The sequence below is a fragment of the Leuresthes tenuis genome, unplaced genomic scaffold (assembly GCF_036924035.1).
Source record: "Leuresthes tenuis unplaced genomic scaffold, fLeuTen1.0.hap1 SCAF_21, whole genome shotgun sequence".
Taxonomy (NCBI): Eukaryota; Metazoa; Chordata; class Actinopteri; order Atheriniformes; family Atherinopsidae; genus Leuresthes; species Leuresthes tenuis.
The window spans coordinates 11,257,385-11,329,473 of record NW_027325375.1 but is presented as its reverse complement, the minus strand read 5'-3'; the positions used below and the strand labels follow the sequence as shown (position 1 = coordinate 11,329,473).

The following is a 72,089-nucleotide window of genomic DNA, read 5'->3' as shown; positions in this document are numbered from 1 at the left end:
CCAGGCAGGGATCGAACCTGGAACCCTCTTGCTGTGAGGTGACGGTGTTTTATATATAACATAAATTATATATTATATTCTTCAGTCTGTGTCAGTCAGTCAGTGATGGTCCTCATGCCCATCCACACTAAGGAGGTGTGGAGGGGCAGAACTCTCAGTCTATGGAAGGTGATGTGGACATAGCCAATGCTTTCAACCAATATTACAACAGGTTTGATAGTGTGGCTTTCTCCACCTCTGCTGCTGCACCCTCCACCCCCACCACTTCAGCTGCTTCCTCTATACTGCTTCCACTGCCCAGCTGTACTTCCACCTCTACGGCAGCTTCCAGCACCAGGCATCCTGAGCCCAGGTACACCTCCACCTCTGTGGCAACTGCCACTACTAGCCCTCCTCTGTCGATCTGTTGATCCCATCCCCTCCCCTATGACTGATACCAACATCACTCCTGTTCCCTCTGCTACAACCTGGGCGACTCCCTCTGTTTCTAACTATAGACAGACAAAGTCATTGTTGTGGGTGACTTTGATATTCATGTTGGAAATGACAGCTTCAATATTAACTTTAATTATATAATAGACTCTATTGGATTTTCTCAAAGTGTTCACAGACCTACTCACTGCCTTAATCATAGCCTTGATCTTGTGCTGACTTATGACATTGAGAGTGAACAGTTAACAGTGTTCCCTCAAAATCCTCCTGTCTCGTCTGACCATTTTTGATAACTTTCGTATTTACATTTTGATTTAAAGAGTTAATTCCATCATTAGTTTCTTCACTACCATGTGCAAATATGACAGTGGACAGCTACCTAAAATTTACTCCAACAAAACTTGACTCTCTTGTTGACAGCACTATAGTTTCAATGCGTACAACACTGTATAATGTTGCCCCTCTGAAAAGGAAGCTAATCAGTCAGAAGACGTTGGCTCCTTGGTATAATTCACAGCTGCGTGCGTTAAAGCAGACTGCATGAAAGCTGGAGAGACAGTGGCGTTCCTCTAATTTAGAAGAGTCTCAATTTGTCTGGAAAGTTTAATAACGTATAAGAAAGCCCTTCGTAAAGCTAGAACTGCTTATTATTCATCATTGATAAAAGAGAATAAGAACAATCTCAGGTTTCTTTTCAGTGCTGTAGCCAGGCTGACAAAGAGTTCAATCTCTGTTGAGCCAGGTATTCCTTTAACTCTCAGCAGTGATAATTTCATGAGATTCTTTTTCAATAAAATTGTTTCTGTCAGAGAGAAGATTGATGGAATCATTCCCATTATTATCACTGATGTATCATCAAGTAGAGCAGCTTTAGAAGTAGCTTTAGAACCTAATTTGTATTTAGATGGCTTCTCTCTGAGCTAACAACAGCAATTGTCTCTTCTAAACCATCAACTTGTATTTTAGACTCAATCCCAACCAGACTGTTCAAGGAGGTTTTCCCCTTAATTGCCACTTCCATATTGGATTTGATCAATCTGTCTTTGTTGACAGGATATGTAGCTCAGACTCTTAAGGTTGCTGTAATTAAAACTTTACTTAAAAAATCTACCCTTGATTCAGAAGTGTTAGCTAATTATCAACGAATATACAATCTCCCTTTTTTTGTCTAAAGTTCTTGAAAAAATAGTTGCAGCTCAACTTTGTGATAATTTACATTTACAATTTACAATCTGTTTAAGTTTTAGTCAAGATTCAGAGTGCATCATAGCACAGAAACAGCACAACTGTGACTTGTGTCTGTAGCTCAGGAGGAAGAGCAGTCGCCCATCAATCGGAAGGTTCGACCCCACATTGCCTATTGATGTATCCATTGGTGTATGAATGAATGTGTGTGAGTATGAATGGTTAGAAAGCACGTAGTTATGTATATATGTATAGACTTAAGATGTGCTGTATGAGTATGGGTGAATGTGGCATGTGGCGTTTGAAGTGCTTTGAGTGGTCAGCTAGACTAGAAAAGCGCTATACAAGTACAGTCCATTTACCATTCTCCTGTTGGATCTAAGTGCTGCATTTGATACGGTCGATCAGGTTGGTCAGACTACAAGCATGTCTTAAAGACATAAAGACCTGGATGACTCAGAACTGTCTGCTTCTTAATTCAGACAAAACTGAAGTTGTTATCTTTGGACCTGAGTGCTTCAGGGAGAAATTTAGCTGAGAAATGTAGTTCCTCTAGATGGTATTTCCTTGGCTTCTCGTACTCCAGTGAGAAACCTTGGAGTTATTTTTTACCAGAATTTATCATTTGATGCACATATAAAACAGGTTTCTTTGTCATAAAACAGCTGCCTTCTTTCACCTTCATAATATTGTTAAAATGAGGAACATCCTGTCTCAGAGTGATGCAGAAAAACGAGTCCATGCATTTGTTACTTTAAGATTGGACTACTGGAATTCTTTATTATTCAGCTGTCCCACAGATTCTCTGAAAAGCCTTCAGCTGATCCAAAATGCTACAGCCAGAGTTCTGATGAGAACTAACAGGAGAGATCATATTTCTCCAGTTTTAGTTTCTCTTCATTGGCACCCTGTTAAATTCAGAATAGAATTTAAAACTCTTCTTGACCAAGCTCCATCATAACATAAAGATCTCATTGTTAAATATTTTCCCAACAGAGCACTTTGCTCTCAGACTGCAGGTTTACTTGTGGTTCCCAGAGTTTCTAAAAGCAGACTGGGAGAGCTTTCAATTATCAGGCCCCTCTCTTGTAGAACCAGCTGCCAGCATAAGTCCGGGAAGCAGACACCCTCTCTACCTTTAAGATTAGGCTGAAAACGTTCCTCTTTGATAAAACTTATAGTTGGGGATGGCTCAGATATCCCTGAAACATCCCATAAATAAGCTGCTTATAGGCCTAGACTGCTGGGGGGCCTCTTATGTCACACCTTTCCTCACTTTGCCCATTTAATTTCTCACCTGACATCATGTACATTTGGCATTATTGTCATTAACTTGTGTTTCCCTGTCTCAATAGGTATCCTCTGAATGGTGTTTGTTGTTCCCTCTTTTCTGTCCTCTCAAACCCCAGCTGGTCGAGGCAGATGGCCACCCTTCCTAGTTCTGCCAGAGGTTTCTTCCCATTAAAAGGGAGTTGTTTCTCTCCACAGTCGCATCAAGCATGCTCAGGACAGAAGATTGGACTGAAGAGATGTTTTGGTGCAATCTGTTGGTTTTCTTAGCTAGGAAATTGCTTTTGAATTGGCTTTGTATTTATGAATTGGACTAATTTTCAATTCAATTCATTGTATTACAATTACAATGAATTGGACTGTATAAGTGAAGTGCCTTGAGGTGACATTTGTTATGATTTGGCACTATATAAATAAAACTGAAATGAACTTCACTTAATAAAATCTTATATTTTGGCAATTATGTTTGGGCCTTTGGAGGCACCACAGTTGTTAATTCACTTTAAATATTCTCCAATTTACCTGGTAATATGTTCCTGCGAGCAAGTTTTTTTTTTTTTTTTTCCTCTTAAAAACAAATTTATAAGTCTTACCCGTCGTTTTCCCGCAAAGCAAAGAAAAGCTTACTAAATAGAGGTTCAACGACACTCAACAAATAAATTAAGAAATAAGCGTCTTCCATCGCACCAGGCTACACCCAAAAAGTTCAAACATCTTTACAAACGTTTAATACCAGTTAAATGCAAATCACTTACCATCAAGACAGACAGTGTGGACTGAACAAGTCTTTTTTTCAGTCTCCTCCACAAAATGTTGTAGTCAGAGGTTTTATGCTACAACTGCATAGGAAATACTTCTGGTTTATTGGCCAAAAACCATTGCTGTAGTTCAGTTAAAGGTCTGTTTGTTCATCTGCGTTGTACCATTGCACTATTTATTTTCTCCAATGTTTAATCAAAGGTCTTCAATTTGCCTCCTTAAGTCTGAGTACCTTAACGTACTGTAGCAGTTATAAAAGTTTGAATAACAGTATCTCATTACAGTATTAAAGAGATTTGCCAAAAGTTAAATATTTATGTTCTCCAGATGGAGAAAACTTACCTTCCAGCAATTGCTATTTGCAGTCGTTTTGCATTCTAGTTCCCCATTTAAGTCTTGAAAAGTAACGCCGACCAATCTGCATTGCTCACAAGTAAAAATCCTAGTTATACCTGGTTTTGCCATCTTAACACAGAAGACCGCACAATAACCACATTTTATACAAGATCATGCAACTTGTGGTACTCATTTTGAATTGACAAAGCAGAATTCTATTGGATCACAGTGCAATGTTTGAGTCAAACATTGGCAAACAAAAATTATAACAAGGAACCATCACAAGTCACATTTGACTTGGGCTAGAAAATTGTTGCATTGAGTAAATTCATGACATGCAACACATTTGAATTTGAAACGTCATCTATAATCAATTTGTAATCTTTAGGACATGTACAGTAATACAATTAGATATTTTAAATAAACATGATTACTTAGAGATGTCAAACAGACTACCAATAAGCAGACTATACTGGCAAAATTAAGTGCCTGGCAGGAGAGGAAAATAAAATAAATTTGACTGATGTTTTATTCTTCCACTCAGAAACATCAGAACAAAAGTTACTGAAAACTGTTTATTTGTCAAAAAAGCTCCTTTACAGCGCCACGATTTTCAACCTGTAAAGCCAGCACACATGTAAAATACAACCCTTACAATACATTAGAATCAAAACAGGTACCAAAAAGTACAGTAAAAATTACACTTCCAGAGGAAATGTGGAGGGGGGAAAAAAGAAAAAGTAAAGACAAGGGAAAATAAAACCTAAAAATCATAAGATATTTAAAAAAAAAAAAAAGAAAATTAGGGCAAAATAAAGAAAACATGGAAAAAGTTATATTTAGGATGTCTGTACAAATGGTCGTCTGTCATAAAAGAGGTCTAGTATGGCCCAGTGTGTCCAGCCAGCCATCGGTCTCCCTTGATCACGAAGTCCTGAGGAGCAAAAACATCTGTCAAAGCTGGACCACATGTTGATGAAAATGATCAAGTAGAAAATAAGTTCAGACATGACTTGCACAATTTAAAACAGTTTGATAAAATATTGTTAAATCACCAAAAATGGGCAGTTTTAGAGTTTAAATGCCAACTACTAATTACAATGTTCACCCTTTTGCGCAAAGCTTTTACAGCATCCTTAAGGTTTAAAGGTTTCTATAAAAACCAACAACCCCGATTACAATATAGTTCATTGTCCGCAATGGATCAACACTAGAAAAAAAAAAAAAAAAAAAAGTAGATTCCCAACATGAATGCCTGTTAGTGGCAAATGTATTCAATCATGAAAAATCCACTGTCATTCAAAGCCCCTGCATACCTTACACTACCTCAGTGATCATCAGTATGGCTTGTAGCTAGTCTGGTGTGCCCCCCGTCTTGGAGTTTTCCCATAGCTGGCACTGCCCTGGTCTGCAGTGAAGATATGAAACAAGCAGGTCAGAAGGAATATTTCACATTCAGACACACTTTGACATTCAATATGCTCATCTTTAAATAGTCAACTTATATAGAGAAGTCAACACTGTATTCAATAAGACCAACTTAAGCATTTCATTCAATTAAATCAATAAAGTAATTATGATTAGTTTTAGTGGTATAGTGACAATTACATTTGCAATATCACCAACAAGTCTATTTGAATTTTAGAACAAAGGAATTTTTGAGCATAAGAGGTGCAAATGCACAGGTGAGACAAACTTGTAAAAATGGGCCTGTTAAACTGCTCTACCTCTCCATTAAAGCAAGAAACACCAACTTCTCAAATCTAATGATACTGAAAGAGCTAATATATTAAGACCATTTGCAGTATTTTAACATTCTCTGAAACACTGTCACAATTGACATTTTAAAAACATTCAACATTGATCCACACATGTGCACACAGTAAAGTGTCCATGTTTTTACTTACTGTAATCATATCCAGGACCATATCCATAGTAACCAGAAGAGTAGTCATAGTTGCCATAGCCACTGTATCCACCATAGCCATAACCTTGGTTACCATACCCCTGGTTCCAGTAATTTCCGTAGCCCTGGTTCCAGCCTTGGCTCTGACCTGACACAATGCACATGGCCATTTAAATCAAACAATTTGAAAAGACTGGATTAAAAAGGTGACAACATTCCAAATCAATTTTATTTTATTCCTGGCCCAAATGTTTTGATCAAGCCCACAGCATAACGGAGCCAGCACCCTGCTTAACAATACCAGATGGGGCCAATTAATTGGTAGGGAATTATGAGCTAGAAAGTGTTCTGCTGGCTCATTTTCAGATGAGAAAAACACTATTTGTATTTAATTTCTAAACAGCATTTACACATCTGAAAAATTTCTTGACCAGGTGAAAAGACAATGTTTTTACACACACCAGACAGATCTCTTACCCCCACGACCCCTTCCACCCCGGCCCCCATAGCCACCTCCACGTCCTGCTCCATACTGCTGCTGCTGGTACACCTCTTTGGGCTGAGCAATCTTCAGCTCACACTGAGGACAAAAAAAAAAAAAGATTTTTTTTTTGTGGGCTAAGAAGAGACGGGAAGCACCAACTCTTACTTTCTTTTTTGGCAGGGGGTTAACATTAGTATGTATACATACCCTGCCTCCCTGGATGGTGTGGTATTTCTTCTCCAGACACTGCTTTACACTGGCCTCATCCTTATATGTGATGAAAATGAACCCCCTCCTTTTCTTTGACTTAGGATCGATGGGGAGCTCAATGGTTTCAATCTGGAAGGAGAAGGTGATTAATAATACAAATGTGTGACCAAGTATTTTCAGCAGATATTACTGCAGTACCATAGACTACAAAGAACACAGGATCTACATCCTGTGACATTGAAAATCAAGAAGACTACTGTGTTCTTCCGGCAGCTCTTTTATGTTCTCAATGTTTCCATTTTGCCAGTTTATACAGAACTTGCCTCTCCAAAGGCACCAAAATATTCCCTGATTGCTTCCTCAGTTGCCTCAGGATTCAAACCCCCAACAAAGATCTTTTTGACAGGCTCCTTTTTCATTGCCATTGCTCTCTTAGGGTCGATCTGACGTCCGTCAAGTCTGTGTTCCTTCTGCTCTAGCACCTGCAGACAAAAACGCGTTTCAGCAACATTGTAAAATCCATATATCTATATCATGGCAATAACCGGTGCCAACAGACAAATCTTAAGAGCTACTGGTTAATCAAAAGGGGCTCACCTTATCCACGCTTGAGGAATCTTTAAAAAGCACAAAGCCAAAGCCTCGGGATCTGCCAGTGTTGGAGTCCATCTTGATGGTGCAGTCTGACACCTCACCAAACTTGCTGAAGTAATCCTTCAGGTCCTTTTTACTCGTGTCCCAACTGAGACCTCCAACAAACATTTTACTGCCAATAGAGGACGCCAAGCAGTTTAAGTTGTGCAGAACAAGTTAAAAGTACAAAAACCTATGTTTTCTGCAAACAAGACCAACATAACCCCACATGCAAATGAGCACAAAATTCTAAAGCAGTTAATGAGCAGAAGGAAAGAAGACAAACTAGCATCCATTCAGCCGTTCAAAATTGAAACTAGTTATTAAAAAATAAATAAACTGTTTTTACAGGATGCAAAGAGCAAATGTATTATATGCACAATATGCCCTTTATATGTAAAACAGGTCTGTACTCAGGTGTTCAATTACTTTTCATACAACTCACCCAGCATCTTCCTCTCCTTTGCTGGCATCAATCTTCCCTCCATCTGTGCCATTGTCCTGGCCCTCTTCCTGGCCTTCGTCCTGGCCTTCGTCCTGGCCTTGATCCCCACCCATCAGCTCCTGCTCAGCTCCATTCTGGTCCTCTTCTCCCTCGTTGCCGTTCTGCTCCGACGTCTCCATGAGCTGATTCTCAGTGTCTGCCATTCTGACTGCGTCTCTTTAAAAGACTAAAACGATACAATGCAATCTTTGATTAACCCCAGCAAAAAAAACAAACAAAAAAAAACACACAAAACAAAGTTGCATTTGAATGTGAAAATAAAAGTTACAGGTGGAATTGGACTGTTAGGTATAAGAAACATCTCCTTTGTGATTAATCATCCAATTTCTAGACAGCATTCCTAAAGAGTTAAAAACTGATTTTTACATCTGATTGAATCATGGTAACAACAGCGGTATGTTGATCCAATTTCAATATGGTGAAGTTTCGTTTACTCTCAACTAGTGTTAAATGTAGTAGTTAGAACTTAAATGCCATGGGAAAAGGTAAAAATTTACTAATTATTTTATTTAATTGGACAAGAGAGCATACAGATAAGTCATTACCCGATTCACTGAACATTAACAAATTAACTTCAACAAGGAAGAAGAGACGTTACCCCTCTCAAATGTAAGCTTTAACAAAAAGTTTAGGGAAGACTCACAAAAATATTTATTAATGCTTAAACAACATGGCACCTGTGAAAGATGACAATGTTATTGCCTTTAAAAAGTGCAAATAATCAAATTATGCAACAATTATCTTTAGTGGTCCCAGAAGGTCTGAGGCCCTCCAGATTTTAAAAAGATCTATGAACAATTTCAAGAACTACTAACGGAATCAAACGATATATGTGTGTGTGTGTATGTATGTATATATATATATATATATATATATATATACATACATACACACACACACACATTTTTTGTTTTTCTATTTATTTTCCCCCCCTTACATCCATGATTACTTAAAATCCCATCAATACAGCTGAACGTAATCTTGAAGCCACCATTTATGTTGCCATTTGAATGCTTAAATAAACGAATTCGTCCCCATTTTAACTACTTTTCCGCCCCATAATATTTTCAAAGAACAAAATGTACAACTTCCTTTAACATCAGTTGTGTCACTTTAGCAATATCTGGCGGAACAGAATGTCATATATTGGCCAAAAGTTCATTATTTTTGGAGGAGCTGCTAGCTAACAAAAAGACATAAACCGGCGTGGGTCTCCATGTTAAGCGTTCAAGCAGACCGCGCTTTGCTCTACTAACGCTTGAGACATAGCGCAGGCCACGCTAGCAACTAGGCAGCCAGACAAAAAAAAAAAAAAGGAACACCATCAAATAAAAAAAGAGAAAACAAATACACTACCGACAGACACCACTGTTACCAAAGTGGCCTACTGTTCAGTAATTTGATAATGTGGGAATAATAAATTCATTCAGCGTAACAACCGCCTTGACGCACATTAGCTCATTTGAGGCTTACAAGCAGCTAGCTACGTTTGCAACTAACATGAAGGCACCACGCAGATAAAGGCAAAATCGCAAGCAAAAACTAGGAAAAGGATATCTATATAAAAAGACAAACGTTCTCGTATGTAAATATTTATGCCCCAATGACAAATAAAACCGTGTGCTTACTTAAAGTGAATAAACCGGGGACGCCGACTCGCTGCTCAAAATGGACACTCTCCAAATTCGCCGCTAACTCGTGGCAATATATATACGACCGGATGTGCATAGAGCTGGGTGACATGGTAAAGACAACGTCGTTTATTGGACAGTACGGTCTGTTTTTAAATTAAACACTGTCTGTCATTGGCTGTCTGAGTAAAAGCTGTAACAAAAGTCAAATTCAGCAGCCATATGTTCTTCCTCCTTCCTGTCTTCTCAGCGCTTTCAATAATGATGTTTTAGATACCAGACCATTAAACGATGCGTGGCCTGAACAGTATGAAAACAAACTGTCTGTCTTTTTATGTATTTATTTTGCTCGGCATACAAAGACATATCTGAAGCAGTTGCCTTAGAAAGTGAAACATGTTTACAGTTGGATTTGCATTTACTTGCCTTGTGTCCCGTTCCTTTTCAATAACAGAGCCTAAGTCTTCTGCATACACAAATATTAACAAACTCTTCGGTAGTTTAGTCAAATATGACTTCAAGATGTTTCTACTATTTTCAGAAATAATAGCAAATAATTATTTGTTTTTCGTTAAGAAGTTAACAGTCGTGTATTGAGGTATTTGTATCAAGACGATTATTGTGGACAGTGCGTCGGAGTAGGGAGGATAAACGGTACTTTTTACCCAGAAAATCCTGAAATGAAAAATACTTTTTTTTAGTTTAATTTATAAATTTCTAATTAATTAATAACATAATGAAATTCAGTATGTCTGACTAAAATGTGTTCAAATTTGCAATAACATTAACGATGGATGTTCTTTGAGGGCCCTATCACTCCTCTAAAGTTGTGCAAAATGCGTTAGTCCACACCTGCACCGGCCGGTTCAACCGAGTTCTGCACATTTTGAGTGCAGCCAGTTATGTCTTTCCCTAAAACCCCCAAAACTGTAATGTTTTGTTCGAACGCAATGATTCTCTTTTTCTGCAAATATAAATACAGATGAGTCCGGCCATTTGACTTTTATGCTTATTTATTATGCTTTTCTCAGTACAGAGGTTAAACTAAGATCATATTTGTTATCTTTGTCTAATACCATGGGGGCCCACCAAGATGATTTATACATAGGGCCCAGAATTTTAATGCTACTCCCTTGTCTATGGGACACATTTTTGCAATTAATGCAAGATTATAGCACTTAACAAGAGAAGAGATTAAGCTTGGAAACCCAACTTTGTTATTGTGCTGATTGTTTAGGACAATTCAGTAGTAGGCCATTACCTTCTGTTGAGGAGATGATCATCTTCAGAATTACAAACAAAAAGTGTGTTTATCATAATAAAGTTTGTCTATCAAATTCAATCTTCTACGATACTCTGTTAGTCCGTGGTACATATAGCAGAGTAATAATAATATGAACAGTACAATTTTCAAAACACACATTTTGAAAATGTGTGATGTCTGATGAGATGTCATCAGACATGCGAATGTATTCAGTTATGCCCTTTGAGTGGCAAAAAGACAGCTGGCTCAATGACTGTGAACTGTTTGACCGGCTTTAATACACAGAAAACAGGGCTAAAATAAGGAAGCTCTGTTGGTACCAGCAAATTGATATTACTATCAAAAGTGAGGGCAACTTTTCTACAACTGCAGTTGATGTTAGCAGAGTAAACCAAGCTTTGAAAAACATGATAATGCTTACTGTCTTTGCTCATGGTGATATCTTTAGATTTAGTTGTACTAGTTGAAGAACTGTGTTTGATAGCCAGATCTGAACCTCATTTATCCAGTCTTTAAGAGCAATTAGTTAATTGTTAATGGAAGAGCCAATATAAACCAAATAGACAATCTATTGGATAGACATCTAATAGACATTATTATTCAATCATTGATCATTTAATGACGTATAGTATCAAAGGCGGCTGTAAGATCTTTAAGGATTAAAGCAGTACAGAGTCAGACAGTATAAACTATATAGAGAAAGTGAATATTTTTTCACTCTAAAAATTTGAATCAGTGGCAAACATCTAGTATTGGTCAAACTCTTAAATATTGATAACATGGTCCACATTTTCTATTGTCTACAATATTTACATAATAACAGTTTAACTGTCATGGGGACATGACTGTTTTTTTATGCTACAAAAAAACCCTTCCCATTTTGAAACTAATAAAGTATCATTGAGTTCTATCCAGTTCTAATTTCTAATAAGACCCAACCATAACCAGGGTAAATGAAACAATCTTGATTTTCCTTTAAGTTGGGATTGCTACATATATCACTATTTCTAAAGTGTGTCAACCACCATGATATCTAGTGGGGATGGGGGATATATAATAACATTTTAGATGCACTGAGGTGCAGATGTGTAAGATTCACAAATATCAAAAATCTGTTCTGTTCATATATGTAATATAATAATGTTGATGTAATGCAAAAGTAGAAATAATAAAAAAAAAGTGGAAAAGGGCACCCAAACAGTCTGTAGCATGCACAAGATGGCTGAATAAGAAATCCAATTCACTCTCTCTGCATTGAAAACTAGCATACTGAAGCACTTTGGCTTCTATGAAAAAACAAAATATTAAGGAAACGCAGCATATGTGGGAAACCACATTACAGGTTTCCAGCTGGGGATCGATAACAAAACACCTTGGTGTATGATGGTCGCTGCCATCAGATAACACCGAGCAAGCAACGTCAAAGCTTCATCCCAACATGGAAAAGGAGAAGTAAATTTCAAACTCTATAGTCAGTTTAATGCCAAGGATTTGCATTTGTACTCAATCTTAGAACCAGAGCATTTGCACTATGTTGCACATTTTTGGAGCCTACAAGAAGATTTTTTGTATATGGCATTCCCTGTGTGCCTTATCTGCCTGCATTTTTCACCCTGCTATCATGTGCTGAACTGTCTTGTAGACCTCTTTTCGTAGCCTGCAGCTGGGGTCCTGTCTGGCCTCTGTTGCTCTTGTGTTGCAATGATCAGTGCCTTCTTGCTGTCTTTAATAACTACTTTTTATAATCACTGATAGGACCTCTCAAGATCAGCCTCCTGGTTGGTCTTGGGATGAAACACTCCATACACTGACAGAAAATCTTTCTTGTCTTGATATCTGTGGTGTCTATCCCCTCCTTTGGTCAGATTCTTATATCAGCAAAGTATCTGATAACTGGCAAGGTATACATGTGGGTGGAAAAGTCTTTTGTTCTTCCCATTCAACTAACTTCTTCAGCACCTGCATTACACTTTGTACTAACCTGGTTGGTAGGACACTGTATCAACACTGGATAGCTTCGCTAAAGATAATGTGTATTTGCCATGTTGTATTTTGGGTAATTGGGAGACACCATTTTGTTTATTTGCCTCGTTGGAAGGATCCCACTTGCATTGAGGATATCTTTTGTAAGCAGAGAAGCCACTTTCAGTCGACCTTCAGGCAAACCCTTTTTATTGACACACTGTGGGACTAACATGTAAAGTAAAATCCTATCTGTGTCCACTTTTATACAGCATAAAAAAAACGCTAAACATTGTTCCAAATACCAAAAATTGAAATCTAAATCAATATATTACTTCAACTGACTGGAAAAGCGGCATGTAAAAGCTGACACATTACACAGCATAAAACATCTGAAAGTGGTTCGGAACAGCCAGATATATAACAAATAACACAGGCTGGAAATCTGTATTTATGTGGGAACGTGTTACAGTTACATGAATCAGAGCAAAATGGACTGATCCCGTGGTTTAGGGTGGATGTTTATTGCTGCCACTGACCAATTCACCCAGCGACATCAACACTATCGGCCAGTGGAGCAAGTCTAAGCATGATCTCAAAGCACACATACACAAATAGCTACCCTTAGCCGCCCGCATCAAATTCAAGTCACTGATGTTAGCTTACAAAGTGCTTAATGGAACGGCTCCCATCTACTTGAATGCTCTTGCAAAGGCTTATGTCACAACTCGGTCCCTCCGTTCGTCCCAGGATTGTCGTCTAGCAGTGCCTACACCACGCCTAAGACAATCCAAACTCTTTTCATGTGTCGTCCCACGATGGTGGAATGACCTACCGTGCGCTACCAGAACAGGGGTGTCCCTGTCTATCTTCAAGAAGCTCTTGAAAACCCAGCTCTTCAGAGAGCATCTCCTATCCTAGCACTTACCTTGTACTTCCCTACCCCCTCTATCTCTGCACTTTATCTTTCTGCACTTCTTTCTATGCCTACACCCTATCTCTACTCTGTCACCTCTGACATAGTTAGACTAGTGGGTTCCTTCTATGTAGTTTATTGTCAGCTTTATATAGCTTGTTAAATCTTAATTTGTAAGTCGCTTTGGATAAAAGCGTCTGCTAAATACATAAACATAAACATAAACAAATAGTACAGGGTAACTATGGAGATAGTTGTGTTTTTCAGGCAGTGGTCACTTGTGAAAAGAGTGGTGAGAACTGCAGGAACCTCAGGTAAGAACACAGAACAGCAGATACACATTTTAATTACCGTAGGCTGGCATATAATTCAACTTTAGACAGTGGTGGGTTTTTTTCTTTTCTTTTCATTGTTCAGTTATTTTTCCTTGAGAAATAGCTTTTACTGTATGGTCACAATCGATCAGTATGACTGACAAAGCCAACAGAGCAGTTTACTTCATGTAGATCCCAGCAACACAATGGTCGGTCAGGTTTGAGTGTTTAATCATCGATAGTCAGTGTTGTTTGTTCACCTCTCTTTCAGTAGTTTAATTCATGAAAATCCAGCAAATATAAGACCATCCAATTGTACATCCTTCATATTTTTTTAAAAGGGAGATAAAGCAAAGTATTTGGACCCTACATTATTGGGAGAGAGTCTACTCCATTCATCCACCCGAAGGACGTTCTATAAAGAAGGAAAGATCAGTTTAGCAAGGCTTTCTCTGCTTTGCCTGGTTTGAGAAAACCTAATCAAAAAAATTAGGTCTCATCTAAAAGTTACAAAATTGACAAAAAAAAAGATGTTAGAATCTATGTTTCAGTTAATATGGATCCACTATGTTACATTGATTATCTTTATCAATTATTTATATCCATCAGTTCTATGGGTCCTTATACAAGGGAGATAAGTCATATGTTCTAAGCTGATGAGGAAGAACATGCATCATCAGTGGCATCGTTGCAGGTCTGTGCATTATAAGAAACTGCGGGATATTATTTCCCCCTCCACACAGACAATGGAGTCCTTAAATGTTTTAGAGATATCCTGGAGTGGTGGCATGAGAAAACAGAAATATTTGTAGCATTCACTACAGACTTTCTACATTTTTCATTAGGACCTCTAAAAATATTCTGAACATCAGCAGGTGAGACAATCTACAAATGTAGCAGAAAACTATTCAGACACATTTGCTGCTACTCTGCAAGGGAGCATATGTTGATAAATTTATGCTTTCCACTCACTCCCAGCTATTGTGGATATGTACAAATGTATTTACTTCTCATATGAACCAAGAAGGAGTCTCATCTGTTGTTCGACATTTTGCAAAGGAAAGACAACAATTTCCACAGCATAATTTCAGCATCATGTGCAGCCTCCTGCAAGCTCTGGACAGCCATCCCTATCATTTCTAGCATAAAGCATACACACAAGTGACAGTTACAATGGTGAATGAAATTGTTTTCTGTGTAGGCAGTATTGTTAACCAATTATTTTACATGCCAGTCGCTAACAACCCTACCAGTACAACCTTATCTGCTATAACAGCTTTCAGTTCATAGAATATTTTAATGCACTATTATTTGCCATGAAGTTTTCATGAAATAAAAATCTTAACAACCAGTTGAGATGGATACGGATACATTTATTTCTTTTCAATGACAGTTCAATTTTACTTTATTCACACTTGATTTTATTTTAGTTAAAAACATGTAGAAAAAGGAATTATTAAAAAAAAATACCTGAATACATTTAAAACATGCTTAACAGCACAACTTTAAATCATTGTCACTTTAATCCATGAACAAAGAACCTAATCCTTTAGATATACAAACTGTCCTGAAAGAAAGTTCACCGTCTTTATTTTGCTTCACGGCTCCAATTCTGAGCAGCCAACATGTTCTGGTTCAACACTCAGCTTACTTTAAGATCGGGATTTGCTGATCCAGTGATACTTGTCGACACGAGGCCCGGTAAAGGTGAATGTAGCTCGGTAGGATTTGAAACTTTTCTGGTTAGAAAACTGTGGAACACCAGCAGAAGGAGCATGGGGCTGAAAAGCTTCCCCAGGATAGCCCTTCCTCTTCTCCCTCAGCCAGGTCTGAGGTGCTCCTGGAGAAAATTCACTGAACTGTTGACAAGAGCACAATGTAATTTACTAAAGTATTTGATTCCACAAATTTCAAACAAATAGTTAAAAAAAGTTTTCTAGTCTAGCTGACCATTCAAAGCACTTTTACACGAAATGCCACATTCACCCATTAACTCAAATATACTCAACGCACATCTGAGCCTATAGATTTTTTAATTCTTTTTTTTTTTTTTTTTTTAAATAAAAAAAAAAATAAAAAATTAGAAAGAGCCAGAAACAAATAAACTAAAAGAAAGCACACACTCCAATATACCAAATGTATGGAGCAGCCAAGAACACAATACCCAGTTTGGAGCAAATAACTTATGAGCCTAACTTTTGGCTACATTAAGCATGGCTGTAAAACTGTAGTAGGTACAAGAATATTCATGATGACATGATTATTGTCATGACAGTACTGCTCATGTCTGTTATTTATAGGCAGAAACAGTTATTCATGTCATCTATAATGCAATTAAAAAAAAAAAAAAGTAGGTCAACTCGTTCTTGTTTTGGCTCCATCCATTATTCACATCCATTTACAAAACAAGGGCAAAAAACACATTAAGCTAATAAACCTTTCCACAAAATGAAAGTTGTTTTTTTTTAAAGATGTTTATACCTGCAAAATCCGCATTTAAGGAGAAAAAAAAAAAAGTTTCAAGATCCCAATGACCACTTTAAGCATAGGCAGAGTTTCATGTGTTCAACATACCCGGTAAACACTGTTGGGGTTGCTGACTGTCGGGATGGTTTTGGGTTCAGGGTTAGTGGGAAGGACTGCAGTAGGGCACCGAGTTGATAAGCTGCTGTTGATCACAATCTTGTCTCCATATTCTTCATCAGAGGAGCTTCCCGATTGGACGTCAAGACTGGCCCGCTCCACAGCATCATGGATGCGGCGGGAAAATTCCCTGTCTCCTCGGTGGCAGGTGTCCACTGTTGAGACGCGGAATGGAGTACTTTGCTCACCATACCTTCAGGGACGGAAACAATGCAGACAGAAAAAGTAGTCATGAAAACAAGTTTGTCAGCTGTACAAACTCACTGCTGGTCATCAGCATTTTGGGTACGCTCATTTATGAGTAAAGCCATTTTTGGAAGTTTTGACACCGGATTGGGAAGGGGGAAAAAGAAAAAAAAAAAAAACTATTGAGTCAATCATGGAATAATCTACCCTGTAAAACAATGATTGACTTCATCCCAACTGTACAGCTTTTCATTTTTGGAGATAAAACTGTGCATGCTTCAGATTATGCTATACTGATTTGAAATTTAACATTGTGTTCTGATGAACACTAATTTTATATTAACTTGACCATTCAGAGGCCATTTTGCACATTTTTAATGTTAAAGTATTTATATTGTAAAATCTTTTAAGAACAACTTTCAACTTATATGTTTGCATTATTGTTGCTGTAGCGTCTTTCCCTGTTGTATTTTCTTATTAGGTTTTTAATTTGGAAAAAAAAAGTTTAGCCTAACAAATTCATGATTATGTTAAAAAAAAAAAGATGTAATATGCAGCTATTGCTAGCTGGTGATTAGCTGAGCATAAAGACTGGTTGTAAAGGGAGACTGCCAGCCTCTGTCTCTTACTCTAAGAGGTCCTCTACATCTTATTTCTTTAAACAAAACAAGGATGAAGTTTTACACAGGATCTGTTGGCCAAGTGCAATGATGCTTAAATCATTTGGGATTGCAAGGTAACACGCAGGTACAGGAAGCTTAAACTATTTAACTACTATCAAATGTACACAGTACAAATTAGAAACCGTTATTCTGAATGTGGTTATTACTGGCAGTATTTTTGTAGTGAAAAGTTTTGGTACACAAAAAAAAAAATAAAAATAAGGCTTTAATTGATACAGATTCAAGTTTTTCATAATAAGAACTATAACAAAGCAGCTTCTCCATCTTAGTTATAGTTTGCTTGTGAGACCAGAGTAACTTCTACTTTGTGTGGAAAAGCAGATCCTCCATAGCTCTGAACTTGCATCTGGTTCTCTCAAGTTAAACAAACCTGCAAGACACTTCTCCAGGGTCAACCCACACTGTCAGCTCCTGCGGCAAGCCGAGATCTTCGTACCGCGCCGCACTCTGCTCGCAGGCCTGCTGCAGCACTGGGTCCTGCAGCTGAACGCGGTTCATCCGTAGACATCTGAAATATGACCATCAGCACAAAACACTTAAGTTGCATCATTATAAGAGACAAGTCTACCAACAGGCTGCCTATAGAATTAAAAACTATTTTAGACAACTAAAATAGCCATTACTCAACAGAGGCTACTGTGACACTGTAAAACAATGTCAAAGAATTGATAATCTGAGTTAATTAACAAAAACTTAATCAAAGCTCAAGGATATCATCTTCCTCCTACAGGTCATATCAGATCAAATGATTAGCTTTTAATTTAGTAACCATTTAGTGGTTCTAGAAAAGGACACACGTGTTACTTGATTTGAAAAGATGGACTCTAGCTTTATATTTGCATTAGTACAATAAAACCATCACAAAGGCCTTCAGCAAAATAATCTATTCTTCACAAATAAGTTTATGACTATTAGGTTCATCTAACCCATTTTTCCCCCTCACAATAATTAACAAGGAGACATTTTGACTTAAAAATAACAAACTCAGCATCAATATATTAAGTCAGTTTACTCAAACTGACCTTTCCATCTTTGTATTAACCCTGCTGTGCATCTTCTACACGTGTGAAATCCAATCCCTTATCATATATTTATGTTTTAAAGTCAGGTTGAGAATCTTGCAGGTTGCCTTTAAAGTTCTTCACGGCAAAGAAAGAACTGATTTTTCAATGGGAGACTTGTGAGGATCGAGTTAACCCTTTACTCAAATTAACATCTAATTGTGTAGCTAATTTTTCTGTTAAAGTAATTCAGGTGATATAGAGGGCAGCAAGGGGATTTCAGCCAGCATGGAGTTACGGATGTTACAGTGAATTAACATAAGACCAAAAGGAACTAATTCTGTGGTCCAAAATGGATTACTCACCTGTAGGCCTGTCCTTTGGTGGGCACACTTGAATGCCAGTGGTTCTTATAGTTCTCAAAGAGAACAGAAGTTAGAGCAGCAGCAAAACGCTCCCTACTGTCCTTATCTAGGCAGCCATATCGCTTCACCAGCCGAGCCATAAAGAACACAGCAGCAGCAATTTCCTCTTTCATGGCTACACACGTCTATCCAACAACTCTAATCTCTTAGATCCTGTACTGCTAAAAAACAACTTGGAGCATAAAACACATGTACGGTGATCCTACTCACAGAGAAACACACACACACACAAAACTAAAATTAACAAGATAAACTGAAATGTCGACAGCTCAAGTAAACATACTTTCTACTGAAGCTTCACTGAGAACTCAGCTTTGCATGATAAGATTTTGAAAGTATCTAAATTTGCACGTGAAGCTGTAGCTTTTTCAGTACAAGAATCTCAATCAGATCAAACACTAAACAAAAAAAAAATCCTCCCTCCTAACTTTCTCATGCTTTGATAAATTCACAGCTCAGCTGTGTGACAAGCTGGCACACCTGAATCTGGTACATATAATGACCTCTACAAGCAAGAAAATTATGCCTTGTCTGCATATTGTCAGTGCTGAAATGTTTCAAATGTGAAATAAGTTTACATAATAAGTAGACAGTTACACACCAACTGTCTTAAAACACTAGTAAGAGTAGTAAAAGTAAGAGTTTTAAAGTTCTGTTAGTTCATTCAAATTACAACAAAGCAGGAATACATTCCAAATTCATATTCAGTTTTTTAAAATGTATCTAGTGTAGTTGATTTAACTCTAATATGGTTCAAATCAGCAAGACTTTGTTCTTTCCCAACAAATACCTGGTGTTAATTTACACAGATTTTTTCTGTAAGGCTGACATGGTGGAGTAACGGTTAGCAATGTCACTTCATAGTAAGAAGATTCCTGACTCACACCTCAAAGGTAGACTTTAGTGTTTGGAGCTTATGTTTTCTTGGTATACTTTCATGGGTTTCTGGTAGGTGCTCGGATTTCCTCCTGCTGACCATGTATGTATGTTAGGTAAATTAATTAGTCATTTCACGTGGCTTCTATATTACTCTTGATTGACATTAATCACAATTCTGCGCAGGTGGAAGTCACCACATGTCTGCGTCTACCTTTTCTAAAGTTGATGAACGAGAGCACAGATGTTAGCTTGTGGAAGACCAGCAAAGTGCTGGAATTAATATGCATTTGGACTTAATAAGCCTGCTTTATATTACATAGAAGTTTGAGAATGTATTTATCCTGTACAGCACTTTGGTCCACTGTGGTTCTTTTAAAGTGCTTAACAAATAAAGTTGGATGTAACTAGACATCAGTGTGTCCATTTATGATTTTGACTTCTTGTATCTGTGACATCTTTATTTTTTTCTCATGCGCATCATGACGTATTATTAGTATTTTTTTTCCGCATGAAGGTCTGGTCAGTACAGTGAACCGTTAAAAAGAGTGAACAAGATTTGAGGGGAAATGTATTTTCAGTGCAGGTATAAGAAAATGCATTTTAGACATTTTCTAATTCCTTTTATTATTATCTTATACCTTATACTATTTTGACAGCTAAATTTTAAAACTTGACTTTCTTAATTTCCAGCGATCCCATTTACACTTTAATAATGATAAAGAGTTTTTATATTAAATTCCAAAGTTACAAAGCTCTCTGAATTATTGTGAATTGATTATGGATGTCAAATTTACAAAGTACAGTCGATATCATATGAAAGAAAGTAATATGAAGTATTAAGTATTATTATTGCAGTTTCTATATTTTAGATGCTATTTAGATGATCAAATCCCTGATGACAGTAACTTAATTTATTTAGGTTTCCTTTTGATGAGACAATAATGGTCCAAGACTGTTAGAGATGAACCTGAATCATTGCCTCCTTTATCTTTGATGAAGCCCAAACACATCAAGGACTCTAAGGTATTTTACATTAGATGGACAGAGGTTTCCATCATCATTGTTGTCAATATCCTCCCAAAACTATTTTGTAGATTTTATGAAAATTTAACTAACTGTGCTTGAATTAGTCTTCGGACTGGTAATTTATTTACAATCTAGAACTATTGAAATTACTTTACCTGGTGTCCCTGTTAAGTAGACTGTGGCATGAACTCTCTAATTTGTTTTTAAAACAAGAAGTTTGTCAGGACCTGTGGAGTAGTATGGCAGACTCCAGTGGAGGTTAGGTTTGGGATCATTTTCTTTTTATGATTACACAAGCTATCCTTACAGTACCTTAGCCCCGCCCAGTGAGAAAACTGAGGACTCATCCCAGCTATAGAGCTCTTCCTCTCACAATCTCCAATATTAGTCTTTGTAGCAGTTTGATACTCTCCTACTCTTTTCTGAGAGTAGGACCAACCTACATTATACTCTGAGTTGTTTTAGCAGTATAAGATCTAAGAGGTTAATGTTGTTGGATAGACAGTGTGTAGCCATGAAAGAGGAAATTGCAGCTGATGTGTTCTTTATGGCTCGGCTGGTGAAGAGATATGGCTGCCTGGATAAGGACAGTAGGGAGTGTTTTGCTGCCACCCTAATTTCTGCTCTCTTTGGGAAATATAAGAACCACTGGCATTCAAGTTGATTTAAAATTACAATTCCAAAAAAGTTGGTACACTGTGAAATTGTAAATGAAAACATAAACAAATATTTTATTCAAAGTAGAATAAAGAAAACACCTCAAATGTTGAAAAATTTTGCTCACCTTGAATCTGAAGGCAGCCACACATCTAAATAGAGTATGGACGGGGCCATGTTTACATCTGTAGAATCCCCTCTCCTCACAGTTTGTAAATATCTGGGAACTTAGGAGACTGGTTGCTGGATCTTAGGGAGAGGGATGTTACCCCATTTTTGTTTGATATAGGATTTTAGCTGCTCAACAGATCTGGTGAAAGGTGTGGACTGTCGGCCGGTCAGTAAGTCCTATGCAACTCTACCTTCTCCAAGCATGCGATCTGTAAGTTTAATTTTTTGTTTTCATATTTCTATTAAGAGTTAAGGCACATTAGAGCAGGAACCAATGTCATATTTACATTAGTATCCCATCACATCCGTATCACATTATAAACATAAACATATTGATACAATAGAAATACTGTGCATCTTGATGAATGAAGAGGAAGGCACAGTGAACCTTCTAGGATGTTTTCTTACTTTTGTGGCCCATAAGAACGTAAACAGCGAAACAAGAAACAATACACAATTTGAAAAAGAATAACAAATAAATAAATAAGAATACTTGTATGTAATAATTGAATAAGTGAATGAGAAAGTATTTAAGCTACTCAGTATTAATACAAATAAAAAGGAAGCCTAAAGACAGGGAAAAGAAAGAGAGGGAGTGGAGGTCTATTAATCAGGGGACAGAGACTGAAGTGAGTGAAAGAATGTTAAAAAGGGAAAGCACTTGTTATAAAATCTATCAGAGTTACCTTTTACTGAATATCTGATCTTCTCCAGCTTTAGAAAAGACAATGTCATTGAGCCACTGAGTGCTAGAGGGAGCTTTAATTGACTTCTGAGTGAAGAAGGAGATGGAGTCTTGCCAGTTAGGAAGTAAATGCTAAAATATCTAATTTATTAGAGGTAAACCGGTCATGGTCCTCTCGGAGTCCAAATATGGCGACATGAGGGGAGACTTTTATGATCAGTGAAAATATTTTTGACAGGGTATTAAAATAATTCCACCAGAGGGGAGAAAGTAGCGAACAAGAGTAAAACATGGGTTAAATTGCAGGATGATGCATGACATTTGTCGCAATTGTCTGTGATACTGGGATATATTTGCGACAGGCAAGTTTTGGAAAAATGGACTCTTAACAGAACTTTAAACTCTATAAGTGTGAGAGGAGCGCAGGCTGAGCTTGTGTAAATTTTTTTGAGAGTCATCCTCCAAGTTTAGACCCAGTTCTTTAGTAACTGGTGAGGAATCAAAAGACAGAATTTCATTATAAACTTTAGAAATGACTGACTTTTGAAGTGGGCTGTGGCTCAGAAGCTCCTCCCACTGTAAGCTCAGTGATGAGGAGGGAAAAACTGGAAACAAAGCTTTAGCGCAGTGTCTAATTTGAAAGTATCGAAAAAGATGAGAGGGAGGGAGATGAAATTCTCCTGAGAGATCCGTAAAGCTGCGAAAAATACTATCCTTGTAAAGGTCATTAAAACATTTCAGGCCTTTATTATGCCATACAAAAAAGGTTGAATCTGTAAGCTCAGGTCGAAACAAATGATTCCTCAGTAAAGTAGATGCTGACTTTAATTTGAAGTCACTCCTAAATTGATACCAAATTTTAAGTGTGGAACGAACCACTTGGTTCTTTGTGAAGCCAGAGAAGTTGGATGGAATAGAAGAGGTAAGTAGAGCAGTTAGAGAGGATGAAACACAAGACTGGGCCTCTAAGTTGCACCATGGTAGATCCATTGATTTAAACCAAAACAAAATTTTGGGGATATGTGCTGCCCAATAGTACAGTTGGAAATCGGGAAGTGACAATTCACCATTGAATTTACATCTCTGAAGTGTGGATTTACTGATCCTGGGTGCCTTTCCACACCATAAGGGGCGGCTGTAGCTCAGGAGGGGCTTCCCCAGGATACATGTCAAAGCGATTAGAAAAGCACGTAGTTAAGTATCTTAAGACATGCTGTATGAGTGTGTGTGAGTGGGGTGAATGCGGCATGTAGTGAAGTGCTTTGAGTGGTCAGTTAGACTAGAAAAGCACTGTACAAGTCCATTTACCATAATAAATAGTTTGATCAATTATTTAAAAAAATGCTTTGGCAGGAAAAGTTGGAGACATTGGAATTTCGGCAAAATGTTCATTGTAACTGCATTAATTATTTCAATTAACAAGAGAGCTCCTCCATCTTTGGAGGTCATATTTAAGTTTAAACAGTGAAGGCGAGAATTTAGCAGAAGAAAGAGAGTTTAACATTCTGGTTACATTGATCCCTAGACACTTAGAGCCAGAGGGGCTTTATTTAAAAGGGATATCACACTGTGTGAGCTGTAATGCTGAAGCATTGATAGGATATCATTTACTTTTAGAGATATTCACTTTATAGCCTGAGAATGATCCAAATCCCTGAAAAGCAGATTGATGGTATGGAAAAGACGGGATCTAAGACATACAACAATCATCAGCATAAAGTGATAACTTAAATTCTGTGCCCAATCGTGACATCCCATTAAAAATGGAGGAGGACCTCAGAAAGATTGACAGGGGCTCTATAGCTAGTGCGAACAATAGGGGAGATCCAGGCAATATGCCAAAGCTTTAGCAAAGATCTTAGCATCCACATTTATTAAGGAGAGAGGTCTGTAAGAGCTGCAAAGATTTGGATAATTATCTTTATTTAAGAGGAGACTTATGGAGGCTTGCCTTAAAGTAGGAGGGAGAGTGTCATGTTGCAACTATTCCTTACATACAACATTCAGTAATGGGGACAGTTTATCCTGAAATCTTTTGAAACATTCGACTTGAAATCCATCCGGGACAGGTTTTATTATTTTGCATGCTTCTCATGGCGAAAATGATTTCTACTACCATAAATGGTGAGTCAAGTTCTTTAGCAGCATCTGAGTTTATCACAGGAAAACTGAGGCTATCTAGGACCTAATTAATTTCAGTGGTGTCAGGTGGAGATTCAGACTCATATAGAGAGGAATAGAATGAGTGAAAAACAAAATTTATGGCGGTGGGATTCCTATGCAATGTACCCGATTAATCTTTTATCTGAGGGATCATACGTGAGGCTGTCTGATGACGTAGTTGATGAGCCAGGAGCCAGCTTGCCTTATCACCATGTTTAAATTATGTGGAGCGTGATTGTAAAAGAAGTCACTAATCAAATTCAGTCTGTAAATCAAAACATTTAAGTAAACTGGGAGAGGGGCATAATCAGAAATTACAATTGAGTGGTAACTAACAGTAAGCACTTCGGGAAATAGTTAAGCATAAATAAAATAATAATCAGTCTGACAGAAAGATTGATGCAAAGTATGATGACCTGTCCTGGTTGAACAAGTTGAAATGACAACGTTCCCATCACAGAATTTTCCTCATCATGAGCCAAACGTATCTGCTTCAGTGATGCCCGCTGTTCTTAATTATCTCTGTTGCAATGTTTTGGAGGAGTATATCACTGACATCATCTGTGAGACAAGAACAGAACATAGTTCCTTGTGCCCAAGTTGAACATGAACCATGTAGTGAAATAATATGCCCTTCAAATGATGCTTCTCACAGTGGATCAAATATCTGTCACAGTGATCTTCCAGATAATAGTTTGAAGGGAATCTCATGTGAACTGTGCAAACGTAGTAAACAGTATAGGAAAAAAATTAAAAGCAGAACAATGGCAAGAAAAAACCTAACCAGAGAAAAGAGAATCAAAAAAGGAGAGAAAATGAAATGTATGCTTCTAATGAAATGCCGAGACAAAAGAAAAGATCACACATCAGAATGTCATATCGAAAGAATGCAGAATTCAGAGAGAAACAAAAGTCATACATCAGGAGATCTTATAGAGAAAAAGAAGGATTTTCACAAAGACAAAAGATGTACAGATAGAGTGAAAGCTTTCGACAGAGGCAGAGAAGTTATATTGCTCAACGTTATGCGAATGACTGATGAAAAAACTCATAAGAAACAGATACAGGAACAGTCATTCATTCAGGATGATGCATAACGTCAAATGTGCTGTGAGCATTAAAAAAAATACAGACGAATGAACAGAAACACTCAGAGTGAAACAGAGACCAGAGAAGCACATAGTCTGCAACATGAGACAGTTGAGAGCAGGTTGATCAATGAAGCCATATCTGTGTTCAGATCTAATATTAAGGCTGGTCCCACTTATGTCTGCATTGTGTATCATAAGGCCTCGTTTCCCAACCAGGTACGAACCTGCACAAGGTCAAAAATCCAAATGTGGTTTCACAGTGTCTGACAGGAAAGTATGTTCATGTTTGTGATGAAACCTGTAGAGATAAACCATGCACAGTTCCTGATGAGAGAAGAAAAGAGTGGATTTGTCACACGTGCCACACTCATCTAAAAAAAAGGATGCATGCCAAACCTCGCAGCAGCTAATAAACTTTGTCTGAAATTCCCAGTGAACTGTCAGAACTGAATATTCTGGAAATACATTTGATTGCAAAGTGCATACCATTTTCAAAGATGATTCCTCTTCCAAGAGGCAGACAAAGACTGATATGGGGAAATGTTGTGTGTGTGCCATCTGAGGTCCAAGAAACAGTCAATGCTTTACCCAGACTGAGGAGTGAGTCTCAGGTGATGAGAGTGAAACTGAAAAGACGTTTTGTCTTACAGAGGGCATCAGCTTTTTCAGACAGTAACCTGGTCTAAACTAGTCTCTGCATTACTGAAACTGAAGCAGATTCATCCAGAGTATCAGGATGTTGCTATCAGAGATGAAGCCGAATTCTGTGACCCAACACTTCCTGATGATGAGGATGATGGTGATGTTAGCATGGGGAAGGATGACTGATGATGCAGATTTCATGCAAATTGACATGTGTGAGAGAAATGCACTTTGTGAGGCAGAACATGAGCCTGAAAATTATCAGAACTGTGAATGTAAACAACCACAGCAGCAGAGAAATGATAGAGATGAAGGTGATCTGCCAAATGGAGGGTTTGCTTTAGAATCATGCCTTCAGCCTCTTGAGATATCAGAAGCCTCTGTTATAGTGATAACACTTATCACTGCACAAAGAGACAGTCCAGTTAGCTTCTTCAGGACTCCAAATTTGGAATCAATGTCATTCCCTGTACAATTTCCTACGGGTGAGAACACATTGGATCAAATGAGACACATTAAAGTCAGTCCAAGTGGATATTTCAAGTCAAGACTTTTTAATGTAGATGATCGTTTAGCCAGAGACCCAAACTACTTGTTCTTTGCACAGTTTGAGATAGAGATACATTTGGCTAATAACAGCATGATGATACAGCTGAGAAAGGGTAAAACTATTACCAGAAATGGACACATGATAACCTTGAGCATGTTACAAGAAAATCGAGAGGTTGAGAGACTGGTGAAAAATAAAGATGCAGTCAGATTCATGCAGCCACTGAGAGGGACTCCAGTATACTGGGAGAAAACCACTAAAGATCTGTTTGCCAGCAACAGTGAACTCAGCTCTGCTGCATCATACAAAGACATGTCCTCCTCCTGCCAGTGACCCGGGTTCTTCTCAGCTGACAGAAGGTAGAGTGGAGATCTTCTCTTTGGAAAGACAAACATTCACTTCATTACTCTGAGTATGCTGTTTATATCTGTTAATATCATGATTATGAATCTCTTCATTCATATTACAGATCACAGTATCTAATTCACAGTTCCCTTGTCTTTCTTTAGGTCTCCCTCTCCTGTGAATCCTTCATAGCTGAGACCCTCACAGATGAACAGAAAGTTATCATCAACACTTCTGAAACATCCACATGTTAAACCTCACTGACAGGAGATGGTTTGTGCTCTGCAGCACTGTTCGAGGTATATACTTATCATGCATCATGTGACCTTTCACCTTGTGTTTTTAAAGACTAAAGTTCATTACAATATTTGTCTTCTGTTGTTTCCTCATGATCAGTTCCACCTGCATGTCATCATCTTCCTCTCCAGTAGAGACAAACTGCTGTTGACTCTTTGGTTGGTGGTCAGATGTTGCTGCTGGGACACAATCTGCTAAAGAGCAGTCATCATTATCGAACTGACTTTTTGTCCTCTGAGCAGCATCAGGCCTTCATAATGAGGCTCAAAGGTAAAAACACTCCTGGTTTCCTCTTGAAGGACTGTACCCATCTTTCCAGTGCTGCAGCGAACACTGAGCAGGTACATGGAGGCAGCAGTTCAGCAGCCAGTGAAAATGAAAACGGTCACATGGTAAGAATACTTTACATCTTCACATTGACTTCACATTGCATTAGGGTGAGATATAAATAAATATTTTATGAACATACTCACAAAGAACTACTTACAATCCAAATAGTAACTTTTTATTTGATATATTTAAGTTTGTCCTTTTATATTTTCCACATGAAGAAGATAATTCCATTTCTTTAAACAAACTTTAACAAATGACAGAGCTTATCCCCTCAACCCAAAAACTTCTGTTGTTGTAAGTAAGTCACATTGTCATTCAACAAAGCTGGCGGTTTCACCATGTGTGTCTGTACAGTGCATACATGTGAAATTATCACTGACAGTAAGATACTGTGATCTACTCAGCAGTTTTCTAAATCCAAATGAGTAATCTTACCTGTTTCACTTTATACTTATGTGTGTGATCGTTCATGGATATTTCTATCACATATTACTATATTATATTTCTTTACATAGTATCTTTTAAAGCAGAGCATATTTAGTTCATGTTTCAGAACAGTGGATTAGTCTTCTTTTGTTCTCCATCATGTTTTCTTGTATTTTGGTTATCACTGAGACAATGACGTAGTTAAACTAAATAAACTGACTTCTTCACTGATCACATATAAATGTACACATGAAGTGGATAGGATGGATTTAGTAATAATTATAAAAGGAATAAGACAGGACTCACAATCACGTTATATTGAGTCATTATGGAGAGCATTCCTGACATTTGGGAATGCTCTCCATCATGGCCACCTGATCACGTTGGTGATCATGTTATTGTTTAATAAGTAAATATTGTTTGGCCATTCTAAAGACCCAAAGAATTGCAAATGGCTGAAAAGACAAACTTTTGAATTGGGACACACAACTGAGTAAATCCTGTCTTAGTGGGCCATTTTATTTGGCCATTCTAAAGACCCAAAGAATTGCAAATGGATGAAAAGCCAAACTTTTGAATTGGGACACACAACTGAGTAAATCCTGTCTTAGTGTGGGGTATCAGCTGATATTTTGGTTTTGGGAATAGATATTTATTATAATTAATATTCATATTAGTAGTTTTGTATGTTTTCTTTTTGTAAAAAGATTACCTTGATTACCTTGATCAACAATATTATTCTTGAAATATAATATAACATATCACGTAATAATGGACATTATTTGAAATCCATTATAGAAGATGACAGAACCTTGTGATTTCTGTTTTTACAACTACCGGTACTTCAAACATTTTTGAGGTTTTGTAATAACCTCAAAAATGCCTTCAGCCTAGTACCTAGTGATTAACAAATCTGTTGTATTGTTTATATTTTATTAAAACTTTTCTTATGCTTTAAAAAACAATTATTGTGTTGCCTTCATAAAAACTGAACAAGCGTTAATCTTACTGGACTTGTCCAGTTTAAGTTTTCATTTATTCCTTTCCTTCAAATATCAGAGTGCATACCAATGGTCACATTGTCTTCTTTAAATGTATATTTGTTTAACAGTTCAGCACATTTTACATGTTTTACAGTAGTTTCTTGGGTTAGGGGTGGCCTTCATTTTATGAGGATTGAAACAGAAGTCAAAATATGAACAAAATTCTTCTTTTGTTTTTAAACCTTCAACTTTTTCTGCTCAGACTGCCATTTAATCGATTTTTTTCTAGCAGGTTCAAGTTGTTCCAATGTTGTCTTTTTACCTTCAAATTACTACAACCAAGACGTCAGCAACTGGTTTTCTGCTAAAATGGGGGGGGGGGGGGGGGGGGGGTCTCAGTCTCTACCACTCGTCCTACTTGCCAATGATTTCTTGGAAGTTTGTCGTCTTTAATAATGACAATATCACTGATTTTGAGGTTGCACCGAGTTAAGTGCCATTTCTGTGTTGAGCACATACACCTTTTTCCAGCGACCCCAAAACTGTTCAATGAGATACTGAACTGTCCTCCATCTCTGTGTAATATACAAATCCTCCTTCACAAATACTCCAGGGGGAGGAAGACCAACTTTAGAGTTCATCGTGATGACATGATTCGGTGTTAAAGGTTCTGGCGCCTGATGATCATTGGTTCCATCTACTGTTAATGGGCGACTGTTAACGATAGCCATGGCTTCATATAACAGTGTTCTGAGAGAGGCGTCATCAAGTCGAACTGGCCACTGTGCAGAGGTGGCATTCAAGCACATTTCTAACGGCTCTAATCTTCCTTTCCCAGACACCGCCTGCGTGGCGTTGAAGACAAGTCAGCCTTTCAGTCAGGAAGATTTCCAGTAGCTTGGTGTCGCATTGTTTAAGTGCTTCCTTAAACTCATTTCTAGCGCCAACAAAGTGAGAACCTTGGTTGCAGTGTAGTTGTCTGACAGCTACTCTGATGCTGATAAAGCATCTTGTTGATGAATGAGTCTGTTGACAAATCTTCAAGCATCTCGACATGTACAGCTCTAGAGTACAGACATGTGAAAATGGGTCTGTCTTTTGTATTCTTTATGGGCTATCTTTAGAATGAACGGGCCAAAACAGTCCATGCCGCTACACATTAAAGGTGCTGAGGCTTCAAGACGTTCTTTAGGGAGTTCAGCCATCCACTGGCTCTGTCGGCCATCGAAGTTTCCTGCAAAGCACACAGGTATGTTTCAGCTTAGCAACCAGCTTGCTCCCAACAATAACCCAGTATCCATTGGGTCTAAGTTCCATATGAGTCTAGCTTTGACCCTGATGACATGTCTTAGCGTGGTAGTGGGACAAAATCAGCTTAGTAATATGAATGTTGTTTGGCAAAATGACTGGGTGCTTGAATTTGTGATAGAGAGATGACCGTTTTAATCTCCCACCAACATGAAGTAATCCTTCAGACTAGATGGGGTCGAGACTGAAGAGAGAGTTAGAGTTTGGAAGGTTATTTTCACCTTCAAGCATCCTTAGTGGAAGGTTGGCTGCTGTATGATCTGAATCACTGCCTCAGCAGCCTTCTCACGCTCCTTGACAGTCACATCTTCTCTGTTGTTTTTGTTTAGACCTCAGTCTCTTAATTCTTGCAACCACCTTTATAAGTCCATGTCCAAGAGGAAAACTGACTTAGACGCCTGATGTCATTGCAGTTATTGGTTTCGGTTGCAAGTACCTAAATTGTCTTGACTTCAGGATCACCAACGAGTACTTCTGTTGGCGTGCTCGGTGTTAGATGTAATTCATGCTCCTAGAGAAACTTCGGTCCTCTCAGCCTGTATGTTGAGTGAATGTCTGAAGCACAAAAACCTCGGGGTGCATGATTGGCTGGGTTTTCCACATAATACCACTGACTGGATTCACTGTTATTAATTGTACATTGTTCCAAATCCAAGTTAACGGGCTGAAAATGTTTCTTATAAGATGTTTTTTGGTTACTAACATCACGCTGTGAAACATTTCTCAGACAAAATATGCGTGTGTAATATTCAGTTAATCAAATACGGACCAATATTAAAATGTTTTGAGCTGATTGAACAGATTTCCATTAACATTTGTGGAAACATGACTGGTGTTATTATAAATGTTATATTAAGAGATGATATTTGAAGTGGTGTATTATAGTTATCGTCAAAATGACTTGTAGGTAATTTCTTGTTTTTTTTTGTTTATTTAACACCAGAAATTTGAGCAGAACATAAATCAGAATTTCAGGGAATCCAGAGATGAAATCTCCAAGTTGCTACTTTAGTCCAACTAGCAGTAACAAATAATAAACAAAAGAAAAGTGAATAATTTCAGATGTGATTTCTCAGATATTTTCTTCTTGATAAACAAAACTAGTGAATGTAAATTTTCTGTTGATCAACTGATCATTTTGAAACAAAAATACTAGTCAGACATTGTCTTCTTCTATCATACTTCCGCCTTTCCCTAAGTATTTCTTGTCTCGACTTCAGATGTAGACATGTCAACCACAGCATGCTGTCACAACAGTTACTTGAATCTCTACCTGAAACCTATTCCTTAGGGTGTGCTCACACTTAACTTTTTTGGTTCATTCCGGTTCCACCTTCTTTTAGCTATGACTCAATACAATGCTTTGTGTATGCTACACACCAACCAAATGGTTCAATTGAAATGCGAACTTAGGATGAACCAAAGGCGTCTAAATATAATGAACTTAAGTCTCTAATTTCAAGTTTACAAGTGTTTCAAACATAATAAAAGTTATGTTGCTCATTACAGTTCGAAACAGGCATCAAACTAATCCGTCATTGTAATGCGTCTTTAGTTGTTTGTGAAAATGAGTCATTGTGCTTTTTTAAAAACTCTTTACACATTTTGTTAGTTCATTTTGGCAAGTAAAAATAATGCATTAAGCCTGACACAGTATTGTTTACAAGTTCTGTCAAAGAATATACATCAGAAAACATGTGTCTTATGAGGCATCTGCTAGTTTAGATTTAAATTGGAAAAAAAAAAGAAAAGAAAAAATGTCAGCGTGCACAGAAAACAAGTAGGACTTGTGTCAAGTTTCTGCTTTCAAGGTTCCTACACATTCTGCATTTTTTTTTAAAATCCACCCTTCCAGACTCAAATTTCTATATATGCTGGTCAATATTTTAAGCCATTTCTGACATCTGCGTAAAAACATTTACTGCAGATGTTTATAGAAGACAATAGCATATTGCGTATTTAATTTTTTTTTTCCAGAAGATTGTAATTGATTGTAATTGTAAGTTTGTATACAGTACCTAGTACTGTATACAAACCAAGCATGGGGCTTTGCTGCCCTGTCTGCAGAACTCAGAGGAGGAAAGCCACCTTTGTGCCCAAAGCCGTGCTGCTCCTAAACTCTAATCACCCATAATGCACTCTTCACTTCCACTTTACCCATGACTGAATGCAATTCAGACCTATAACCTCTGGCCTCGCTGCATGGCTAATCTTTACTGCACCTTACTTTTCTGGGTATATAAAAAGAGGATGGAACAAACATGAACAGAAATTCATAAGTCTGTTCAGAGCCAAACTTATTTAATATATCTAAAACTTCACAAACTAGCAACAGGATAGACCAAAAAACAGACACAGGTAAAGAGCATCTTTACTTACAGCAGTATACATAAGGAGAAGCAGGTGTCGGTTCAAACTGAAGTTTTATATTCCGTCTCAAGATAACTTCTGTACACTTATGAGATGGCCAGATGATAATTGTGAGCAACCACTTAAAAAAATGTAACTAAGAAAAACTAAAAAGGCAAGGAAAAAAAAGACCTGTCAAGATAAACAATTTCATATATCAGTTCAATTAAATCGAATAAAATGGTTGTGAAGAGTTATTCACGAAAGACTGAGTGTAAATGCATTGTAATGTAAAAAATATAATATAATCTGGACTTAAAATAAATTAAAAATAAGTTATCTAAAAATGACATTTGGTCTGGTTTACACATGTGGCGCTAGAGATTGTGATGAATATGTTGTCTTCAAGTGATCTAATCCAACTACATGGATTTTGTTTTACAGAGTAACTGCAGAGAAATGAGACAAGCAGAAATGTAGTTTCCACAAAGAGGAACATGACAGGAACAGTAGCATCATATGTACACTCACTTTACATAAAATACATCTAACTCTGTGTGTGAATGAGTCTGTACAGACATTTACATTGTGTTCTGGATTGTTCTCTTCTTGGTCAACTATTACAAAACAGCAGCAGGCCATGCATACAACCTGCACCTTCTGATTCAGACCAGAGGTGAATGCTGCAGAAGGAACAAATGACTGGGGAAAAAAAATAAAATAAAACAAAAAGAATAAAAAAATTAAATAACTAAACTCTAACACATATTTTTAAAATAAAACCACAGAAATATGAGAATTGATGCGTCTCATTTTTCACATTATAGGCTTTGGTTCAGATTGTAAAAATTCAGGGGCTTTCAATATTCATAGTTTATCTTTAACATGTCCCTATAAATGCAACATAAAATAAAAAACATTTTTACATGCTGAATGATGTAAAACTGGCTCAAATGAACTATACATTTTTTGTTACCTGAAACATCAACGAGCCCTGGAGTGCAGCTGCTCAGTGTTATTTTCTCTGTCAGTGAATTTTGTTTAACTCTCACCTCTGTAACAGTCAGCCTGACATTTGTTCCACTCTCCCATGTTATTCTTGAACATTCCAGTTATTGGTTTCATACATTACATGCAGTTTATCTGCTTTTAAAAGACAGGGCTTAAACAGACATTTAGCAATTCCTAGAATGAATAACAAGTACACTGATATGGGAATTATGAGCACATTATAACAGGTGTCAACTCTACAGACCTATTCTCTAGCAGTAACCATCTTTTTCCATCAGCTAGAAACTTTATCTTCCAAAGTTTCACACGTCCAGCTGCCCGGGGAGTGTCAAAGGTGGAAGTTTAAATGTCCAAACAATTCTCCAAACAGCATTTAATAAAAAAAAATAAAAATAAAAACAAAACAATGATGACAAATGACATTTGTGTCATTCCTTTTGATTTAAGTGGAGTGTGAGTATGCTGATGCCAAAATAATGCTGCTGCTGCCGTGTTTCAAATTCCTCTCATCTCTGACACAGTCTAACGGACAAGTGCAGTCCCCACTTCCTGCTCCTGTTAAAACGGGAGCTTCTTCAGTTGCTCAAAGGTGATGAAGAACTGCCCAATTCATTAAGAAAAACTTTGATTCATGATTTACAACATACCAGAAAGCAGGCTGGAGATGCTCAAACTGGCACAAACTAAAATAGGAACATATATGAAAACATTCAAATTTTTCAGGTCAAAGACAATCGAAATGAATATTTCCAGAATTTACCTTCATTGTACTTAATATTAAAGAGTAGGCATTTAAAAAGTGGGAACTGGTGGAAAATAGAGTTCAAGTCAGTAAAGTACTGAAATAGCTAAGAAACTATTTAGCTATCCATTTCAGCTCTCGAACTAAGATCTAAAGCCTAACTTATTAAATCTTCATTTCAAGCATGAAATAAGGATTGTGAACTTTATTGAGGCTATTGTCATACCTCCAGCAGAATGTTTATAACCACTCTGACTGCTGTTGTTGTGATGCCTGTGATGCCTTGCAAGTTTTAGCATAGTTGGCATATTCTCGAATTCCTTTTGCATCCTGAGACCTACCAAGATATACGGTAATTCAATATCCAGTTATCTGAAATAGGAAGTACAGCATCTTTTGATTCTAAGGTTTTATGTCTTGCCTTTCAGAGCTCTGTACAATGAACCAGGTTCGACGTGTCCAGGATATCTTTAGATGATCTGTATTAACAAACCCTAACAAAGGAGTTGACATCAGATGACCAATTACAATTATATATTTTTTGAAGGTAAGAAATAGACTCAATTATGTCAGACGCAACACTGGCTTTTTTAAATGATCTTTCCATAAAGAACAAACAGAAAATTTACTCATATCAGCCAGTGAACTTATTGTGAAAGTCATTCAAGCTCTGTAAAAATATATAAAGATTTTTTTTTTTTTTTTTTAAATGTCCAGTGATTTTATTTCATTTTAAAAACATTTTGTAAGATAGATGTGGGTGTTGGATGTAGTTGTAGGCAAATGTTTTTCCACACACTTTTTTGTTTTTTGGCTTATTTTTTGTAAACTCTAATATGTCATGAGTTGTTCACTTCATCTGAGGCTATATTTACCTGATTTTTAAACCTAGCAAGGACAAAAAATATTTCTCTATGTTCTAATAATGTAAAATACTAAAATTGAATTGCGTGCTGTCTTTCTTCACATATCTATATTGTTAAAATTTAAAAACCTAGCAATTAAAGTTGAAAGATTTCACATCAGTATCTCCACATTGCACAAGTTTTTGGAAAAAGTTAAAACTTTATCAAGTGAGAATGTAAAGTCTACACTAAAATGTATCTGAACAGATAAATCTTTTTAGATGTATCACAGATAGATTTTCCCAAAGTTAGGGAAAAATATGTGTATAATTTCCTTATGTTTGAAGGATACAATGATGTTCCAAGGCCCCAGTCGCAGCCAGTTAGGCCAAAATCCCTTATAGAGAGCAAAAAAGCCTTCCTTCTTCCATGTCTGCATCACTCCGTCCAGTGTTCCTTTGTACAAAGGGCTTCCAGACAAAACCCGTTGGTTCATCATTCGAGTTCGGACCACATCTACTGGGTTGGAGGCCAGCGCCCCCGCCAGGCCACATGTAAAACTTGAACTGTATACACATGATGAATGTGGTTAACGCACAAAAGAAAAGGTAATTCATAACCTAAAGAGAGGAAAATCGACTTACATGAAATGTGTCAAAATGGTGTCTCCCATGAGACCAGAACGAAGAAGGTGCTTTTTTGTGATGTCATAGACAGGAAGTTCCACTCCAACAACAATAGCTGCTCGCTGTGCTGTGGGGATGACACCCTGTGAAAGAGGAGGACCAAGAAAATATGTCTTACTTTTTTACAGTATAACCCAGTGGGAAGAGAGTCCACATAAAGCAAACTCATACTAGCTAACATCAGCCAAAGATAATTTTTCAGCTATTCTAATGAGTATTTTTTTTCAAGAGGACAAGCAGATTTGTTTTCCTTGTTCAAGACTTTGTGTTGAGCAAATATAAGATGGGTACTTCCAAAAGTAAGCTATCTGCTTAATCCAATTCAGGTTGACCTATTCCAGATGACATGGCACGAGAGTTAGGGCACACCCTGGATAGGTCCTACAAAGAGACAAACAACCATGCACGAACACATGTGCTCCAACAGTCTATTTAGAATCCCTAACCAACATAACATGCATGTTTTTGGACTGTGGGAGGAACTACCCAAAGAGAACCTACACATGCATGGAGAGAACATGCAAACTCCCCACAGAAAGGCTCCAGCTGTGATATGAACAGGGAACTTCATTGTTTTGAGGCAAAGGTGCTACCCACCATACCATCGTAAAGTGTTACGTTAATTAGATGTTTTAATTTGGCCATAGGTGTGAGTGTGCATTATTGTCCATCTCTGTGTTTGCCCTGTGATGGGCTAATGACTTGTCCAGGGTGTTCACCGCCCTATGGCAGGTGTTTTAAGCTCCAGCACCTCCATTCCCCTGAATTAGATAAAGTGTGTGTAGAGAACAGATACCTGGAGCTTCGACTAGGTTTACAGCACAATTCATATAAACATAATGAACAAAGACATATCCACACAGCTAATAATCCAGAATAATCAAACACTCACTCTCCACAGTCCCCTGGTGCCCTCTGTCTGGTAGATGTTAATGAAGTTGGATATCATGCTCCCTTGGAGTAGGCTGCCCTGAGCCTGCATTCTGATCTGGAATAACACAGGCACACAAACGAATTAATTCACAATTATTAATTCACAGCTATTTGTTTTGATAGATTTGGCTTAAAACTGAATGAAGACACTGGTCTATTTCGATAATTAACCTCCCCAAAATAAGAGTTGATGGGAGAAATATGAAAAATATATTAACTGATAGAAAAATTGGTGGATGAAACATGAAATATTCATATTAATATGAAAAAACGTTATCAACCTCAAGCAGAAATTATAAAACTAATACAATACTTTTTGTTTTCCTATGGTTATTGCTGCTGGCAGGAATGACATCCTATACACTTCTTACTAAACACACTCTGTTGTTTCATATGTAGAGGGTGTACAGTATTGCCAATGTCATGTTCAACAACCTGTGCAATACCCTTCATTGCCTTAGTTTCTGGGGTTTCAATGCAGATCACACTTAGTTTCAGTGAGTCACTGGGTCAGATACTGCTGCTTCAACAGATCTAACATTCTGTTCTATCTGTTATTGTAAATATCCTTGGTGTTGCATTTCCAGTTCATTCTGTTGTCCAGGTGAACACCAAGATATCAGTAGTCCTTCACCACTTTCAGCATGGGCTTTCAGGGCTCTGGGGTTGACACCATCTGGACCTGCAGTCTTGTTCTGGTTCAGTCTTTCCAGCTGATTTTTCACCCAACTGATTGAGCCATCCAGGTTGGTCTCGATCAATCAGTGGAGGCAGGAGGAGGTCTCAGTCAGTCCTGATGTGGAGATGTTGGTGAGGCTATACTAATAATCACAACTGGGGTGCAGGATGACACTGTGGAGGTGTGACTGGAAAGCTGTAGGTACAGGGAGGGTAAGAGGTCTATGTAGCTTGAGGCAGATGTGAAGCATTCTGGTTCTTGTTTAAACCATATCCCTTAGAAAATAATTTTTTTTAGCTCATTGGCTCTGTCCAGAATCTGACTATATGTCACATTAAACCCTGTGAATATTTTCATGTTGTTCTGCTGGAGTTTGGTTTGCAGCTTCTTTTCTGCACACCTCCTTGCTCCCCCTTATCTTCTTTTTCTGCGGGTTCTCAACAGTCCTTAATAAGTCTCCTTCAATGAAAGCTTTCTCTTTCATGTTCAACAGCTTGTTCTTATCATTGGGGATGCAGGGTCTGTTATTAGGGAAGCATATCACTGTCCTTGTGGGGATGATATACTCCACAAATAAGTAAATCTAGTTTGTCACAAGTCATGTTTCCATCCAAAGGTGATTGGAATCATTGGGGAAATGCGCATTAAAAGAAATTCCAATCATGTGTGTTCCCATCAAAAGTACGGACTTTGGTGAAAACTACTAACTCGCACGAGTTAGTTAGTAGTTTTATGTGTTTGTAAGTTTCCCAGCATATAAATTTGATGTATTCTGGCATTTCTCTGCTATTTACTCCTTAATTAAAGTTAAAAACGCCACAACTTCTTCCTCCGTCCACACAAATGTTCTGTTGTCCACCATGTTTGTTGTCTTGTGAGTGACCCGGAAGCAGTTAGGGTGAAAGTCACTACGTCAGACTTGATGCGAACATAGCTGTTTTCATCCCTTTTGAATCAACCAAAACCCGGCACTAGTGAGCGTATTTTCATTTGTGCGAATCAGGGGATTTTAATTCAAATTATGGCGTTTCCATCATAATTTTCCAATGCGATACTTCTCAATGAGCATCTAAACAGGCTGATGGTAACGCACTGATGTCATCTCATTGTGGCTCACAGAGTGAATTCCAGTCTGTGGCCTCAAAGCATCCCTGCAGATCTTCTGCTTCCTGAAACCATTTCTTCAAAGTACAAAGAAAATGTGTCTTTTATATTTCCATAAAATAGATTGAACTTTCTCTGTAACTGTCTCAAACTGCTGAAAGGTTAGAACTATATCAGAAGGGAGACGTTGTTGAAATCTCCAGAGACTGCCATGCATGAGTTGAGATGTTGTGTAGCCTGGCACTGACTGAGCTGATGCCTTCACAGACAGTAGCTAGGGCACAGGGTAAGATGTAAAAAGAGGAGTTTTGATTTCCCCTGACCAATAGCTGGATGCCAATGTGTTTGGCTGAATTAAATGTTTATGTTGTTTATGTTTATGAATTTAGGAAACGCTTTTATCCAAAGCAACTTACAAATGAAGATATAACAAGCTATATAAAAAGCTAACAATAAACTTCATAGAAAGAACCCACTAGTCAGACTCTGTCAGAGTGACAGAGTAGAGATAGAGTGCAGGCACAGAGGAAAGTACAGAAAGATAAAGTGCAGAGAAAGAGGGGGTAGGGAAGTACAAGGTGAGTGCTAGGATAGGAGATACTCTCTGAAGAGCTGGGTTTTTAAGAGTTTCTTGAAGATAGACAAGGACGCCCCTGTTCTGGTAGCGCTTGGTAGTTCATTCCACCATCATGGAATGACACATGAAAAGAGTTTGGATTGTCTTAGGCGTGGTGTAGGCACTGCTAGATGACAATCCTGCGATGAACAGAGGGACTGAGTTGTGACATAAGCCTTTGCAAGGGCATTCAAGTAGATGGGAGCCGTTCCATTAAGCACTTTGTAGGCCAACATCAGTGACTTGAATTTGATGCGGGCGGCTAAGGGTAGCCAGTGGAGTTCAATGCTCTTTTAGGCTGATCAAATACTAGACCCGCCGCCGCGTTCTGCACCATCTGCAGAGGTTTCACAGCACAGGCTGGGAGACCAGTTAAGAGAGCATTTCAGTAGTCAAGGCGGGAGATGACCATGGCCTGCACCAGGATGGGTGGCATGTTGGGTTAGGTATGATCTGATTTTTCTTATGTTTAGCAATGCAAAGCAGCATGAACGAGCAACAGAGGAAACGTGATCTTTGAAGGTTAGTTGGTCATCAATCATGACACCCAAGTTTCTAGCTACCTTTGATGGAGCAAGAGGTTACTAAACACAACTTTCAAATGGTAAAATTAAAATTCTGACACGGAGCTCAGAAATTCCAATATTCCTGTACAACTTGAACGCACCTCTACAAACGCCGCCCTCTCAATGCACGCTGCAATGTAGATTAGTCTAACTAACGGAACATTATTCTGCTGTTAGACTCTGTTAGCCCAGCTGTCCAGACCAGAGACCAGTTCCCATTAGACAGCCCACCGACCATCGGCAATCGCCGAGCAAACCAGTTCGGCAATCAGGCCACTGGGAAATGTCCTGGTGCTCCCGATGGCTAGTCCACCACTGCTCTCAACTCCTCCGCTACTGCTGGCCATGCCTCTTTGTTTTCTTTTCTCTGCTTCCAACAGTGTGACTGACAGGGGGTGCGTGGGTGGAGGCACAGCCCTCCTCGCAAGACGAGGAGGGCTTTTCATCTGCCTGGACAGGAACACACAGTGGCCTGTAAAGCATCAGCGCAAAATGAATTGCAATACCGAAAACCTGCGATCCATAAGGGTGTATTGTCCCGTGCATAGTAGGCCGAACGGTCCAATATTTTTCTAAGTACCGTTGCATCCCTACAATGCAATATAAAAATAAAAAAAAACACTGTTTTGATATATCAACAAAAATAAATAGTATATCTGACTAGGCCTTAGCTTAATGTTAACAATCACCTTGAGAACATCAGTGGGATTGGCCAGAGAGGAGGACAGGACTCCAGATACAACACCACAGAAGACATTGATGATCATGGTCTCATCTGCCAAAAAAAGAGATACAAAGGGATATAAAAATACACACAAACTAGCAGTAACCAACAATAGAAAAAAAACAAACAAAGTCATTACGATACACCAATAATCTATATTGCAAAGCTATAATGCAAGAAGAAATTGAGTTTTTTTGTATCTATAATATACTAGCTGATCTTGTTTGGGACAAAATAATCCTAACTATCAAGCACAATCATTTTGTTAACCTATGTTTATTTGCAGAAGACCATACATTGCTTTGATTATGTGTTGAAATTATACAAAATACATATATGGACTTTCTAATTTGAATGTCCTGACATACAAAAACAACATACAAGATGTTATTTTTGTGATGAGCAACTGACTGTCGAGTGTTTTTTCTGTTAACAGTAAAATAAATGCATTTGATCAACCCGATTTACTATATTCAATTCAATTTTATTTATATAGCGCCAAATTACAACAATTGTCATCTCAAGGCACTTAAATAATATAGTCCAATTCAAGCCAATTGGAATTCAATTCATTGTAATCATAATCCAATTCATTCATATAGAGCCAATTGAAAAAATAATATCCTAGCTAAGGAAACCAACAGATTGCACTATATCAAATACAGCTTGACAGATTCAAAGATGTACCAGGAACGTGTAGTCAAATATGCTTGTCCTGCATATAATTTGAAATGATGGAGAGTCTACATCTGGTATTAACTGGAAAAACCAATGCATCCAGTGTATGAATGACTGTAAATATAGTAGGAAGCACGTAGCTGTACAGACTAAGACGAGTGTGAGGGTGAATATGGCATGTAGTGTTAAAAGCGCTTTGAGTGGAAAAGCGCTATACAAGTACAAGTTATAATATGTACTTTACCATTTAGCACATTCTGACCCAAACAAGAAATAATAAGAAAAATAAAACTGTGATTGAAACTGAACCTCTAAATCATTCAAGATAAACTGGAATTTTAAGATTACTTTGAAATAACTTACTTTGAGCACAAGTAGCCAGAAAGAAAAAGAACATTAATTACAAATAAAAAGAATAATAATAATATTAATTAGTCATTTTCAGAAATTATTGTCCACTACTATTGTCTAATTAGGTTTTCTGAGAACAAATGATCATATTTGCTGTGGAACACCACATAGGTAGAGTTAAATTTGATGGAGTTTTAAACAGTCAAAACTTTCTCACGCACATCTCTTTTCATTACGAGTCAAACTCCACCCACATGGCATACCAAGCAGTTCAAAAATAAAGTTAATACTGGGGGAGAATGCCGAACGTCTTTAATTAAAAGTAAAAAGCATTGTTAGCCTTGGTAGAATTTGTCAGTGTTAGAAAAAGGTGGATCTCATTAGTCATAACCCAGTATTGTGTCAAGAATGGAGTAAGGAGGAGGATGAGGAGACAAAAAAATAAATAAATAAGGGATTGAGTTTAGAACGATAATTACAGTAATCCTTGATCAATCTGACCAACAGTTAGTGTTGCGGTCCTCACGCCGCTCATTTTATGGGCAGGGGATCGGGTGTTCGATCTCACCACAACCACAGGGCAAACCCAAGCCTGTATCAAAACAAGCATTCAAAACAGTGGCACCATCGTGGCACAGAGCATGCAGATTGGAATGGCAAACAATCAACAGGAACAAAGTAAGAGTGCTCTGTATCTGGATCTGACGAAACACATAGACAATAAAGGCCTCTTTAAGTAGGAAAAAAACAAAAAAAACCTAATTTGCTTTTGTCTTTAGATTCAGAATAGTTGTGTATTACTTATAGTATATTAAAAAAACTTCACTGAATGTAGATGTTATTTACTCACATTTCATTGGTGCAAACATGTTTGAAAAAGTTAACATTAAACATTATTTATTAAAAGCATTATTAATTCAAACATTAAGAGAATATTTACTCTTCACGCAGAAGAAAACTTAGCATGACTTTTTAGATTTAGATATTATTGGTACATATATAAACTATACAACAAAGTACAAACTATGTACTAAAGCTCAATCCTTTCGACCTGGTTTTAGTTTCTTAGTTCTCTTTAGGTTCTTATTAGTGCACTGTGATATTAAAGGCCTGTCTTTTTTTTTTTTTACAACTTGAACTATAGCCAGGCACACACTTTAGTGATGAAGAAAATGTGACTGGCAATGGGAGGTAGTGGTGACAGATAAGGAAGCGGAACCAGTCAGATAGAAAGGGAGCAGAGAAAGAGAAAGAGCTATGGTCATAAACTTCCCCAGAATCACAGAAACACTGTGGCGCCAGCTGTTTCCTGATAAGTCTGAGTAACTCCATCTTTTTGTGACACCTGGATAAAGGCTAATTTTACACGTATTCAACTTAGTGTAAATTACTTTCAGTTCAGACTGATTCAAACATGATTCCTATTTATACCAAGGTCTGGGTGAATACTCGATTCTGATTGGCTGGAGGGCGTAGGTTAAAAAGTGATAATGGACACGAAGGAAAGAATTCCAGTCAAATTGCCTGATGACAGTTCTAAATCATTGCACTGGCTCAAACGCTAGTTGGTAACCAAGGCAACGAAGACCCACACTAGGAAAACCTAAGAGGATTCATGTTCGCCAGGCCCGGGGATCTTCTGTGTCCAGTAAAAAGTTTTAAAAAGTAAATCTCCAAGTGTCCATCAGATGCAAAATAGTTTTATCTCCACCCGAAGCGCTCCATCACCGTGGCATCTGATGTGTGGTACTCCAGGGAGCAGATGGGTATCCACTGGGGAACAGCGAAGAGGTCTGTACAATAGCTACATTCTAATAGTAATGTAGAACCCCTCTTCTGTCCTCATTAATATAGCCTAGGTGTGTTTATTCTTGTTTCTTTCAGGTGGGTCTGTCGAGGGTTTTTACCAACCACAGCCTCCGGAGCACAGCTGTCGGTCGTGTCTCTGACGCTGGGCTAGAAACTCATGTTGGTGACGGGACATCATTGTGAGAGCAGCCTGCAGGCTTACTGGGCTCCGTCAGTACAGGAAAGACGAGAATGGAGTAACATTTCGTCATCTCCCAATGTTCCAAGCAGTGGTTGTAGCGAGCCACAAACTTTAAATCTCTGTCCATCAAATGCCACGATGATGGACATGCCAATATCGCTTTCAAATTTTACAATTATTTAAAATGTAGCATTTAATTTTAAATAGTGCGTTAATAGTCAAGTTACCTCTGGCACACGGCCATTCTTTCTGTCTTACATACATAGGCTACTTGCTTGCTTTCCTTTCTACACATTTGTTGATCAGAGTGAATGGTTGATAATATTTGGTGTAATAAAAACAATTTAGGAAACTATCTGGACTTTGATTCTTTGAAACAAAATTTTTAATCATCCTCTGGACACACAAGCGGTAAGTAGTGCACTGGCCTTCTGAAATGATACTTTGTATCACGTAACGTAACATTAAGCCATCATCTCACTTCCCTTCACTGATCAACTGCTGCGGTCGAGTTGCTCTGGCCACGTTGCTTGGCAACGCCTGCATAGGGAGACATTAAATAGTCCGCTCAGCTGTGACTTGTTTAAAAAAAAAAAAAAAAAAAAAAAAAAAAAAAATTATTATTATTTTAACTCTAAAACACATTAAACTATTAATGATTGATTGAATATTTATTTCTTTTGTAAGTGACCATGGTATAAGCGGGTTAATGCCCTCTGAGGCGTCTATTATCAGAAATGAATGGACTTCGCTGAAGGATGGTTCACGGCTCCGCGTCGTCCATTCATTTCTGATAATGGACACCTCGTCAGGCATTATCCCTTACCTGTATCTCAAATGATAAAATCATCTGTTCATGAATGGTTTACAAATTTTGTGCTTCTTTAGAAAATATCCAATTTATGGCAGACTGAAGACAGTACTTCTGAATTCTTTACAGCTGCAGTGTAGAGACAGTCTGATCCACATGTCATTGTTCCTCTAGCTTTCTTTCACAATTTTCTTCAACCCTTCCTTACTGCAGGCACTTGTCATTTACCTTGCAAAATACTGCAAGTAGCCTAACACACTATTCTTAAGGTTTTTTTGCTTTTTTTTTTTTTTTAAATGAAGCAGGGGTAAGACAAATGAAATTCACCCATTGTTTAATGAAATAACACTACAACACTGACCAATACCAGAGCATCTTAATTTAGTAACTCACAAAGGAAAATTCTGTATATTAATAATAATAGTATTGTATTTTAAATAAAAATATCTCAAAGCATACACGGAAATAAAAAAAAAAAGTGTTAGCATGGCTGCATCCAGCTAGCCAAGCCTTTCTGGTGTACCAGTTACAAGAGGAGCCTTTCACGTTCCACTTTCCCTTCTCGCTTGCCGGCTGGTTGATAGCGAGGTCAGGTTGATCAGCCCCAACTCTTTTACCCGAAGCTTCTCCATGAAAGTTTTCCTCTCAAATGGGTCTTGAAGAAGAGATCAGGACTCGGTCTTATAGCGGTTGTCATTTTGCTTGCTGTCATGTAGAAAAATGGCGCCTGTTGAGACTCAACTGCCTAAGTTTAGGCTTGGGGCGATACAATTGTCACTCTTCGTGGAATTATTTGGACAGCGCTGACAGGATAAATTTGTATCATACGTTTGACAATATGGTTATGTTATTGGCTAACCTGCCACAAAACCCCGCCTCCTCTGGGCGATTTTTTAAATCACCCCTGAACTGAACTAGAGACATACAGATAGTGGACATGCAGGAAAAACAGATTTTACACAATAGTGTGTTGTTTTTTTTTAAATTATAGTTTACACATGCTACTGGGTAAATCAATATTTTAAACAAAAAATTTGAAATTTTGACATTTTTGTAAAATTCTTATGAATGATGCTTTCTGTTGGGAGGGCGGCACCCGAGCGCCCTCTATTGGCCAGCCGCCGCCGCTCCAGAGTATTGTAGAGTCTGTCACATTACAGTCCAGTCTTAAAGAGTACAGGGATTAAAAGACCCTTCAACACCAAACTAATAATCATCACTTGTCAAGGAAGTGTCAAATATCACACCAAGTCCATCTATACATTTCACTCTGGGCAGCAGGATCAGGTAACCAGCCAAAATGCTAATTTGTGAAAATCATCTAATTCGTGGTATTGTCAATGTCCTGTTACTGTAATAAAGTGGTCTGCTCCTAGTCAGCAGTCTAAAGGTTTTTTTTTTTGTTGTTGTTTTTTTTTTTAAATGTCTTTATCCATGTTTCTATTTCAGCATATTATTCAAAGCCACATATAGTTCTTAAGACTTATCAGGGTCATAGTAAAAATTTAATTCTAAATGACATATGTTGTCAGTATTAATTCATCTATGAATCACAGTTGAGTGAATATTTTTTCAGACTAGTAGGATTTGGTTAATTATGTCAAGATTTCAGTTGAGTTTTCAGACAGTAGCCGACTGTATCCTCTGACAGGAAGATCACAGACAGAAACAGGGAGGCTCACCTTCTGGGTGACTGACAAACAGCCTCTTCAGAGAGTTGTATGTTCCTATCTTGATTGTCCCGTAAGACGCTTGTCTCAAAAGAGCGGGAGAAATCCTGTGCAGAGAGGAGGAAAGAGTCAAGCATAGAAAAATGTACAAGATAGTATTGAAAAAAACATTTCTTATTAAGGATTGTGAAATAAAGGCTCATCAATTAATAAATAATATATTTACTATAGATGGAAATAATTTAAATGAACACCCAATGCTTTACAAGTAACAAAGAAGCTTGTTGTTGTTTCGTATCAAAATTGAAAACATTTCCTGTCCCACAGGGCTTTTTTGCAATTTGTGCATTGGATTCAGCAGAATGGTAGTTCAATCACCCATAAAGTATCTCAGCCTTGAGAACAAAGCTCCTTACTGCTTGTATGGACCACACAGTTGTTTGTTTGGACTACATAGAGTTTCATTGGCATGCATCATAACACAAGTGTGCAACAATATGTAGAAACAATGTTTACTTAACAGGACACTTAACTGAAATGTAACTGTCAGCAGCAAGGCACCGTTTTGACAGTTCCTGAAAAAGTCTTTGTTGCTGAAATTCTAAGGAAAGTATGTTCCCAATATTCTCCCTTCATACCTACAGCTGAGTCCAATTACAAAACATAGAATTCAATAAAGTTATCCAGTTGAAACACTGTGAAAAGTAGACAGGAGGACTTATCTTCAGCTGCGGTGCTCTTAAACAGAAGTATATTAAGCAAAGGCAGGAGTAATGTGGTGCAGAGCAGACAGTGAATGGATGCTTCATGTTGAGTTGACAATACCTATTAACCCCATTTAGCTACTAATGCAGGCTTTGTTTCAACTGAACATCACTGGTAGAAAATTGTGTTGTAAGCACCGTTAGGTAATTTTCATATCAAGAGAGGGGGTCATATTGCTTGTCATTTAGAAATTAAAAAGCACTTATATGAGGAGAGATTGAACATGTTTATCAGTTTGTGACACAGATTAATCTGGTGTAGAGAGCATTTTTTTTTAACTTACATCCCAATATGAATGACCTGTGGACACATGAGCTGACAAAAATATGACACTCTTTCTGTGTGTGATTTTTTTTCCTGGCCACTGAAACCTTTGCAATAAAGTCTTATTCTTCTACCTGACATCTCCTGTGCGTTCCCGAGTGTCCTTGTGTCACATTCATTTCAATGACATGTCTCACATGAGGACGTGAGATCAATCAAAGGGCAACAGTTCAGCAGTAAAGCATCTCCACTTGGCCAAAATATATATTTACTTATTTTTAAAATGATTTGTTCTCTATAATTTTTATACAATCTGGGATGTTTAATTTACCATATTTTCCAGAGTATAAATCACACTTTTTTTCAAAGTTTGGCTGGTCCTGCAACTTATAGTCTGGTTGTGAATTATATATCAAAATATATATAATCTAACATGTTTTTAAATGTTAATTCATACTGACTGACATGAACCAAGGAGTAAACATTGCTATCAATAGCCGCAAGAGGACACTCTAAGCTTGTGACAACTATATGCTGCTCCTGTACAACTGAAAAAATTAACTGAAACATTAACTTAAAGACAACTGAGAAAGACTGAACACAAAAAAGTGCCGCCGAAAAGAAAATCCTACTCATTACAAACTGCAGGTAGTAAAATATGCAGCTGAAAATGGTAATCGAGCAGCAGAGAGAAAGTTTGGAGTCAGTGAGAAACAGTTACATCTCCACGCCCTGGTACTTACCAAGAGATGAATATGCGACTGCGACTTTGCAGGCGGCTCTTCTTGGTGTTACCGCTTCATGCAACTTAGCTGCCTCTCTATCAGAGCATGGACAACGGTGTGTCAGATACTGCCAACAGACTTCCAAGCCAAGGTTGACAGTTTCCGTGAGTTCATTGAAAAGCAGGTAACTGAACACAACGTGCCACCGGATCATATTATCAACATGGACGAGGTCACTTCTTGGTCTTGGATTTTGTGAAATAAATTTCTAAATAAATGCAACTTATAGCTTTTGTGACATATATATGTTTTTATATATGTTTTTTTCTCTTTTTGACGATTTTTTTGACTGATGCGAATTATACTCCGGAGAGACTTATAGTCCGGAAAATACAGCACAGATTTCTCATTTGTTAATCCCCTAAGTGGAAACGTGAGCATGGCCCCTAAAGAACTGTTGGCAAACTACTCAAAACAAGCAGATCAGACTTTGCCTGATATTTCAAAACAAGTTGAGAAAAACTCCTGTTCCATACCCAGAGTAGAGCGCCCGGATACCCTCCTCCTTTCCAATCTTGAAGAGGGCATGGAACATGCCCCTGTAGCGCACCTCTGTGTACTGGGACTGACCTTGGACCTGTAGTCGAGTCTTGGTCAGGTCGATGGGAAATGTCCCTAAAGATGACAAATAATAACATATAAATAAGAAAATTTAAAAAAAAATGAAAATGGAAAATAAAGTACAGTATTTGAGAAAATGTAATTCTCAAAGTGAAAAAAAAAATGTATTAAAAAAAATTATACTTGAAGATACGAACAATAAATTTCAACCCATCCTTCAAATTTCTTGACACTTTTTCTTTTAAATAAATAATAAAAAGAACAGAAAAGCTTAATATGAAAAATCTATTTGCTGACTGGCTGACATGCGCCCTGAACCTGACGCTTGCAGAAGGTGAGGTGGGGGAGGGGCAGCACATCCCAGCTTCTTCAATTAATAAACAAGGACGTTGTCGGGTTACTTTTAGCAACGTTTTTTTTCATCTTTTATTATGAAAAGGGCACTCAAACCGTCAGGTGCTGCTTTTAGAAGGAAGGAGGAGGATGAAAAACTGGGCAAAAGCAAAGGTATGTAACTTTAATTAACTTTTAAAGCATTAGGTGTTGAGTTCTTCATTTTGGCTAACAGCAAGTGTTAAATAGCTATGTTAAATAGCAACTGTCGTTACTACTACTAAAGTTACTACTCACAGACAGGTTCCCTAGCTATCATACTCTACTATACTACATACTATACTATTGTAAATGTCTTGCAAACAGCTGCCAAGCTGACATTGGCTGAACTTGTGCAGTAAATAGAGGGTGAAAGCTTCAGAATAAAGCCTAAACACCAGGAATGCATGAGAGGAACCCTAAGATAAACTCTGTGTTTATTGTAAGCTTGGCTGTTGGCTGCAATGTAACCTATTATCCAAATAAATCAGTGCTTGGATTTTTCCAGGTGCAATGAAAAAATATTTGAAAGCACAACAGGCACCGGAGGAGCCTGCGTCACAAGAGCCCTAACAGTCTTCAACTGAGCCTTTCCATGAGGAAGAATGTAAGTTTATTCAATTTTGGAATATGGCTGAGGTACAATTACTTTTCGACGACGACTCGCGCCAAGAGCTCCATATTACCCAGAACCGACCCTGGGCACAGTACTGTGACTTCTAACTTTCACAAAAATAAAGACACTTAATTTTCTGCTGTCAGGTGCTTCACTCATCACAACTTATCATCATTACATTTGGGGTCAAAAATCTTGATACATTTTTAAAATCTCCTTTTTCCAAAATTACAATAAATATAATTTTAACATGATTTTTCTTTAATACACATGAAAAACAAAAATTAACATAGGAAAAATAAAATGTTTAATTTTTATAATGTTGGTGTTTCTCTGAATATTTTTTTTTTTTTTTTTTTAAGAGGGTGTGGTTTAAAGACATCTTCCATATAGGGTAGACAGTAAGAATATATTACTTTTGGAGACAAGCTCTGTGGCTCAAACATACTACATCTGCTTTATCTTACAACAACCTGACACAAGCCTGACTATAAGTTTTATACAATTGTAGTAATAGAATAATTCATAGAAATGGCACCAAATAGCTTTGATATTTCTTCAGCTGCAAATTAGTTCCCCTTTGAAAACAGTTACCACCACACAGCAGATGATGCTGCAGCATTTCCCTGTGGCAAAGAAAATTCAGCAGCTGATAACACAATTTGCTTACAACATGAACAAACATTATAATGTACCAAATAAGATACATGCTGGTTAGCATCTGTATGTTCTGGTGTACCACGTACCAAATTCTGCGACAATTGAAGCCATCCCTCCGTAAATGAACGGCTTCCAATTCAAGTTGGCCATCTCCGTGACGGCAGCAGCTTCAACCTGGTGCAGCCCCGCTAAAAACAAGAACAAGCCCAGACAGAGGTTAACACAACGCTGCAACCTCTGGTACAGCATGTCGGCAACCATTGAGGGCTAATGATGTTACGGCTCAATAAGGTTCCTCAGCATCAGCATCTCAGCATACTGCGCCGGAAAGAGACGTCTGCTACAGAGAGCACTGCAAGGAGGTTCGTCATATTTGTAGTGGGGTTTCTATTGGCTGCGAGTTAAATCAATCAAACCTTCTAGCGATCCTATTGGCGGTAGGGTACGATGACAATCTGGCGACAGCAACAGTGTCACGAGTAAGAAGTTATTTATCATTCAAGCTCTTTCAAAACAAAAAAGCTGTTTTAATAAGAAAATGTACATCAATACAGTTTTACGATACAGCTTAAGTAAAATAAAAGCCAGATTGTTTTTCGCACAAAGACATATGCCCCAACCGTTTCGAACGTTCAGCTTGAAGCAGATGTCTGCTAGTAGGCTAACGGCTGTTCAGACAACATTTTGTGAAGATAAGAAGCCCATTTGTTACAAAGCTAACCGGTAGACAATTAGTAATTAAGGTGACATTAATTTTAAAAAGTCACGTACCTGTCTTGTCGAGACAATCCGCAGCCTACTTCACTTTGTTCTCCATGATTCAATGCATGTTCGTGTACTGACTTTAATAACTGAGCAGGAAACTTCACGTCTACTGGTAGCCTCCTATTCCAGTCAAACGTCAACATATAAATAATAACACAGGATTTCCGTTTAAGCTTTCAAAATAAGGTCCTTCGTTTGCCAGCTTCGCGGGCAAACAAGGTCATCGTGGACGTCATTGTTCTAATAATTCTAATAAATTTAGAGTAGAAAAAAATACTTTATTAATTCCTTGTGAGGGGAATTCAAAGTTATTCAAACTAATTCTAATCATAATTTTAATCATTTACTGTCACTGGGAAAAAAGATATGAAGTATTTTTGCCTTGGAAGTTGAGGTCAGATATGCAAATATTTCACATTAAAAGACATCATTATATTTATTTTTTTATTTGATTTTCATTGCAGTTTGTAGTCATTTTAGAAACTGTAATGTCTGTTTCTGATTTGTATCATATCACTGGGAGTAGAATATGATTCACATGAGTATAGGTTATATTGCAGGATTGTTGTATCATTTTCAGCATGTAGCTTTTGCATATCAGTATTCTAATGAAGAAAATAGTCTATTGGCTAGTGTCACCTTAGAATGATATGTGAACTATAAACTTAAGTGTTAAGTGTTGGCATTTTGTCCAATGTAACAAATGAAGTAATCACATGACCTAATGACTTTGTTTAAACTCACACACTGCTGCTCACATGGAGACTGAATGGAGACGGGATATTCAAAGCAGGTTTTAAATTGAACTCATGACCATGGACTGTAACCTCTCTTTAAGACAAATTGTCTTTATGATCATTGTAAAATTTTCACTTGTTAAATCTTTAAGTTTTACTGAAAATATAAGTAAACAACCTGTTTATTTAAGAAATCCCATTTTGTTTTATTGGAGTTTTACTTTAGAGAAGCTAATCCTGTTGGGGGTATACAGAAACTTAATTTATACAAAAACGGCAAAAAAATTACAACTACAACCACTGGCAAAAATATGGAATCACCACTCACAGAAGATTTTTTATTTTACTCATGTATGTATTTTTTTTCTGAGGTCCATTTTACAAACCTAAAATATTTAGCTGTTAAATTGAATAGTTTCGTGTTATATATGTGAATCTTTTCACAAAATAGCTATACAGGTGTATAGACTTCCTTCAAGAGTGGTGTTATATATTTTTTGCCAGGAGTTGTAGAACATCTTTTCAGGCAGCACTGAAAGTTATTGCCAATCCATTTAACATCCCAGCAGAAATTACTTCTGTGAGCACCCTTTCCAATCAAAAGCTGGGTAGAAGCAATTAATAAATTCCACAAATAAGATTTTAACTTGTTCACTGCACATCTATCAATTAGAACAAAACAAATTCATATTCACATTGGCAGCTTTTTAACAATTTGTTATAACAACATATGAGAGACTGTCCTCATCACAAAAGATCACAACACACTTTTTTGTTAATGTGACTTCACAAAACCCCTCTTTATGTTTCTTGGACAGCAAACCTCAGCAGTCAATTAAATTGTTTTCTGCTCAAGGAATGAGAACTAATATGCATTTGAAAGAGATGTTGTCACAGAATTTTTTTGTTGCATGCACCACAAAATTCCAATCATTTCCATTGTTTTTGTAGTTTACAAACTAGAAATAATTCTCCAGACAAACAGCTCATCAGGTGTACAGTAGTGAAACATAAGTACACAACAATCAAGCTATACAAAGACTAAATCATTTCTATAAACGAGCTAAATGGCACTTAGGTGGTGTAGTAATTATCATTAGTTGTGTAGCTGGATTCCATATTTTCCTTTTCTCTTGTCACTGGTGTTTTTGTTAATATGTCTAAACCTTTTGAGTATGCAAGCATACTCACTATCAGCTCTAATTGCATGGTGTGTCAGGGAAAATGACTTGTATTGTAGCTGTTTTTGATCACTGCCGCTTCTTAATTGGTGGAACACTGGATCTGGTCAGACTGAAATAAATCTGTTTTGTTATTCTTGGCTGTTTTTACTTAATTCTGACTATCTTGCATCTTTTCCTTCTTATCACCCATTACTCATGCTTGTTTTCACCTACCACTACACTTAGCAGCAGGACACAAACTCACATCACAAGTTCTCCTATCAGATACAATAGAAACCTACCTTGGTGCTTTGTGATTATCAGTGGAGTTTGCCCCTGCATCTTCACACATAACAACAACAATCTGGGTGTCCAATCATTTCAATTGACAATCTATGGATCAAGTTAAAGGACTGGTTATGTCCTGTCTATCTCCTTCAAATCTAACAGGGCAAATATCTTCAATGTCAATTTTCACCAGTAGAAAAATAGATTTGTTTAGATACTCTGCTTCATCTACAATGCTATTAAAGATTAGCTGAATAATGATGGGTAGTTGGGTATCCCAATTCAGAGAGAATGTAAACTCTGCAGTCCAAGGGTTGAGACTAATGGTTTCTCTTCTTTTGTTTCTTCCTTTTATTTCATGATGAACTACTGGAAGGCATGCTTAATGACAGGCACAGTGATAGGCCTGCCCCAGTACTACTTGCTCAAATGCGGGAAATGGTGCGTATTCACAGTGTGGTTCTCAGCAGACGAATGGCACGTTGATAAAGTTGTTGGACAACTGATGCCAGATTCCTAAGAAAAGGGTAGAAAAGGCAAGAGCAAGGAGTTACAGAAAATGAACTGGAGAAAGAAATAGTCCTCAGACACATTCCTTCACATTTTGATTCTTTACATTTGAATTCTCTTGATGTGTTTTTCTGATATAATGGGGCTGCACAGTGGTGTGGTGGTTAGCACCATCACCTCAAAGTGAGAGGGTTCCAGGTTCAACTCCTGGCTGGGGCTTTTCTGTGTGGAATGTGCATGTTCTCTCACCATCCAAAAACATGCATGTTAGCTATGTGTGGTTGTTTGTCTTGTGTGGCCCTGTGATGGACTGGCAACCTGCCCAGGGCATACCCTGCCTCTCACTCAATGACCACTGGGATAGGCTCCAACCCCCCCCGTGACCTGACCGACAGATTAAGTGGGTATAGAAAATGGATGGATGTTTTTCTGATATGATGTTAATGGAAATTGAAGGCACCAGTTAATTTGGTGTTTTGGTGTGGGGTAATATGTTTAATGAAGATCCTTCCCTTTACTCAAACCTAAATTTCTATTAATCTCCTGTTATCAAAACGTAGACTTTACCCTTAAGTGTAATCAAACACTTCTTGAGTAAATAAATTACGCATATAGTCACTTCCCTTTTGTCCATTATCTAGTGGTCCTGACTGCATTTAAATATTTATTATACAGGCATTTATTGAAATTTTTCTACAAAAGATTCTTGACCTTTTAGCTCAAAAGATCAGAGACCATTTGGAACATTTTATGTTAAAATAATTCAGTTTCTCTCCACCACCCAGGCCACAGCGAGATTTGAAAACCTCCAGCCTGATTAAACTGTAAATTACAATGTGAGTAACAGCAATCCAGCCAGCATGTGTACGTGGTTCCCACTTAAGTTATATTTGACATAAGGTGTCAAGTGGGCATACCCAAAATGTTTATCTTAACTGGGACCTAGATAGGTCTTTTCTAAACAACTGATGAGAATTGTGTGCATGGGCTTGACAATGGAAATATAAATGGCATTAATTGAATTTACAAAATAAATGGGAAAACACAGATGGGGACCGGTAATGAAACAGAATAATATTGCATCAAAGCAATATAGGCAAATAACACTGGGCCCTTCAAGAATATGCTGACAACCCCTTTTTTCCTCAGTCCCATTTTTCAGCTTATTACTGCCCACATGTTCCCACATACAAATTTCAGGTGGGATGACATTACTGATTTTACAACTGTTATCAAGTTTGCTTCAACAGAAAGGAAACACAACTCTGCTACATCCATTTAATTAATTTGAGTACCAGACTGCCTGTTCACTAACTGTACCAAAAACTGTACCACAAAGCAGCCTTCTAATTTTTAATTAAACAGCATGAAAACAGGTATGAAACGCAAATATAAATCACTTATTTTGACCACTTACTACAGTTCCTTGCTCTTTAACATTCCACAAACTATTACTTGGCTGCTTCTAACCAAGGCTATAATGGTGAAATCAAGTTTAAATTTAGATCCTTCAGTTTGCTTCACATTTAAGACCTGCTATGACACTGAGCAGACACAAAAGAGAAGTTAATATTGTAGAAATATCTGAGGATAGATATTATTGTAATAGTCATATTTCCTAAACTAATCATTAACTTTAGAAAATAATAAGCAATGACACTGATTTGATATTGTAGTCAATAACAGTTGTTATTTCTCATAAATTCTTGATATGTTAATGAAAAAGATAACTATTACTCAGCATCTGTCATGATTCCTGAACACTTTTAGTTTTTGTACTTTGTCTAGTCATTTCCAGTTTTATTTTGAATGTTAACTTCTCCTCTCGTTTCCTCTCCTCTAACTTGCCCTTCCAAGTGTTTCCACCTGTTCCCCTTGGATCCTCATGTGTATATAGTCTTTGTCTTCCCTTATCTCGTTGCCAGCATGTTGTACCAAACAGTCTTCATCCTAGCCTCCAAAAAAAACCTCTTGCTTGTTCCTAGTATCCAGATTCTTGACCATTGCGGTATCTTGTGTTTTGACCCCTTGTTGGATTCCTGAAGTCGAGCGTTTCTCCTTCAGAGTTTTCTTTTGGTTAATGTTTTTTGCAGTTCTCAGCTTAGCTTTGACTCATTTTCATAGTTGTTTTTGGTTTCCTCATTTTGAGAGATTTCTGATGTAATGTTTCATAGCTCCTCCGTTATAGGAGTGGATGCTTGTTTTCTGTTCTTTGTTTAATTCTGTAGTTCCTCCAGTAGAAGGAGAGTTTTTCTTTGTTCACCTCTTTGGAAGAGGGTTGTTAAGTTTCAGTATTAATCTTTTCATAGACTTTTCGTTTTCTTGCTAGAGTGGAGAGACTGTTTCTTTTGATTAAGTTTTATACTGGCATCTGTCACTGTTATAATTATAGTGATCAGATCCATAGTAATTTTCATAGCGTTTATTTCTCTGTTTGGAGACTTGTTTAGAAAGTTTATAATAATAAACTATATCATTCTGAAACTGATCCTGCGTCTATGTCCTGTGTACTGCCGGTTTCTGACAGCATCTTATCGTTGAAACAATTTGAAAAGCATTCATTCTGCCTGTTTTTTTCTTTCTCAGATGATACAAATAATGTGTATGATTAAGAGGTGGTAATTTTACTAACTATCATTGGGAGCATTGATTCTGGTGTGTGGACTTTGTTTTTTTATGACTTGTCCAAGTTTATATCCAGTATCTGGAGTTTATATTACAGATGTGTGGGCTTTTTGCATTAAATCTTATTTACAAGTCGCCACCATTTTGAATATTCACTTATTTGTTTAGATTTTTATCTAGAATACTTTCTAAATAGACAGTTAATATTTTGTCTCTGCGAAGTGCAACAGAACATTTAAGTGAACATGTGACACAAGGACAAACTCACCGAGCTCCGACAGAGAAGCAATAGTTGCGGTTTGGATGGAGGCAGAAGAGCGAAGCCACACAGTAAACACAGCACAACAACATGGATACCAGCCGCCGCTTTAAAGACATCTTCAATCTGACAAAAACAAAACAGAATCATTTTTACTGCATTCTTCTCAACATTGAATCAGATTATGACCAGAAAATGTTTGTTGGAGTTAAAACACATTTAATAACAAAACTGCTTGTAGTTCATTAACGTCTGTAGATGATACAATAACTTTTATCAAACTTTCCCTTTTCCCTTGCATGTTAAACCAGGTTGTAATTATCCTCATGTCACCACTCTCAATCTGTAGATGACTTACATGACAGAGAACATAAATTGAAAAAAGAATTGTGAGATATCCAACATCATGAAATCTGGTATTAGAGCAATCACCAAGACTCAGAGCAGAATTCAAAGTCTGCTGATGGCAATATTTATAGGTAATAATAATGAAACTCACTAACTCAACATCCTCATCATCACCTGAACAATCCTGTCCAGAGGAATTGTTTCCTGGCAGACTGATTGCTTGCTTCAAAAACACCCCTGAAGCTCCTTCAAACTAAATCCTCAGCCCAAGCAATGAGAATTCCTCACAGCGGTTGGAAGATGGTGTTGGCAGAGGTGTAAACAGAGAGGCTCCCTGGGTGCTGCTGGGAACTGGCCACAATTACTGCTGACCCATATGTTGTTTTGAAAGGTCCTGAAAGGTCTAGCAGGGGTGAATAGCATTCTAACATTGTGTCTGTTGAAGCTATTTTGGTTTGGGGTAGCAGGTGACGGGGTGGAGGGGTGATAAAAGGGGGATTTTTCCTTTTAGGTTGCTCCTAGCTGTCTCGTTAAGGTTTGACCATCAGTGTGTGAACACTCAGTTGACATCCTTGGACAAGACACTGAACCCCATGTTGCCTACTGATGCACCCATGAATGCTTAGAAAGCAGTTAGATATGTGCATGAAGTTATGTTATGACTTAAGACGTGCTGTAATGGTTGTGAATGGGTGAATGCGGCATCTAGTGTTAGAAGTGCTTTGAGGGGTCAGCTAGACTGGAAAAGTGCTATATAAGTACAGTCCATTTATTATTTTAAATAGCTGTCTTTTAATTATTTGATTATATAGTTATTATTTACTCATTTATCCAGTGTTTTTCCTCATGCCTGTGTCTGTGGGGTCGTTGCTGTGGGGATCGCCCTGGTCGGGGTGGCTGGGGGATCCTGCACTGCAGCCCTGGTTGTGGTGTGAACGCCGGCCTGCCCTGATCTGGGCGGTTTCCTGTGGTGACGGCTTCTGTGGTCATTGGTGGGCTGGCTCCTGGTGTGGACAGATCCTCAAGATATTGTTTCCTCACCTCACCATCAAGAACAGAAATTTTTTATCTCCAGCTTTATTTTTAGATCGATGTCTTGATCGACGGTATAGAGACGGTCAATAACAGTCAGGGCTCATGTTGGGGTGTGGGGTGGGGAGAGGGCTATGTGTGCGGTGTGGTTGTCAGTGTGATGTTCTGTGTGAGTTTATGTATGTATTAGTTTTATTATGTAAAGCACTTTGTGCTGCTTCTGTAATAAAAGTGCTATATAAAGTTTGATTTGATTTGATTTGATTTGATTTGATTTGATTTGATTTGATTTGATTTGATTTGATTTGATTTGATTTGATTTGAATTGATTTGATTTGATTTGATTTGATTTGATTTGATTTGATTTGATTTGATTTGATTTGATGGAACAATGAAGAAATCAGGAAATTAAAAAGAAACTGCAGAAGAGCTGACAGAAAGTGTAGGAAATAAATTAACTATCCGTGACCACTTTTTTAAAGAACAACTAACCATATACAATAAAGCAACAAAACAGGCAAGACAAACATTTCTCCAAGATCATTACAGATAACCACTATGACCCAAAGTACGAGTATTCGGGCCACATTTAACAAAACGTTTTTTTTTAAATTAATTACGAGATTAAAGTCATTATTAAATATGGCGAGAATTAATTACGAGATTTAAGTCATTATTAAATACGGTGTGAATTAATTGCAAGATTAAAGTCGTTATTTAATATGCAGGCAAGAATCAATTACGAGAATAAAGTCATAATTGATAGGTTGTTCTACTTAAAACGGAAAATGCGAGTGTGACAGTTAGTATATAAGGTTAATGTAATAGCTATAGGCTACATGTTAAACGTTAATTAAACAGTTTTGCTCACTGATAGAATATTTAAGACTTTATTCTCGTAATTTGTTCTGGCCATATTTAATAACAATTTTAATCTCATAATTAATTCTTGCCATATTTAATAATGACTTTAATCTCGTAAGTAATTCTCGCAGCGTAGGTGGTCCCCTTTGCTGCACTCTGCAGCCCCCCAACCCTTAGACATTACAACTTATCAGACACACACACACACATTAGGTCTTGGGGGGCGGTAGCACTGAGTGGCAACAAAAAAGGCAACACAACATGTATGCCCACCTAAAACATAACCACCCGACCCAGTTTTCCCAGCTGGGGAAAAAAACTACAACTAGAGATGCAGAGCCTTTGTCCCAACAGTCAACACTCACTGAGGTTTTTGGTCAACAAAGTAAATATAAACAGAACAGTGCAAAATAGTGCACGCTCACAGAGTTTTTATTCAAGTGCAATTTCTGCTAACAGAGACCGAGAGTCCATTTTATTCTTTGTTTACTGTTTTTTGTTTGTTTTATTTATTTAGAATATTTAAACGTTCTTGAAGTTACAATGGTATAAAATACTGAGATCTAAAAGTTTATTGTATTTGAAAGGGTGTGAATTATCATGATATACAGTATTATCATGTTGACAATAATATCGTTTATCGGCAATAATTTGTGGGACAGTATATCGTCCAGCAAAATTTGTTATCGTCCCAGGCCTACTATTTGGTGCTCATTTGGTGGTCATAAGTTTGTAACTCACCATGGAGATTAGATAGTATTCCTTGGAAGGTGTTGGTGCAGTGAGCAGTAGATGCTTCTTTTTTTTCTCTATTTCAAGATTTATTTTTCATTCTAATCTTCAACTGAGCAGTAGATTTTATTGTTCAGGATAGAGAACTCCCAAAAGACATTGTCTTGTGTTGTGGCTATATATATATATATCGATGTATATATGTGTGTGTGTGTGTGTGTGTGTATGTGTGTGTCTATAAATATTCTGTGAATATTTTGTCTGGTAAAAACAGGAGGAAAAACATCCATACTTAGTCTTGTTCTAGCTGCACAATTGTTGACTTTTCAAACCTGGCAGAGAAAACCTGAGGCCTATTTTAGTACAAAATAGAGACAGCACTCTCAAATGGAATCAGATAAAATGTCATTACAGACTTTGTCTTGACTCAACTAAAAAATCATTTTTAAAAAGCTGTTTTTTTAAATAGTTTTTTTCAGTTTTGTTTTCATTTTAAATTTAGATTGTCCATAAGCTGCTTTTACTTGTGTGTATTATAGACTACAGTCGCTGCAATTCAAATAACTTTCAAAGATATATCATTGGTTAGTGTGTATTCTGAATAAAAAAATTTTTAGAATAACATTTTTTTTTTTAAAACTGATCAGTGATCATTTTATTTATTAATTTTTTTTATATTGTATTAAGCTGCAACATCCTGATTGAGCTTAAAATGTGCTGCCTACTGGTGGAAGAATTTTTTTCCTCCCACAGCCTAAACATGACATGAAAAAAATTATCCAGCTAGATGTTTTTTCTGAAAAACACTCTTCTGATTTTAGCATGTTGTTTTTTTTTCAGACTATAGCTGCTATTCTCTTGACAAGCAGGTTTGATGCCAGATAATGTAATGAATGTGTGCCGAGGGAAAGCATCGTTAGCCAGATCTATTTGCTTGTGAATCCTAGTGGAAAATGGTCCCATTATGCCAGATGTCTCTCCTGTGAACACAGGAGCCAAAACAGGATGGCAGTCAGCAGGGTTAGAATTTAACTAAGCCCATTCAGCACTGCATAGCACGGTTTAACTGCTTGTGTTTTGCAACTGTTTAGATTATCGAAGGCATTTTAGAACAGTTGAATAGTTTTCTTGGAACAATCTTGGAGATCCTTATAGTTTTTTACATGACACTTCAAATATTAAAAAATCTCTTCTCACCACCTCTGTCATATGTTGCACCTCTTGACACTCATCCACAGTAAAGCTGGAAACTGCAAAACACAAAATTTGCATGAATGCATATGGTAAAAGGCTGCTAAGACAGAAGTATCTTAAGTGCTTTGATGGCTTTTTATAGTGAACTAAACCAGAAATACATAGAATGTGGAAAAATAAGTCAAACTATTTCTGAAACATTAATTTAACATCATTAGTTTTATCTTTTGCTGTCATCTTTGGATTTGTTTCATCAGTGACATTTCAGTTGATTTTTCTGTAAATGAATCTCAATTTAATAGTTTCTTTTGTATTTCATTGCATGGTGTGGCAAATTGTTGGCTGATACCTGTCTGTGTGTTACAAGCGGCACAGATGTATATCACACAAACTGTGTCATGGCTTAACCCAAATGCAGACACAAACTCTGCAGTGGATGAGCTGCATCATGGCTGTTTATTTGTAAACATTTGTCAAGGCTTGGCAGACAGCAGAAGTGAATCCAGGTCATGTGGCTGAACAGATCCAGAGAAGTTCCAAAGTGAGACATGAGACAGACCACTAAAAGCTGCAGAAAAAACAAACATCAGCGAATGCAACTTCAATATGAGACGACTACAGATTTGGGGATCTGGCAAATAACTGAGGTTTCTAGTAAGATGATGACAAACTGTTAGTTGTCTGGCCTCCAATACACCTGCACCATGTGCAATGCAACTTAACAAAGACACACCATTACACACGAACACAGTGGGAAAGAAATACTGCCGGTAAGGGTGTTCTGGTGGAAGTTGAGGACAAACTTGACCAGAGAAGACAAATCTATTTATATTTTTTTGCTCTAATCAAGTGATAATCTTGTCATGTCCGATTTAATTTATTTCTGTGATGTAAACTATAACACACTTAAGAGCATACCATGACAACAAAACACAGTGGGTGGGAGTTGTTGGTTTTTCCACTGTTTTTCCCCACTGTAAGTCCTTATTTTTGGAGGATTTCCTGAAAGTTAAACAGGTATTGCAGAACAAAAGCCATTGGCCATAAGCTGTAGTTAGTAATGGATTAATAAGTAATGGAGTTAACAAACCAACTCAGTCATTTCAGCTACACAACACATTACAGTCTGCTGACATTAGCTTACATAAGTTCTTATTAGTTTGAAGTGCTTTTTTTTCTTTCTATTGCCACTCATACTAGTAACACACTAATTTATCAGACATTTTTTCTTTATTTCACTTTAGTGTTGAACACATGATTCTCCTCAGTATCATTTAAATATCCAAAAAAATGTAAAACTGAAACATTAAATTCAGCCTTACTGTTATTCTATTTCTGAACTTTTATAGGCCTTTTCTGATTTTGAACGGATTTCTTATGCTACTTATGTTCATGTAATTATTCCATAATCAAATAGTATATTAACTTTAACCTGAAAACTTTCACAAAAAAAGAAAAAAAGAAAGAAAAAAAATCCTGCTTGGAGGCTGGGACAAGGGTCAGTTACAGAGAGTCTGCATGAGCAGTGATGAGTAAGAGTAAGGGGAGTGTTTTCTCCTGCTGTGTGTGTCTGTGGGCTCTGTGTGTGAGAGGGGCAGCATAAGAGAGACCTGCTGATAATGAAGTGAGTGTTTCTGTCCTTCTGGCATTCATTGAAAGGATCTTAAGTGCGCAGATGTTGTGACCGACAACCAAAAGGATGTTTCAGGGAATGAACGCAGATATTTTGGGATCGATCAGTGGAAACATTCCTGCAACACTGGATTAATATAAGAAAACACTGGATGAAAAGATTCTTCATTTTACGGTGATCTCTTGGGATCTTTGCCACTACAGTTTGTTCATCTGTTTAGCTCTCAAAGCAAATTGTCAGAGGGTTTTTGACATCAATTTTATATTGTCACACAGGTTGTGATTTATTTTTATTTTTTTAAGTATTAAATAATCTATTTTTTGAAAAGTGCTCCACTTTATGTTATGATGGACAGTGACTAAATTATAAAACATGGATTATGATCACAACAATGTCAAGCCATCTCAACCATATTCGGACTTAATGTGTTTCACTTTAAAATCAAAACTTATAAAATTAGAATGTCATATCTAAGTGGACAAACCAGCACTGAGCCTTTTGTTAGCATGGCCTATGACAGCATGGACTCCAACCAGCCAACAACACCAAGCGACCTGAGGCCTCAGGTGATGGGTATGATCCTGAGCATCGCTTCCTGCCTCATTGTCTCCACTAATCTGCTGGTGGCAGCTGCTTTGCTGAAGCTACTGCTCAAGAAGAGCAGCCAGAGCTGGTGCTTTGTCCTCAACCTGGCTCTGGCTGACATTCTGGTAGGCGTGGCCATCACTGGATTGGCCACTGAGGACCTCAGCAATGTCACTCAAAACCAGCACAGTCTTGTTGATCTTGTCATAAATGCAACACATCCTGCTCGTCTGGACAAGACACAATGTTTATTGCGCATGGCCTTTGTGACATCACCCTGCATGGCATCCATCACATCCATGTTCCTGATCTCACTCGACCGCTATGCAGCCATCAAGATGCCCCTGCGTTATTCGCTGATGTCTGGGAGGGCGACAGTAGCTGGGTGTTTGCTGGCTCTGTGGATCAGCTCCTTCACCATGGGATTTTTGCCAGGTGACAATTTAAAAATGTCATAGTAGTTTGAGCAACTGACATGTATTGGATATTTTATACTACTCCACTTTTGTGGTAGATGGTTATTAAAGTTGTCGCCACGTTCTTTTAATATCTGTTCCAGCAGCACCCATACCCTGAATAAGATGAGGCTGGAATGAAAAATTAATTAATTAATGCCCGTCCAAGTCGCAACAAATGTCCGTGATTCATTTAATGCAGTATGTTTTGTAACACTGTGTTCCAACACAGCACTTAACAAAGTAGTCCATTCAGCTGTCTGCTGCAAAAGTCATGATGATACAAAGATCCACACTATAGTATTCACTCAAACCAATGGATGTTTTTAGATTTGAGATTTCCTGAATGGTGAGAATTCTCTGTCTTGTGACCACTGTCTGAGGTTTGCACTCTCATCTTAAAACCGCTGTTTCTCCTAAATGAGTGCTCTGACTGTTGTCTATTGCAGATAAGGCACTGACTGCTCTTTTCACAAACCCACTTTCAATAGAAAAAAAACTCAAAAAACAATATCATAATGTTCATGACTTGTCATGCACTCTGGGGCATGTATTCATTTTCCATCCAATCCAAATCTATTTTTGAATATCAAGTTTATACATGACTGATGCAGAAGTAGAGGACACAGGACCTTTGGGGGGAAGTAACAGCCCCCCAACAATGGGCCTCATGCAAGAACATTTTCGTATTTTTATTCTAAATTTCTCTCACTGTTTTCGAAAGAAGGTCTCGTACGAACACGCCACGTCAGATTCAACAAACGCTCTTAACTTCGGAAAAAGTGTGTAAATGACCTGCGTAAATGATGAATGCCACCCATGAGTATTTAAGTGCATGTGCACGATGATAGTAAATTTGCATACTCCACGCCCAAAATAATACCATATAAGGCTACGCTTCCTCTCTCCTGTGCCAGGAAGTGTTGAATATTGAGTCATGAGAATGGCATCAAGGCGCAAAAAGAACAACTTTTACGGGCTCTGAGATTGAAGTTCAGCTTTGTGAGAGCCAAAAAGGAAAATCTGTCATCTTTAGCAGTGTAGTGTTGGGAAGTTCGACTCTTTTTACTGACTCGGATATTTTACTCTCGAACAGTAAATTGAACAAATCTTTGAACGAGTCTTTTTGTTAATTTCTCCAGCAGGTGGCACTGTAGCCCTACTGTGGGTGTTGCACAAAAAGACCACGTTCTAAACACTTAACACTGAAGGCAACAAAGTTTACTTCAGCTGAGCTGACAAAGTACAACATACAAAATGCCACAAACAATTCAAACCATGTGAAAACCTGGGAAAGCAAATACACAATAAGGTGACTTGTGTCTGTATCCTCCCTGCCATTGTCGTTTAAAGCCAAACAGTGACTCGGTAGCTGTCACGTGACAAATGAACGAACGAGAACGATCCGTTCAGCCCTGTCACGTGACAGCTTGTAGAGGACAAGTGAATGTAAAACTCACATTCATTTTGACAATTAGTAACACAATTAAGTGAGAAAATAAGTAAAAATAAGTTCCTTAAAATGTTACATGGTGCATTTATTGTGTCCTATTACTATTATTATTATTATCATTATTATTTTATGGTAGAGTATAACACAAAATTATTATGTTGATATAATTTTCAAAAGTATTTATTCACATTATTACATTATCATTTATTTATTTACACACTTCATGTATTTCATACACAAGAACACTATACACATCTACAAGAACCGAAGACAACTAATTAATTATGATTTCATGACAAATGAATGAACATCACAAATCAGACATCATTAATTTCCTCCTACGTTTCTCAGTCCACAGTAGAGCCCTGTGTGTTTTCTTCACCCCGCTCCCGCTGGATTTCTGACCATTACCGCCTGCAACCGCAACGTGTGTGTTACACTCCTGCCCGCAGCCGCAAAACTTTGAGAATTTATGCCCGCACAATAATAAAAATGCATTGATTTTGTGTCTTCGGAGAAAACACGTCATTTTATAGGCTATTAATAAAGAGATTCACGGACATTTGAGACACTTCCTCAAATGTCAGACTTGCCTTGCTTTGTCTTTGTGCTGTAAAGACCTTCTTTGAGCTTCCTTTCCACATAATTTATTGACATCCTGTCACTATAGGCTACATCCCGATCTCACAGTGTTTTTAGCCGCCCGCTCCCAATGCAGCATGTAGTCCACAGCCCCGTAGCAGTCACATGACAAATGAACGAAACAACGATCCGTATGAATGATCCGGTTTGTGAACAAACTGTTTTGCCTACTGCTCTTCAGCCTGTCACGTGACAAATGAACGAAGAGTCGTTGAGTCGTGAACGAATCAATACTGTTTCCTCTCCTGCTGACTGAGCTTATGCAGCTGCCGCCTGCCATGTGGCGAGAGAGGGTACTGCATGAAAATGAACGAATAATTTCTGTTTCCTGTCGTGCTGACTGAGTTTATGCAGCAGCCGCCTGCCATGTGGCGAGGAAGGGTACTGGATGAAAATGAACGAATCACTCACTGAAACTACTTGTTACCGAGTCATATAAAAGATTAGTTCATATCGAACGAATCGTTCACATCACTATAGCAGTGTCAGAAGTGGAATTATGGGACCTGCTAAAGCGAAGAAATGACAAGCAATTACTAGTGCTGTTAATTCCGTGTCACCGACTTAAAGAAGAAATGGTTTGATATGAAAATGGCTTAAAAAAAAAAGTCTCGCCATGGCCAGGCGCTCAATAACTGTAACTAAAGCCGTGCAATTAGTTGTTGCCTCATCATGATAGCACTTTGATGGGGCGGTCCATGAGGGGGTCTTCTGGCACTACACCTTCTGGTCTTCCTGGGGTGTTTCAGGTAGTAGGACACCCATTCATGACAACATTGTACAAAACGCAGCATGCTAGAGTGCCTTCTCTGGGCTATAGAGCAGTTTGCCGCCCACTTTATCGAGACACACCCACCTGGCCTTCAGCTCACAACAAGGACATGGACGTGTGATGGAATTGGGTTTGATCGGTGTGTTTCTCTCTGGAGTTGTGGCTCTAGCAAACTGCATATTTGTAACAGCACAGTCCTTGGCAATCTAAATCGCGATGTCAGCCATTCGTCTGTCTCTGCAAACACATCTACAGAACACACGCTCTCTTCCAAGAGCCTGACGCAGTAAGGCATCCAAAAGTAGCAAGTCAGCTGCTGGTTACACTTACCATTGACCTTGTTATATACAAATTAACCTTCAATTAGTGCATAATTTAAGTCAAACAGAATAATGTCAGCATTATCAAGTATAGTCAACTTGATTAGAATAACAGCGGACTACTTTACATAACTCCTACGACAGGTCTGGATCACTCATAAATTCTGTTGTTCCAGTCGTCCCCAGTGTCCCAGTAGAGTGCCTGTGTAGAAATCCCTCTGTTAGCTCTCGTTTAGCCGCAAGTAGCCAAATAACAGCACCTATGAGCTAACAGAGCTATAGTACACATTAGTTTATTCATTCGGCTTAAAGTATTTGTGAAATAAAGACAGATAATGCCTTATTTAGAGGCTGCATCGTCTAAGCCCCTTTCACTCCGTTATATGGATTTACGCGGATCGCGAGTTATCTAAATATCTTCCGAAGGACGCCGACTTTTGCCAAACTGTTCTTGGTGAGTAGATAAACGTTTTTCATGCCAGAAATAAGGTATAGGTTTAAAAATATCAGAGTTCCCCTTTAATGTATAGTACCCGATTCTTCCAAATAAAATTGAAGTTCAACTGCTTGATAGCTTTAATGAATTGACTTCATATGGGCATAGAATATGCAGGATAAATACATCGAGCTAAGGATTCCATTTTGATTAAGAATGTACTTGCAAAGACTGTCAGGTCCCTTGTAACCACATGATGATTACATGAATCCGACAGTCATTGTGCACTGTTTCGACCGAGTTTCTGAATTCCTGACATTCCCTGAAAATACCACAATGACAACATGTCATGTAGTCATTGTGGTGTTCAGAGACTTCTAGTTCAGGCCGCAGCCTTTACTCTCTCCAGGATATTGCAGAGAGGTTAAGAACTTAGATGTGCTGTTTTCAACCAACATTAGGCTATGTTTACTTTGGTAGCCATACTTTCACTTACAATTCAATTTCGCTTTAAAACAGATAAGATTTATTGATCCACAATTCTAACTACAATGCAAATGTCATGCATTTGACTTTCATGTGAACGCAACTTCCCACTGATGTGACATGATTGTGCAGTAAATACTTTCTTGCTTGCGTAATTTTTTTTATCAACAACACCATTCAAGATCGTATTTGTGAGACCACCAGTGGAGGGCTGTGGATTTTACAGCAAGCCCTTAAGTGCTACCCTCCTGTAGCAATGTCCTTAATAAACTACCTAACCAAACCACTTACGACACATTAAGACTAAATGATGTTGTCATTTAATGTAACCACCTAATCTTTATAGTAAACCTTTTATCGAGTACAATGGAATTATTTGACTGAATGCTCAACACTTGTCAGAGTTTGTGCTAGTCATTCTCCATGTTATGAATAGCAGCGGGCCAAAATTGACATCACAATAACAAGGGCTCCAGGCATGTGGCTATTGTTTGGACCTTTTTTCTAACCTTGCATGCATTGTGTTAGGGGCATGTTTGAAAAATAGGAAGAGCTGCTGGGCAAGAGTGTGAGAACAGGTCCATCTGTATTTCTTTTATTACTTCTAAAGATATTTCTGTGGTGTTGGGGCAACAAATTATCAGCAGTGATGCTGAGAAAGAGATCTGCAGTGAATCCTGTGTGCCCAAACCGCCCAGTACAAACAGTTATAGCGCTGTGTTGAGATTAGAATTCACTTATGCATAGGGATACAACGGTATTCGGTAAAATATTGAGCTGACTTGAATGAGAGAGGAGTGAAGACAGAGAGGAGTGTGGTGTAAAGATGAGTGAAAACAGAAAAAGTAGTAGTATTTGGATGCATTTTGACAGTTGTGTCAATAGCTGTCCTATTTTAATTTATATGCTTAGTTTTTTATAGGCATTTTCTATCTGCTTTGTGTAGCAGAGTGGTTCTTCAAGCAAGTTAGAGAATTACAAGGGATTTTACAACTGTAAATGCAATTGGCTGCAGAAATCTATTGAAATTTAAGTGATATACGTGTTGAAATACAAATCACAAGTCAAAACAGCGCTAAATTTGGCTACATTCTACAGAGTATAAGTGCTAAAATGGAGAGCCATTGGGGATCCGAAATTGCAGGCTCTTGTTGGTGAGCTGAGCCAAAGTTCCAGCTCACTAAAAAGAGCCGAAAGAACAGTGCCATCAGTGCCAACGAGCCACCGGGAGCACAAGGACATTTCCCGGTGGCCTGGCCACCGAACTGGCGATTGTCTGACTCGGAACTCAGAAAGTCCGACATTCGTGTACGACTTGAACGCGCCATAGTCGCAGCACACAAACGCCGCCCTCTCAATGCGCGCTGCAATGTAAATGTATTGTTTATTTATTGTCGATGGTCTAGTGGGGGCTGAGTCTAACAGCAGAGTAATGTTCCGTAGTTAGACTAATTTACATTGCAGCCAGGTAATGTAAACATAATCCAAATGTTGGTTTATATGAGCAGTTAGTGAGCAGAAAGATAAGATGTATCTTTATTGCAACAGCATATGATTGTTCACTTTGTGCAAGAACTATTCATATCTTACCTTCACCAATGCAACAGCATGTCTCCAAGAATGCAAAGTAAACCAAACAGCTACACTGGCCTTCAAGCTACAAAGCTACACATTTTTAGTGATTCATATCTCTTAGGCTGGCAAAATAAAACCAAACACTCACCTGTAATCTATTTTTCATTCTGAGAAATGATATGAGTTTGTGTCAGAAAATTTAAACTGCTGATTGCTTGATTTAATGACTGAAGGATAGTTTTGAGCTGGTGTACAACTGTAACATGTATTAATATCAGTAGTCAGGTGTGATTTGTGTACCTTATAGGCTGTTGTCTTATACAATAGTAGATTTATGACATGACAAACACTTTTCTATTGATCTACAGGTGGAGATAATTTTTAAGGAAATGCTTCACCACTAAAGCTCATATAGAAGACTGTAGAAAACACAGATGTTGAACAATGTCTGTGCTGAGAAAAAGATAACGTAAAAAAGTAGGTTTACAGAACAAACTGTTATGTTGAAGGGTGATTATCCCTCTTTAGTTCTGTACAGACACCCTTAAAGCGGAACGCCGGTATTTTTAAACCTAGACCTTATTTCTGGCATGAAATACGTTCATCTACTCACTGGGCGGCTGTAGCTCAGGAGGAAGAGCAGTCCTATCAATCGGAAGGTCGGTGGTTCGACTCTGGCTTCCCTGGGCTACATGTCCTTGGGCAAGACACTGAACCCCACGTTGGCTCCCAATGTATCACTGGGGTATGAATGTGTATGAATGATTAGAAAAAGCATGTAGTTAAGTATCTTAAGACGTGCTGTATGAATGTGTGTGAGTGGGGTGAATGGCATGTAGTGAAGCGCTTTGAGTGATCAGTTAGACTAGAAAAGCGCTGTACAAGTCCATTTACCGAGAGCAGTTTGGTGAAAGTCGGCATCCTTCGGAAGATATTTAGATTCCTCGAGCTCCATATAACGGAGTGAATGGGGCTAAGATGATGCAGCCTCTAAATAAGGCATTGTCTGTCTTTATTTCACCAATACTTTAAGATTCGTCTACTGGGATGACGTCATCGACACCCGCTGCTGCAGCACAGCTCATTCACTCTGGTAAGGACGTCCATCGAACTCAAAGTTCTCGTCCACGTCGTCAAAATCTGATAAATATCATGCCATATTGCATAAAACTAACAGTAGCAAACTGTCAAGGACGTCATCCCAGTATATTATAGCCCTCTATAAGCCCCCCGATAGCTGCCAATAACAACAACATTGCAGCTATGAGCTAACAGTGCAATAGTACGCGTTCATTCACTCATTTGTCTTAAAGTATTGGTGAAATAAAGACAGATAATGCCTTATTTAGAGGCTGCATCATCTAAGCCCCGTTCACTCCGTTATATGGATCTTGAGGAATCTAAATATCTTCCGAAGGACGCAGACTTTCTCCAAACTGTTCTCTGTGAGTAGATAAACTTATTTCATGCCATAAATAAGGTCTAGGTTTAAAAATACCGGAGTTCTCCTTTAACTTGGAGCCAGTGTCTGATGACTTTGGGGAACCGCACCCTAAAGTGCTTGTGCAGTTGGTGGTGAAACTCTTACCTGAATGACTACAGCTGGGGTATTTCTCTTTAATGATAGATGGCAGATTACTTTTCTATGTTTCAGTTAAGAGGAAAATTAGCAGATTTTGATTGCATTCTGTTTTGAAGTAATGTTTCCCTGTAAAATGTTTTGTATTTTATTTGAGTGTGTATGTAGCAGGAGTGTCATATGTGAAATAACCTATGTCCTCTCCTTCTCAGTCATGATGCAGCAGCTGCAGGCGAAGAAAGCCTACGATGGCTTTTGTGCTTTCTTCTCTGTCATGCATGATGTTGGCATCATCGTGCTGTACAGTGTGCTCTTTTTTCCTGTGCTATCATTGTTCATCTACATGTACCTGGACATCCTGAAGATCGCCTGCAGCCACCAGAAGCAGATCTCCCAAGTTAGGCAAGCAAGTTCCAGGAGTGCTGACCTCAATCAAGGACAACACCATTACCAGCATCACCACCAGCATCAGCAGCTGAGGAGTGGGTACTGGGGTCATGTCAAGGCCCTGAGGACAGTGGCAGTACTTGTTGGCTGCTTCTTAGTGCTCTGGTGTCCATTCTTTGTAGTATGCATTGTGCACATTCTGTGTAAAAAGTGTGGACTCACACATGTGCTGGAGAACTATCTGTGGCTGCTAGGTCTATCCAACTCACTAATCAATCCTCTGGTTTATGCCTTCTGGCAAAGGGAAGTGCGGCTGCAGTTAGCAACCATGTTTTCCTGCATCACAGGCAGATCACTGGCGACCGAAGCTGTCACAGAAAGATGCCACCAGCCGCCACCAGTGCAGACTCAAGCCTGTGTTTCTGTGGGAGACATCCCCAGCCCTTCACTGTTAGAGCCAGTTTCTGATTGTGAGGCACATGCTGTGCCACTGTCGACCACAACCAGTTTGTAAAAGAAACAAGAGAAACGGCACAAAACAAAATGTGAATGGATTGTACCAACAAAGCTTTGATTGATACACATGACTGGTAATGAGAGAAAATAAGCATTACCATTAAATATGATGCAATGAAGTAGTTTGTTTATCCTGTTGTAGTACATACAATAGGACTATCAGTCAGTCTGACTCGGTCCGGTCCCTTTAAGTCCAGTTCTTTCAAGATTATAGTCAAAACCTTTGTATCTTTTCTTTTACGCTAGATTTTGGACTCTACACTAATAATAAGACATCCACTTCTCCACAATGATGTTCACTCTACTGACTAACTGTAAAATGAACGCTCATAGAAGTGACCACTATAATTAGAAATGCGTTCCATAGTTCCCAGTGGAACATGTGGGGTCAGAGGTCAGTTGTTGTAGGGGGCAGGAAGTTCAGTAATATAGTTTCACAGACTTTAACATGTGCACTGCATAAATCAACAGGGGTTCAGGCATGTTTCTGTGTGGAGACTCTTCTGAGCCCTTTATGCACACTTACTGTAAGACTGATATTCCACAGAGACCTACAGAAGACACTGCATGAGTGCAGCCTGAGGAAATCCCATAAGAGAGTGGGATAGAAAGTCAGTCATACAACAGGAATGTA

At 38.0% G+C, this 72,089-nt stretch overlaps 4 protein-coding genes across 5 annotated transcripts; 1 reads left to right on the top strand and 3 right to left on the bottom strand.

Moving 5' to 3' along the window:
* Positions 1-4,563: 4,563 nt before the first annotated feature.
* On the bottom strand, positions 4,564-9,460 carry LOC140279737 (heterogeneous nuclear ribonucleoprotein A/B-like). Its single transcript, XM_072374903.1, has 9 exons — positions 9,369-9,460; positions 7,681-7,906; positions 7,200-7,368; positions 6,926-7,084; positions 6,600-6,731; positions 6,386-6,488; positions 5,910-6,056; positions 5,319-5,410; positions 4,564-4,936 (listed from the first exon to the last, which is right to left on the bottom strand). The coding sequence occupies exons 2-8, from the start codon at positions 7,881-7,883 to the stop codon at positions 5,340-5,342; spliced, it is 984 nt and encodes a 327-aa protein (XP_072231004.1). The 5' UTR covers positions 7,884-7,906; positions 9,369-9,460; the 3' UTR covers positions 4,564-4,936; positions 5,319-5,339.
* Positions 9,461-15,479: 6,019 nt separating this feature from the next.
* Positions 15,480-18,878, bottom strand: btg4 (B-cell translocation gene 4). The gene is made up of 4 exons (XM_072375227.1): positions 18,706-18,878; positions 17,710-17,847; positions 16,402-16,663; positions 15,480-15,686 (listed from the first exon to the last, which is right to left on the bottom strand). Exons 1-4 carry the CDS (start codon positions 18,876-18,878, stop codon positions 15,480-15,482), a joined length of 780 nt encoding a protein of 259 aa, XP_072231328.1.
* A 13,727-nt stretch (positions 18,879-32,605) lies between these two features.
* On the bottom strand, positions 32,606-50,987 carry slc25a14 (solute carrier family 25 member 14). Of its 2 annotated transcripts, XM_072374905.1 has the most exons (9): positions 50,871-50,987; positions 50,186-50,287; positions 48,367-48,505; positions 46,089-46,183; positions 40,542-40,627; positions 36,847-36,942; positions 35,913-36,037; positions 35,621-35,834; positions 32,606-34,281 (listed from the first exon to the last, which is right to left on the bottom strand). In XM_072374905.1, exons 2-9 carry the CDS (start codon positions 50,247-50,249, stop codon positions 34,240-34,242), a joined length of 861 nt encoding a protein of 286 aa, XP_072231006.1. In that variant the 5' UTR covers positions 50,250-50,287; positions 50,871-50,987; the 3' UTR covers positions 32,606-34,239. The 2 variants fall into 2 exon arrangements, with proteins under 2 accessions (XP_072231006.1, XP_072231005.1); XM_072374904.1 differs by lacking the exon at positions 50,871-50,987 and having other exon boundaries at positions 50,186-50,439.
* An 11,723-nt stretch (positions 50,988-62,710) lies between these two features.
* Positions 62,711-71,453, top strand: LOC140279642 (glucose-dependent insulinotropic receptor). The gene is made up of 2 exons (XM_072374796.1): positions 62,711-63,269; positions 70,765-71,453. Exons 1-2 carry the CDS (start codon positions 62,711-62,713, stop codon positions 71,451-71,453), a joined length of 1,248 nt encoding a protein of 415 aa, XP_072230897.1.
* Positions 71,454-72,089: the final 636 nt, after the last annotated feature.

Coding starts and splice junctions, on each gene's coding strand:
- LOC140279737 (XM_072374903.1), bottom strand. CDS start 7,883: ATGGCAGACACTGAGAATCAGCTCATGGAGACGTCGGAGCAGAACGGC. Junction 7,369..7,680: donor AAAGGAGAGGAAGATGCTGG/GTGAGTTGTATG, acceptor CTCTATTGGCAG/TAAAATGTTTGTTGGAGGTC. Junction 7,085..7,199: donor ATTCCTCAAGCGTGGATAAG/GTGAGCCCCTTT, acceptor TTTTGTCTGCAG/GTGCTAGAGCAGAAGGAACA.
- btg4 (XM_072375227.1), bottom strand. CDS start 18,878: ATGAAAGAGGAAATTGCTGCTGCTGTGTTCTTTATGGCTCGGCTGGTG. Junction 17,848..18,705: donor ACCAAAGGACAGGCCTACAG/GTGAGTAATCCA, acceptor GTCATATTTCAG/ATGTCTACGGATGAACCGCG. Junction 16,664..17,709: donor CCTGGAGAAGTGTCTTGCAG/GTTTGTTTAACT, acceptor CCGTCCCTGAAG/GTATGGTGAGCAAAGTACTC.
- slc25a14 (XM_072374904.1), bottom strand. CDS start 50,360: ATGGTTGCCGACATGCTGTACCAGAGGTTGCAGCGTTGTGTTAACCTC. Junction 48,506..50,185: donor TTCAATTGTCGCAGAATTTG/GTACGTGGTACA, acceptor TGTCATCTTTAG/GGACATTTCCCATCGACCTG. Junction 40,628..46,088: donor GTTTGTCAGTCACCCAGAAG/GTGAGCCTCCCT, acceptor TTTTTTTGGCAG/ATGAGACCATGATCATCAAT.
- LOC140279642 (XM_072374796.1), top strand. CDS start 62,711: ATGTCATATCTAAGTGGACAAACCAGCACTGAGCCTTTTGTTAGCATG. Junction 63,270..70,764: donor CACCATGGGATTTTTGCCAG/GTGACAATTTAA, acceptor TCTCCTTCTCAG/TCATGATGCAGCAGCTGCAG.